Source organism: Miscanthus floridulus, chromosome 6, assembly GCF_019320115.1.
Source record: "Miscanthus floridulus cultivar M001 chromosome 6, ASM1932011v1, whole genome shotgun sequence".
Classification (NCBI taxonomy): domain Eukaryota; kingdom Viridiplantae; phylum Streptophyta; class Magnoliopsida; order Poales; family Poaceae; genus Miscanthus; species Miscanthus floridulus.
This window is the reverse complement of record NC_089585.1, coordinates 23962384-24034472: the sequence shown is the minus strand read 5'-3', so window position 1 is coordinate 24034472 and position 72089 is coordinate 23962384. Positions and strand designations below refer to the sequence as shown.

General features: G+C 43.0%; 3 protein-coding genes and 1 long non-coding RNA gene across 9 annotated transcripts in view; 2 read left to right on the top strand and 2 right to left on the bottom strand.

Moving 5' to 3' along the window:
- The first annotated feature begins 1299 nt into the window (after nt 1–1299).
- LOC136457872 (uncharacterized) lies at nt 1300–2770 on the top strand. The gene is made up of 2 exons (XR_010759833.1): nt 1300–2460; nt 2561–2770. It is a non-coding gene; the product is annotated as an uncharacterized lncRNA (long non-coding RNA).
- Nucleotides 2771–35132: 32362 nt separating this feature from the next.
- On the top strand, nt 35133–47466 carry LOC136461869 (protein SEMI-ROLLED LEAF 2-like). 5 transcript variants are annotated; one of them, XM_066461217.1, is made up of 22 exons: nt 35133–35546; nt 36187–36263; nt 36903–36982; nt 37408–37601; nt 37927–38001; nt 38132–38247; nt 38535–38649; nt 38749–38877; nt 39322–39369; nt 39775–39974; nt 40070–40266; nt 40401–40693; nt 40800–40949; nt 41027–41461; nt 41562–41711; nt 42179–42251; nt 44323–44450; nt 45490–45690; nt 45788–45922; nt 46019–46144; nt 46324–46470; nt 46842–47466. In XM_066461217.1, exons 4-22 carry the CDS (start codon nt 37461–37463, stop codon nt 46989–46991), a joined length of 3009 nt encoding a protein of 1002 aa, XP_066317314.1. In that variant the 5' UTR covers nt 35133–35546; nt 36187–36263; nt 36903–36982; nt 37408–37460; the 3' UTR covers nt 46992–47466. The 5 variants fall into 5 exon arrangements, with proteins under 5 accessions (XP_066317314.1, XP_066317316.1, XP_066317312.1 ...); XM_066461219.1 differs by having other exon boundaries at nt 37392–37601; nt 41171–41461; XM_066461215.1 differs by having other exon boundaries at nt 37392–37601.
- Nucleotides 47467–64178: 16712 nt separating this feature from the next.
- LOC136457871 (uncharacterized) lies at nt 64179–65268 on the bottom strand. The gene has a single exon (XM_066457886.1). The coding sequence runs from the start codon at nt 65049–65051 to the stop codon at nt 64545–64547; it is 507 nt and encodes a 168-aa protein (XP_066313983.1). The 5' UTR covers nt 65052–65268; the 3' UTR covers nt 64179–64544.
- Nucleotides 65269–69473: 4205 nt separating this feature from the next.
- The window catches only part of LOC136461868 (ABC transporter G family member 7-like), a 20231-nt gene continuing 17615 nt past the window's right edge, over nt 69474–72089 (bottom strand). Inside the window, exons 12-14 of one of the 2 annotated variants that reach the window (XR_010760474.1) lie at nt 70327–70452; nt 70142–70245; nt 69474–69866 (exon numbers count right to left, since the gene is read on the bottom strand). The gene's annotated coding sequence lies outside the window, so the exon portion shown is untranslated. The remainder of the gene's footprint in view (nt 69867–70141; nt 70246–70326; nt 70453–72089) is intronic. The other variant, XR_010760475.1, reaches the window with a different exon arrangement.

The window sequence follows — 72089 nt, the reverse complement described above, 5'->3', positions numbered from 1 at the left end:
TTTTTTCTTAAGTTTTTAACTTTTTTTGTGATTTACCGCTATAGGCACAAGACTATTACCGATAACATGCCTTTTCCCTCTAACAGACCCGCCCACAGTGTTGCGTCACACAAAAAAAAAAAAACCAGTACCTAGCTGACATGGAAAGGAAGAAAGAATGATGTTTATTAATGTAACTAGAGCTTGTTTTTAGGCTTTATCGTACTATTTTAGAAAACGTACTAAGAACCAAACCCATAAACAACGACTGTAGTTGTTTTTTCTTAAGTTTTAACTTTTTTTTTTTGCCATTTACCGCTATAGGCCGAAAACTATTACCTTTTCCCTCTAACAGCCCGGCCCACAATGTTGCGTCATGCAAAAAAAAATATCCAGTGCCTAGCTCACACGGAGAGAAGGGAGAGTAATGTTTATTAATATAATTAGAGCTTGTTTTAAGGCTTTATCACACTATTTTAGGAAACGCATTAAGAACCAAACCTGTAAACACGGAAACCGTAGTTGTTTCGCTTAAGTTTCTAACATTTTTTACGACTTACCGTTATAGGCTGAAAATATTACCGATAACATGCCTTCTTCACTTAACAGTCCTCACGGTGTTGCATCATGAAAAAAAAAGACCAGTGGCTAGCTCACAGGCAAAGGAAGAAGAGGCACCCGTGACCACGCGATAATGATCCGATGGATCACCACGCCGCTTGGTACGCTCGAGCGTGGCACCTCTTCTCTTCCTAATATTTTCATTTCGTCTCGTGCAATCGAAGTACATATAGGGATGAAAGTGAATTGCCTCGCAAGCTCATGTATAAACCTGTTCGTTTGGCTGTGACTTATTGTAAATGATCATAAATTTTCAGTTGGAATATTATTTTTTTCTCACACAAATCAGTCAACAATATTTTTTCACGAACCAGCAACGATACGAACCTAGCCAACCGAACATGTTGCTAATTCTTTTAGTGACATAGACAACCTGTAAAATTAAATATATACACAGATTCACAAACCAGTCAAAATCACATATAGTGTACGTGTTGAGAATACGATACATGCGACCTTTTTTTCTCAACTGGAAAAAATACTCCTGCACGCCACGCATTGGAAGAGAAATTGGTGGTGTGGGCCAGTGGACGACGTGGGTGGACAGGCAGGAAATCGTCGATCGACGTCGCTTGCGGCAGACGATAATCCACGACCTACACATATGCTCCTGCCTAATTAAAAGCTCCCCCTGTCCCCTTTCAATCCACGAAACGCACATATAGTAAAATATAATAGTAAAAAATAATTATAAAGTGCTCCTAAATAAAAGCACAGTAAAAAGGAAAGCAAGCGGTGAAAATAATAAAGTAGGAGTAGAAATGGAATTGGAAACGGAAGGCAATGAACACCTTCCAAACAGGCAGCGGCCCTCTCCCTCCACTCTCCTCCGTCCGGCTTCTATAAAAGCAGCCCTTCGTCTCCGGCCCTTCAACCCATGAACAGCAAAGGGCGAATAGTCTAGTCCAGTTCCCTCCCCAGATTCCCCTTTTCATAGCTCTCCTTCTCGTCGTCTTTCTATTCCAGTTCTGCTTTTTTTATTTATTTCTATTCTATGTTTATGCTATTGTTATTTTCTTCTCTATTTTCTATCCATTAGTTTATGGTGTTCTGCAGATAGATCTCATGGTTGGTTTTGCTTCTTTCTTGCGTTTCTTGGGCCATATTTGCCTCTGCTGCTTGGATTTGAAGCGGAGCTCCTATCATTCCAATGAAGGGCCGTTCTGAAGGGTGGTTCCGCTGCTCGTTCATGGTTCCCACTATCCTATCTCATCATGTGTGTATGTGTGTTCGAGAGGGAGGAGAGGAGCTAGACTCTCATGGTCGTTGTCTTTGAGATAGGCTTGTGGTTTGCATGACCGAGGAGCTGCACCGTCCTCTTGCTGGCCGCTCTTTGGATTGAAGGGAGCTCTGCATCCTGATCCATCCATCCCCCATGCTTGCTTACTTGCTTGCTTGCATCCTTCCTGGGACCTGAGATCTGAGCCTCATGGTGGCTCATGTATTGCCACAGATTTTTTTTTTCTTGTTCCCTACTGTTTTTTTTCCAAGATTCAGCTGGCCGGCCGTGCTTATCCGTGCTGGAGGTTGATGAAGCAGGTTGCTGCTGCCCTCATGTCCTGCCTGGTGGTGTGGTATCGGTACCCCGGACTTGCGTCGCTTTATTCCTATCTTTGCTGGTGAGGTGTTATGTCAGTACAGTAGTTTATGTCACCCTCTTTTAATTTCTTGTTCTATATTCTTCGCTTTCCTATTCGTACCGGCGGCGTGTGCATTCGCGGTGGCGCTCCTGGATCTTGCTCTGGACGCAGCTGCACGGCCACTTCGTCAACGCCCCAGCCCCTGGCAGATTCGCCTGTCGCTGGCTCAGCGCTCATCCGCGCTCCGGCCGGTGCGCTCGCTCGGCGGCGGCGTCGCCTGGTCCGGTTTCATCGCATGTCGCGGCCGCTGCTTCCGTGGTGTCTTGCGGTTCATTTATCTTCTGACCGACATGGATGTTTATTTGCATGCGTTGGTGCAGTGCAGTGCAAGGCGTGCTGCTGCTGCTGCAAGGTTTGGGATGCAAGGACGTGGTCGTTCTAGTTCAGCCGTGGATGCGCCAAGCTTGTTCTTGTTTGAAATTTGGATCTGCGGTGTTAAGCGAGAGGATTTCGGTAAGCAATGCGCTGTAATGAAAACTGAGATTCTCTGTATGAAATGAAATGCGAGAGCCTGATGCTGATGTACCACTTGGGATACTGTATGTCTGTATCGTGAGTTGGATGAGCATATTGTTTCCTCCCCTTTTTTTGTTGTGAAAAATGGGCGTTTTTGTATAATCTTTCAGTATAATTTTGTAATTAGTCTATATTTAATACTATACCTTTAAATATCCGATGGGGACACCTTGGTAGGCGACGCAGTAATGTTACCTTTTGTAAAAGAAATTACTTTCAAGTCTCGTAGTTTTAGATAAAAATATCAAACTTTTTTTTCTACATACATTATTTTCACTAAGGCATAGTGGATATAATCATAAATAGCGAAAGCTATATATATTTAGGAATTTTGGATACAAAATTAAACAGTTATGGCTTACTGATAGCTGAACCTATGGCCCTGTTTGCTTCGTTGGAAAAAAAAAAAGCTAAAACACCGACTGATTTGCGAGAAAAAAATACTGTTTTGATTGAAAAAATATGTTGAAAAAGATGAATTATATGGGCTGTGTAACTAAATCTTGAAATGTGTTGGCGCGCAGAGGTAGTTGAATGTACTCTTTCCGGCGCATAACAAATATCGTTTTAAGTTTAGTATATGGGGATGAAACTAGTCTCATAAATATCCTTTTTAAGCTAGCTTTTAGTACGGGGGTAAGGAAAAATAAGAAAATTTATGAATTATTAGCATTATATAAACTACCAACTGAAGAGAAATGATTTTCATAAGCGTAAAAGAAGTTTGATAGAGATGAAACTAGTCCATACTATTTGGAACATATATAGAAGCCGAATAAACAAGGATATCCTCCTATCTCTCCACCAAACCATTATATTTATACCTCAGTTTGAAACAGGGAGAAACAAAGTCCCATTGGAAACTTTTCTATTCCCTTTGGAACAAAGGATTGAACACTACAAAAAATCTTCTAGAATACAATGAGATACATGAAACCATACAAATTTTGGGGGAAACTAGCATGATGTTGGATCTCATGAAAACTCCTGTGTTTTCTTTTGTTGCATCCAAAGGCCACGATAAAAGCTTTCCTACATTTTAAATTTATATAGGATTGTAAGTTTGAGCATCCTATACCTTCCAAAAAGGATCAAAATACTTAGTTCCAATGTCTACAATGCCAATGTTGAGGCCCAGTTCTTTGTGTGCCGTTTGGCTGCTTGTAATGTGGGTCGGCCTCTTACTAGTCGCCTCTTACTGGACAAAACATGGTATTTTAGGTGGATCATTGACAAGCCTATTATCACATGATGAACTAATTTTAGTCCGGTTCTCTAAATGTATCTTTATTTCGTAACTGCAGAAAGGTATAAGTTCTCCCTCAACAACAAAAAACGACCAACCCCTTATGTCAAGTAAAAAAAAATCATATTTACCCCCCTTTAAATCGGATTTTCCTTATCTAATCGCAAACCAGGTATAAGTCCTCCCTCGACAACGAAAACAAGTTAAAAACTTTCTTTAAGCGAAGTCATGGAAGTGTTCTATTCAGACCCCTTAAATTTGTTTTTTTTTTTCATTCTTTAACTGCAAAATCGAGTTATAACGGTATAAGTCACCCCTCGGGCCTCGGCAAAAAGAAGCTAAAATACCTCCTTTAAGCGGAGTCACTCAAAAGTCCTATTCACGCCCCCCTAAATCTGGCTTTTCATTCTTCAACTGCAAAGTCCAGTTGTAACTGTATAAGGTTATCCCTCGGCAAAATAAGCTAAAAGCCCCTTGAAGAGGTGTCACCAAAAAGTCATTCAAATACCTAAATATGGCCTTTCGTTCTTTAACTGCAAATAGTATATAAAGTCCCATTTAGCACGGCTCATCCAAAACGGTTTCACTGGTGAAGCTAAAACCGGTGAAGCCAGAAAAACTGGCTTTTCCCGGCTTACAAAACGGCTTCACGCTACAGTACCTCGATTTGCGCAAAATAGATGAAGCCGAAGCTAGGATAAGCCGTGCCAAAAAGGCCCTAAGTCTCCCCCTTATGTCAAGTTGTAAAAGATGATCCTATTTAACTTCGTCCCCTTTAAATATGCTTTTCCTTATCTAAGCGCAAAATCAGGTATAAGTCATCCATCGGCAACGTAAATAAGCTAAAAAGTCGCTTTAAGCGAAGTCACGGAAAAAGTCCTATTTAGACATCTTAAATAGGGCTTTCATTCGACTGCAAAATCCAGTATAACTATGTAAGTCACCCCTCGATAAAAAAAAGCTAAAAGATCCTTTTAAGCGCAGTCACTGTAAAGTCCTATCTAGACCCATTAAATATGGCTTTTCATCCGTTAACTGCAAAATCAGGTATAAGTCTTCCCTCGACAATGAAAACCGGCCAAAAATCTCACACTTCGCACATGAGGTAATTCGTGAAAAATTCCTATTGCCTCTCTTCAAATATAGGGAGACGAGTCTACCATGTTTTCACACTATAAATGGTGCTTGCGTGGAACAGTTTGACTACATAGTTCAAGCACGTAATTGCCCTACATGTAGCTCCCATTATCTTTGTTCTATTGTCAAGAGTAGTTTTGTTTTAGCTCTTGCCGTTCATTTGTCATGGCTAAGCTTGTTGTTTACATCAAATTTGGGAAGAAGAACGCGGAAACTCGATTTTTTTGAGATTATGTCATCAAGGAATCGATTGTATAAGGATCGATATCAGCTGATTCAGATGCGGTACTAGGATCGGCTCTCTTCGAATGACATCAAAAGATAACGTCAATGAGCTACGGTTGGCGTCAGAAAAAATATGTCGGACTCTACAAAAAAAAAGAAAAGATTATGGTCCAAGTTATCTTAAGTTGGGAATATTTTCTTTTATTCCAAAGATTGTAATGAGTCGTATTTAGTAGGATTCATACGTAGGTTCCGGGTATAAATATTGGACCCCAGCTATTTTAAAAACATCCAATCAATCAATACCAATTATTTTTTTCGGTTCCACGCCAACCCTTAGGAGTAGGAGTACTTTAGATCTCAACGAGTTCTTCAACAAGCAGGGCTTTATCGATCCGGTCGACCTCTGACTTGTCTGTAAGTACCGTTATGACTTATACTTTTTTTTGTAAGGCTACATCAGTCCGGCCGATCTTTTACGAGCCCTAGTATAAGTTAGTTATCGATCCTTATCTAGTTCAAGTACGGCTGTATCGGTTAAGTTCGACCTCCACTGCTCAAATTAGATTAAAGTTAAGTTATCGGCTCTACCTAAGGGTAGCATCCTTCGGGTAGATTCATTAAGTTATCGATGTTGCTGATGTTCTTGTTGTCATTACTTTCAGCAATATCAACATGCCCGATCGAGATCGATCTAGATCGGTTAAACATCCTTTTAGTCCATCGTTTATTTTGTCATATTGCGATGGTTCTTACTTTAAACGACGGATTATGTTTTATCGGTCGTTCTACTTCAATCTTGATCATGCATAGTACGTGGCTAAGGCATGTCTGATCTTGAGAAGGTTTACTAGCTAGTTAAATCTGATCTATAGCTTGCTATTATGGCTGTAACGATCTGGTCGATCCCCACCATTAGCACTTTAAATCGGAGTATGCTAGTTGGTAGATTTGCTTTCAACTAGGCGTGACCTTGGCTGTTTGTTATACCTGCATCGGATAAATAGCCGATTGCTAGTATTTTAACGCTTATAGTGTGTCTTTATGATTCTGTTAAATGTGAATATATATGTTTATTTTAAAGGTCTGATCTGTTATCTTTATCATAGCTGCCATTGATCAGGTTGAACCCCACTATTAAGGATAACATGTTAGATTTGATGAGTTTATAGATCTGTCAATGTTAAACAGTCGATTGTTCACATGCTGCAATCACTTTTCTACCTGAATCGGCTATTTTAGCCGATTCGTCTGTGCTATCACAGATATGGCACGCTTTCATGAACCTATTGAAGTACGGTCGGTTCTATGGATTTTCTAGTTCTAGACTATCATCATCATCATAGCTGTATCGATCTGGTCGAACCTCACTATTGACGGTAATAGATTAGATCTAGACAGTTCGTAGATCTGTCTATATCAAATAGTCGATTATCTGCGTGGCATATCCCTTTTCACCGGATTCATTGGCTCTACACCACGTATTGATCAAATTTAATTTAGCCAGTGATGTATCTTTAACGCATACATGTTAATAGCTTAAGGGAAAGGATCATTAAAACTAGGTGCATCGTATTCGTTACTATAAAATCAATCATGACCCGCGAGCATTACAGTACTTAACAGTTGATTTCTTCTCGTATCATTTATTTAGTCGATTTTTCCTTCTGGCTATTTCCGAAGCGGCACACTTGGAATTATCTAGGCAAAACCAGCATGTTCCACCCTAAATTACCGATAAACTTTCTCTCCTTATGAATTGTAGGTCAAATTGACTGGCACGTCGTTGGGAATTCACAGGATCGACTGGTCCTGTGTTGAAGCGAGACAGATCTCCATATCGTTCTGGCTTGCTACGTGTCCACTCGGCGTGGCTACCACGTTTTCGCATCAACACGCGTTCTGGCACACCCGGTGGGACCCCACAATCATCATGGCAACTCACAACAACAGGGACATTCTTTTGGTACCTTATGAAGACCTACCTGATGAGGATAAAGATGTCATCAGTAAAGCTATAAAAGAATTTTAGAACAAGTGTTTATTGTCCTACACCAAGACACATGACAATAAAGTTATTCAAAAATATCCACTACCAAGAGTTTTGATGCATGGGCAGTCAGATATAGATGAAGCTGATGATAGACGTTTCTTCATTGATGCTATAAATAAATCTGTTCATGATGCCATGTTGAACCATAATATATCTTTTTGAACATATTCCACAATACCATGAAAGAGGTGTTTTATGGATATCCAATTGATCAGGTTGGACCGGCTTATTACAACATTCCACATCCATTGACTCAGGGGACTAATCAAGCCGGTACTAGCCATCAAGAAGCCACACTAACTGGTAATGATGATGTCCAAGTAGTTCAGAGCTTATCTGAGCAAGTTCAAGGTACCACTACTAATCAAATACAAAATAATCCTGGATCATCAGTGCAATATGTGCAATAGCCGACGAGGCAAGTTCAGAATCAAATGGTTAATTTTCACACATCAAGCCAAATACCATCGTCGGCTCAAAAAATAGCGCCATCAGTTCAAATGATTCATAGAGATACAATCATAACATTTACAACCAGAGACTTCAAGCAGCAAATCATGAAAGGACCTAACGGATAGAGATTTCACAAACATATCATTATGGAACAGATTACAATATCCTTCATATGATTCCAAATCTGGGGTATCAAGGTACCTGAAATTTTAATCCGCAGATGGGCCAGCAGTTACAGAGAAATCCAGATTCAAATGCTGATGAGTTGTTGCTCAGAGTAACCGAAATGATGAAGAATCAATTTAGTTTAAAACCAAAAGGGCAGACATTTTCGTACAAATGTCAGTATCTAGAGTGGTATGATTTGGTTGCTCTTCCTATAAATTACAGGCTCCTAGAATTTGCTAAGTTCATCGGTCAAGATAGCATGAGCATAATAGAATATGTTAGATGGTATCTTACACAGTTGGGTGAAGCATCCATTGAAGAAGCTCATCGAGTTCGTTTCTTCTCCCTGTCCCTGTCAGGACCAGCTTTTACCTGGTTTTTATCGTTTCCAATTAATTACATTGCCAGTTGTACTGATCGAGAGAAGAAGTTTTGTACATATTTCTATACTGGGACAGAAGAAAAGAAAATTACAAATTTAACGACCATTAGGCAAAGAACTAATGAATCAGGTGTCGAGTTTCTTCAGAGGTTCCGAGAAACCAGGAATTTGTGCTTTTCATTAATCTGACTGATGATTAGCTAGCTGGTTTGGCCGTTCAAGGAATGTTGCCAATGTGGAGAGAGAAGCTGCTTGGGTAAGAGTTTGACAATTTAGGTCAGTTGGCTCAACGGATGGCAGCACTCAATAGCCAATTCCAGAATATGCACAGAGATGACCGATTCTAGAAGAACGCCGCAATTGCTGAAACTTATAATCCATATTCAGTTAATGATGACGATGAGGACAATGAAGAAAAAGAGATTGTTGTGGCTGAATGGAATTGAGGTAAGAAGACAGTGATGGTGTCAAATCCTTGGGGAAAATGGGTTGAAGAGAGCTATGATTTTGACATCACAAAATCGGATAAGCTCTTCAATTTCTTGCTTGAGAGAGGACAGATCAAGTTGCCTGCCAATCATGTTATGTTACCTCCTGATCAGTTAAAGAATAAGAAGTTCTACAAATTTCATAACGCTACTTCTCATTCTACTAATGAGTGTAGAAATTCTCGGCAACATATACAAAGGGTTATTCAGCAAGGAAAGCTTAAATTTAATCCACCTCGGAAGATGAAAGCTGATGATAATCCTTTCCCATAAGATCAGAACATGGTTGATGCTAAGTTGCTCAAAGGGAAGACTAAGGTCCTAACATCAACTAGGGCCAAAGAAACTAGAACAATCGATCCAGAGATGCAAATATCGGCTGATCAATATAGAGAAATTAAGAGGCGTCGTGATCGACAGAAGAGCCGATATGAGCAGGGAGAGACATTAAGGAACAGGGCGATAACGCCGCATGTTACATCTCGAATTTTATTGAATAAGTGATAGTGGCAAAAGGAAAAGGATTATCAGCGTCGGTTAGAAGAGAAAGAATACAAGTATCAATGGGATGAAGAGAGGTATGAAAGAAAGCAAGCTAAATCACATTAGAATTATCCTTTCTTCAAACATTGTTGGAATGAAGGTTTGAAATTGCCTACTAAAAATAATTACCTAGAATGTAGTGAGCAATATTGGGAGTTTAGGCAATCTCAAGCCAACCGCCGGTCTATCCATGCTTGAGATGAGTATCATCATAATAATATGGATCAGTGCTTAAAAAATTGAAGTGTTCATGATTGGCTTGGGAAGCGAGTTGTTGATCAAAACTGGGCTCATTATGAAGAAGAAGGTAATGAGAAAGAGTATATTTGGTAGGAAGGGTAATGGTGTCCAAGAGGTTTGACAAGAAGCCAGAAAAGAAGGGTACAATGGCCAAGGAATAGAGAGCTATAATAGGTTCAGGCATCTGGTAGACCTCAAATGTGGCGTGCTAAACAAACAGCCGATACGGGTCAACCATCGGCTAATATTCAAATGACTTTTCTATTATCGTCAGAATTTAGAGCTCTAGCAGACCAAGAAGTCTATTCAGATTTTGATGAATTAGAGTATAAGGAGATAGTTGCCAAGTTGACAGTTATATAACAAGCTATATTCGATAAGCCAGTCAAGCATCGGCACTTAAAAGCTTTATATGTAAAAGGTTTTGTTGATAGAAAGCCGATGAGCAAAATGTTGGTGGATGGAGGTGCTTTCTGTTAATATTATGCCTTATACTAGTTTTTGCAAGCTTGGCAAGGGACCAAGAGATTTGATTGAGACCGACATGAAGCTTAAGGATTTTAGAGGTAATGCATCCAAGACCAGGGGGACAATAAACATCAAATTGATAATCGGAAGTAAGACTTTGCTCACCATATTCTTCATCATTGATGGAAAAGGTTTATATAGTTTACTCCTTGGTTATGATTGGATTCATACAAATTATTGTGTACCATCAACTATGCATCAATATTTGATTCAGTGGCATGGAGATGATGTTGAGCTGGTTCATGCTGATGATTCTATGAGTATAGCAATAGCTGATCTAATATATTGGGAAATGAAAGATTTTGAATGTTTTTCTGGCAAGTTATAGGAAGGAGGCTTGATTAAAATCAATGATGAAAGCCAACAGTCAATCCAAGCAGTCGGCTCTAAGAGTTTGTTTTAATTGATAATCCAATAGATGGTAAACTAGGACATGACTTTACGTCGGCCAATGAATTAGAGGAGATAGATATTGGTCCTGGAGATAGGCCTAGGCCGACGTATGTAAGTGCTAAGTTGGATCCTAGGTATAAGCAAGAGTTGATAGATTTATTAAAGGAATTTAAAGATTGTTTTACTTGAGAATATTATGAGATGTCTGGTCTAGATCGATCAATTGTTGAACATCGGTTGCCAATCAAACCTAGATATTGGCCGTTTAAACAAGCTCTGAGGAGATTTAATCCAAACATTCTTGATGATATCAAAAAGGAGACTGAAAGATTACTAGAAGTGAAATTTATCCGACCATACCGATATGCAGAGTGGATATCGAGTATTGTTCCTATGTATAAGAAAAATGAAAAGTTAAGAGTTTGCATCGATTTCAGAGATCTGAACAAGGCTACACCCATGGATGGTTATCTGATGCTGATAGCCGACATGTTGGTAGATGCAGCAGCCGGGCAAAAGGTTATTAATTTTATGGACGGCAATGCAGGATATAATCAAAATTTTATGGTTGAGGAAGACATAACAAAAATAGCTTTTAGGTGTCCTAGCGCAATCGGTTTATTTGAATGGGTTGTAATGATCTTTGGTCTAAAGAGTTCTAGTGCAACCTATCAAGAAAGGATCAATAACAAATGTCTGAAGGAATATTATCTTAGTGTTTGGATTAATACTTGATAGCCGATTTGTTCAGTCATCGGCTCTAATAGCCAGTACTAGAAGGGTATCGCATTTAGCTCAAAAATTACCCCAAAAGGGGGAAAAGCCGATACGATATGTATCGCCCATAGAGCAAAAAACCAACACAGAAACTATTATGGTATACATAAGACATTGTAGAAAGTACACTGAGACATGATCATAGAAAAATAGAGGTTTTTACTCATTGATTAGTTTGACCTAAATACAAACTAGTCAAAAACATTGTTTATCACATCCTGAGCGGATGTAATATCTACGATGGCCCCCGCTACATCAATGAACTCCTCGATCAACTCCTTGGGATCATCGCCCATCAGGAAACCGGTCTCCATGGTATGGAGCTCGTACCCAATCTAAACCTACGCCGCAGCAAGTGCCACTGATGCGCCACGACGGACTCCATGGAGGACAATCTCCTAGACACAGGCCGGGACATCATGGAGGTAGGCATTGATAAAGGGGCCCCGAGCATTGACGGCCGCCATAGCCACGTTCGTCGCTAGCTAGAGGTTCTCCAACTGCACCGTCAGGGCTAGCGATCATAGAAACAAAGAAGATATCAAGGCAAAGACTGTGGAAATTAGAAGAAGTGTTTTCTTGGAGTTCATCTTACCCACAACCATGGCATTCGACTTGGCTAGCCATGCCCGAGCAGTGCTAGCCTCTTCCTCAGCAGCTGAAAGGTCCTTGTTTGGTTTTGGTAATTGAGTGGCAACTTAGGTGGACTAATTGTGTTTATATGAGATACACAGGTGATTAGTCCACAGGTACATGTGTGTGAGCAACATATGCCATGAAGGTGAAAATGGCTTGGAGATGTTGCAAAGCTCACACATGTGATGATGAAGGAGCTTAAATGCACATGAGACATGACATTGAGTCATGTGATCAAGGTGGAGAAGATCAAGACAAGACTTGGCTTGATGGACCGGTTGCAAGCGTGAAGGGCAAGTCGAAGGCTTTGGAGTGATGGACCGCGTGGCGGTGAAGCTTGAGCAAGACTTGGCGCCGATGGACGATGGCAACGGTGAAGAGCAAGTAGAGTCAAGATCGATGAACCAATATGATCATGTGATGATATGAAGTGGATCATATCATTGTTGATCGTGTTGGTGCATGTGTTGCATCAACATTGGAGGAGATGGAATGGAATGCGCAAGGCAAAGGTATAACCTAGGGCATTTCATTTCACCGGTCATAGGTGTGTAGAGAAGTTTATGACCGGGTTTAGAATAGATGGTCGTACTATCAAGAGGGGCAAACTTGTTTGCATATCGGTCATCTAGTGCCACTCGAGTGATCTAACTTTGCATTGTCGCTAGGATCGAGTGGCGTGGCAAGTTGAGTGGCTAACATCCTTTGGGAAATGATTGTGAAAATGCTAACACACATACACATGGTGGTGTACACTTGGTGGTGTTGGCATATTTACAAAAGAGGTGGTGTTTGCAGGGGTGAGATGGGTTTTGGGTCCCTCTCTCCCTCCCACCGAGCTTGCGAGGCGAGATTCGGCGCTTTCGGGAAAATGGAATGCCTATTTTCTATTGCGCCGGATGCAAATTCTTGTGGTTAGCACACTTGAGCAAGGGTGAAGAGAATGGAGAAGATGCTGGCGTCGGTCAACTGACCGGACGCTGGATCTGAATGCACCGGACGCTGGCAGGCTGCGTCCGGTCGCACTGACGTGGAGTGTAGCAGTAGCTGGAGAGTGACCGGACGCTGGCTGCGTCCGATCGCGTTCGACCGGACGCGTCCGGTCATGCTCGGGAGCTTACTGGAAATGACCGGACGCTGAGGGTCCAGCGTCCGGTCAGTTGAAGCTAGAGCGTCTGGTCAGGTCAAGTGACCATTGGAACCGGGACACGTGGTCGTCTGTGGGCGACCGGACGCTGAGGTCCAGCATCCGGTCAACACGACCGGAGCGTCCGGTCGGCCCGACCGTTGCCCAGTGAAGGGGTAACGGCTAGTTTAGCCCTTGGGGCTATAAATAGAAGTGGCCCTCGGCCATGGCTGGTGTGGAGCACCTCAAGGGACTTAGTGTCCATGCTTGTGAGTGCTTAGGAGCCCTCCATCACACATATACTTGATAGTGATCATTCGATTGTGTGAGTGAGTGATTCTAGTGCGATTGCATTGTGAGGTTGCATCGAGTGGCACTAGGTGATCGAGTTGCAAGCCGGTGGTGCTTGTTACTCTTGGAGGTTGCCACCTCCTAGACGGCTTGGTGGTGATCTCCGTTGAAGCGCGCAAGAAGCTTGTGCGGCGCTCCGGAGAAGTGCTTGTGAGGGGCATTGTGCTCGCCCCGTAGGAGTCACGAAGAGCAACTTTAGTAAAGCGTGTCATTGAGCTACCCTCACTCAAGGGGTAGGTTCTTGCGGTGCCCGACGTGTGGGCTTAGCGGGTGATGCTAATTAGCCGCCGAACCACCAAGTGAGCGGTCGACACAACGGGGATTAGTGTGTTGGCAAACACGTGAACCTCGGGAGAAAAATCATCGTGTCAACCTTATTCTTCCCGTTGGTTTGCATCCCCATTACACAAGCTTGCAATTACTTCTATACATATTAAGCTTGTGTAGTTGCTCTTGTAATTAGATAGCTTGTGTAGCTTACTAATTACCTTCTTGCTTGTGTAGCATAGAAGTAGCTCCCTTGCGTGGCTAATTTGGTTTTAGTAACCTTGTTAGTCACATTGCTTAGTTTGTGTAGCTAAGTATTTGTGCTCTCTAATTAGGCATTGGTTGCCTTGTTATTGAGCATTGCTAGTGAGCTTTGTTAGCTTTGTGCTTTTGCTTACTAGCATGTGTAGGAGCTCCCTTGTCACTTAAAGTACTAGTGGCATAGGTTTGTGTAACCTTGCTCCTAGAATTGTTTAGGAGAGCTCTAGCTAGCCCAGCACCTTTATTGCTTAATTGTTATCTTTGCAAGGTGCTAGTGAACATATATAGTGGGGTGTAGTTTTGGCTAGACCGTTAGTTTAAATTCCGCATTTGTATCGGTTAGCCGACGCGATGATGATCAATCCACTACAAGTTCACTTGACAAGGTTGATGATGATGCCACAAGTGTTGCAAGTGATGATGCTACCCCATGCACACTTGATGGTGATGATGGTTCATGCTCAAACCATGATGATGCTACTACAAGCCCATCCACTACACCACATTGCTTCATGTCACAAGGTGACACTAAGGTATCAAATGATAATGTGGTTGATCATGTTGATTCATATGATGAGCTTGTTAGTAGACTTGCTAGCATGACCATGTCTTTAGAAAATGAGAAAGCTAAAACATTGAAATTAGAAAATGAAAACTCATTTCTAAAGAACTCTTGTGAAGAACATAAGAAATTAAATAATGCTTATAAATCTTCACTTGATGAGCTTAAATTGAATCATGAGACACTACTTGCATCTCATGATGAATTATTAGAAAAACAAGCTTCTCTCATTAAAATATTTACAAAGAAACTTAAAAATAATGAGAGCTCATCACATGGGTCAATTGATCAATCACATACTATTGCTAACCCTTGTGATGTAGGCAAGAAGCATGTATCCACCTCTTGTGATGATTTATTAGATATGCCATGCTCTTCACATATAGATGCTTGTTCTACTTCTATGTCTTGTGAGACTAACATTTTGAAGGAGAACAATGAGCTCAAAAATGAAGTGAAGAAATTGAGCAACAAGTTAGAGAGGTGCTACAACTCAAAAGTCACCTTTGAGCATATGTTGAAAACTCAAAGAAACTATGGTGACAAGTGTGGCCTTGGCTTCGAAGAGAAGATGACAAAGGGCAAAATGAAGAGAGAAAGAAAGATGAAGAAGCTACAACAAAGAAAGCTCTCTCATACCATGTGCTTCCGGTGTCATGAAGTGGGACACTTTGCAAATAGTTGCCCTAACATCGAGAAGCTCAAGAAGCTAAAAGAAGAAGAGAGGCTAAAGCATGTCAAGTGCTTCAAGTGCGGCACTTGGGGTCATCTTACCTCGATGTGCCCAACTAAGGAATTGGTGAAGCAACAAGTGAAGCCTCAACCAAAGCCACAAGTTGAGCAAGAGAAGACACCCCAAGAGCAAATCAAGATCAACCAACATGATGGTGATGATTTGATGATCAAGAAGAAGAAAACAAGAAGGGGTGGAAAGGCAAGGCATCCAATGCAAACTCAAGATGCCAAGATGATGAGCAAGAATGAAGATGAGAGGAAGGATTTTGCTCACATCAAGTGCTTCAAGTGTGGAAGTATGGGACACTTTGCCTCTAAGTGTCCTAACAAGCTTGAGAAGAAGGCTCAAGCAATCCATGAGAGGCAAGGTAATGAGAAGCACAACATGAGCAAGGAAGAAAAGGCTCAATCAAAGAGGAAGTGCTACTCATGCCGGGAAAGGGGACACATGGCACATTCATGTCCCCTAGGTAAAATTTATAAGCCTATTTCAATTGATGATCATGATATGCTTAGAAAGGATGGCAATGGTACCTCATTGGTTGCAATTGCAAAACATCCCGCTACTCATACTAAGGCGTTGCCTAAGTATGTTGCTCCTAACTTGAGAGGACCCAAACTTATTTGGGTACCATCAAAAAGTGGATGAATGTGTGTAGGTACCATTGGCATTGGAGGCTTGATTCAATTGTCTTCATAGTGATCATCATATGTTGAATCAAGATATGAAGTTTAGTGCACATCCAATCCCAATGCCATGACAAATTAAGTGAAGTCCAAATGTGCTACAACATACAAGTGTCAATTTCAAGTTGTTGGTAATTCATTGGATATATTTGATGACTTGCAAATAATTGAAGTCAAAGCTTGCTAGTTGGATGATCATGAGCTAACCAAGGTATATCTCTTGTTGATCATTTCATTTGGGTGCATATGAGTTGATTGAATTGGATAAATATGCAATGTTGCTTGCTATGAGATGTTTGAATGGATAATTGCTTAGTAATCAAGTTTGGATTGATTTGTGTTGGATAAATTCATGAGATGACATTTAGTAAGTGATTTGAATGGATATATGTCTTATGGAAGTATTCAAACAAGTTAGTATCAAGTTTGATTCATATTTGATGAAGTATAGCTCAATTGCTCGAAATCTGTCCTATATTCAAAATCTGAGCTAGCTGTGATCATAGCCATGTTTGAGTAATCAAATCTTATCGGATTGGCATGAAAATTTGTGTACATGCTCTAGACTTATGGTATGAGATGCTGTAGAAATTTCATGGAAATTGGATAAGAAATGCTTCGGTTTTGGAGTGGTTCTTGTCAGCTATAGTGCAGCAGTTTTCAGCATGTACCAGTGGTGGAAGAATTAAAATTTAGCAGTTCATATGAGATCAAGTGAAGCTAAAATTTCTATGGCTGCTATATAACTTAGTGAAGCTCATCTCCACCAAATTTTGTGGTATTTGGATTTATACTTTGAGAGATATGCTTACTTCTTTGGAGAGTACAGAATCTGTCAGAAAAGTGACAAATGTTGGATTGATCTAGAGTCACTTTGATTGAAAGGTCCTCAAGTTGGAAACATGTTTATAAGTGATTGAGGTACCTAAGTTTGGTTTTGAGATGATCTAGAAACATGTTAAACAAAGAGTACAAGGCCATTTGATTGAGGAGTGTACTTTGCACACTTTTGGTACTCAAATTAGAAGATCAAGATCAAACTCAAGATGAAGATGAAGTTTAAGTTCTAGTGACTATTGGAAATCTTTTGGTAGAAAGAAAAGAACTTAAACAAGAAGAAAGAAAAGGACTTAAAGAAGGAATCAAGGTTACTCATCAAGATTAAGTCTATCACTTGGATCAATCAATCAAATCATTTCAAGTGAGTATCAAGAATGGTTCTTGGAGAGAGGTCACTTCTCCCTAGTGTAGGGGCTTGCCGCCTATGTGTAGGTAAACCAAGTGTGGTACTTGGAAGGCTAACATGGAAGTGGTGATCCGAGGAACATTTGAGATGCTTAGTTGAAGCAAATCAAAAGGGTTGATCAAGAAAAGCAAGCAACACCCAAAAGAGAGCTAGTCATGATATTTCAAGTGGTATTCTCAAATTGATGCTCTTATGCAAGCAAAGATCAAAAGATAAAGCAAGTCAACCACAACAAGAAAGTGCACTTGATCATAAGTAGTATTCATTTCATATGGGTGAAGAATGGAATTCAAAACGGTATCTATTGGTCTTCACCAAGCTTTTAATTGGACTTCACATTGCTATTGGAGTAATGAATTGGAATCTATGTGACTATCCTCTACTCCAACATAGCAAAGGTATCATTGTAATGTGCATGATCATTTCATCCCTTACTAGTATGTGGTTAGTGCATATAGTATATGCTTCATAGGATCATGCATTACAAATGAAATGTTTGAAATTCATATCCTACCACTATTGCTTGAATGATTACTTGATCTAGTGGTTAGTACATAAATTTGTTCATGAGCTAGTGAACCCAAGTACTTGACTTAATTTGGATTGTCAATAAGTGACAAGTACAACATTGGCAAGATAACCCTTGCAAGAGGTGTGAAGAAGCTTGTCATTGGTTCAAACCGGACTTGAAAGCTTAGGCAAAACAATTTAGTTCAAGTCAATCATAGAAGCTCATGATAGTGATAAGAGTACAAGCACAAGACAACAATGCAAATGGATATCTAGTTAGTATGTTTCAACACACAAGTGATATCCTATAAGTGGTACTCATGAAAATAGCAAATGTTCAAGAAATGGTCTTTATTGATAAATCAAACAAGTGGTTCCATACTAGAAGATTCTTTCAAATGATATTCACTTCCTACAAGTGGTATCTATACATAGTAGATAATGGTTCCACAAGTGATCCTCAACTTTAAGTGATCATCAAATGAAGAATGCATCCCTCACCTACAAGAGCTTAAGTGAAATAAAATGGATGACCCATACATAGAATGATAAGATACAAGTAGTACAAGTTGCTAATTCTAAATGGTATCTACTTGTGGTGTCATTCCAATATTCAAGTAATGTCCATCAAAAATGCAAGTCTCAACCATCTACCCCAAAGAGCATACCTTTGCATCAATAAGAAACACACCTTTTATGGAAATTGATGACAAAGGGGGAGAGATTGTACAAAGATATGAAGCTTGATTGAATGGGAGTGAGGTTAGACATGGCATGGACAAAGAGGGAGCAACATTGGAGAAAAGAGAAGGATCAAAATTCTTGGACAAGAGAAGCACACAAGTAGGGGGAGCAAGCTCATGAACTTTGATTGATTGCATTTGATATGTGCATAATCATGTGCTTGCTTGCATTGCATAAGTTTTTAAATTCAATATGCATGCTTGTGTGGTGTATGCTAGTTGTAAAACTTAAATGATGATTTGATAACTAGCATGCATAGGATGATAGCTAGACACTTGGTATGCTTTTTAAGTAATGCTAGTCCCTTGCTTTTAATGTTGATCTCACAAGGTATCTAGTGTTTTATTATCAAGTGATATCTAGCTAACCATGGTGCTAAGGATGAACTTAAAGGTGCAACCCCGATTGGTACACGCTTCAAAGGTTTATTCTATACACCTTAGCATCATTTTGTAGTATTTACTCTCCCACAATTTCAATCCATGCATATGTGCAAACTTAAAGTCAAACACTCTAGCACATATGTAGGGGGAGCTAATACTACCATTTTGGGTTTATGGTACTTGTCCAAAATCATTTTGACATGGTAAAATTGCTTGGGCAAGCAACATGAATCCAAAAGAGCTTAATTTCTATATCTTTGTAGAGTTGTCATCAATTACCAAAAAGGGGGAGATTGAAAGGTCCTTGTTTGGTTTTGGTAATTGAGTGGCAACTTAGGTGGACTAATTGTGTTTATATGAGATACACAGGTGATTAGTCCACAGGTACATGTGTGTGAGCAACATATGCCATGAAGGTGAAAATGGCTTGGAGATGTTGCAAAGCTCACACATGTGATGATGAAGGAGCTTAAATGCACATGAGACATGACATTGAGTCATGTGATCAAGGTGGAGAAGATCAAGACAAGACTTGGCTTGATGGACCGGTTGCAAGCGTGAAGGGCAAGTCGAAGGCTTTGGAGTGATGGACCACGTGGCGGTGAAGCTTGAGCAAGACTTGGCACCGATGGACGATGGCAACGGTGAAGAGCAAGTAGAGTCAAGATCGATGAACCAATATGATCATGTGATGATATGAAGTGGATCATATCATTGTTGATCGTGTTGGTGCATGTGTTGCATCAACATTGGAGGAGATGGAATGGAATGCGCAAGGCAAAGGTATAACCTAGGGCATTTCATTTCACCGGTCATAGGTGTGTAGAGAAGTTTATGACCGGGTTTAGAATAGATGGTCGTACTATCAAGAGGGGCAAACTTGTTTGCATATCGGTCATCTAGTGCCACTCGAGTGATCTAACTTTGCATTGTCGCTAGGATCGAGTGGCGTGGCAAGTTGAGTGGCTAACATCCTTTGGGAAATGATTGTGAAAATGCTAACACACATACACATGGTGGTGTACACTTGGTGGTGTTGGCACATTTACAAAGGAGGTGGTGTTTGCAGGGGTGAGATGGGTTTTGGGTCCCTCTCTCCCTCCCGCCGAGCTTGCGAGGCGAGATTCGGCGCTTTCGGGAAAATGGAATGCCTATTTTCTATTGCGCCGGATGCAAATTCTTGTGGTTAGTACACTTGAGCAAGGGTGAAGAGAATGGAGAAGATGCTGGCGTCGGTCAACTGACCGGACGCTGGATCTGAATGCACTGGATGCTGGCAGGCTACGTCCGGTCGCACTGACGTGGAGTGTAGCAGTAGCTGGAGAGTGACCGGACGCTGGCTGCGTCCGATCGCGTTCGACCGGATGCGTCCGGTCATGCTCGGGAGCTTACTGGAAATGACCGGACGCTGAGGGTCCAGCGTCCGGTCAGTTGAAGCTAGAGCGTCCGGTCAGGTCAAGTGACCGTTGGAACCGGGACACGTGGTCGTCTGTGGGCGACTGGACGCTGAGGTCCAGCGTCCGGTCAACACGACCGGAGCGTCCGGTCGGCCCGACCGTTGCCCAGTGAAGGGGTAACGGCTAGTTTAGCCCTTGGGGCTATAAATAGAAGTGGCCCTCGGCCATGGCTGGTGTGGAGCACCTCAAGGGACTTAGTGTCCATGCTTGTGAGTGCTTAGGAGCCCTCCATCACACATATACTTGATAGTGATCATTCGATTGTGTGAGTGAGTGATTCTAGTGCGATTGCATTGTGAGGTTGCATCGAGTGGCACTAGGTGATCGAGTTGCAAGCCGGTGGTGCTTGTTACTCTTGGAGGTTGCCACCTCCTAGACGGCTTGGTGGTGGTCTCCGTTGAAGCGCGCAAGAAGCTTGTGCGGCGCTCCGGAGAAGTGCTTGTGAGGGGCATTGTGCTCGCCCCGCGGGAGTCGCGAAGAGCAACTTTAGTAAAGCGTGTCATTGAGCTACCCTCACTCAAGGGGTAGGTTCTTGCGGTGCCCGACGTGCGGGCTTAGCGGGTGATGCTAATTAGCCGCCGAACCACCAAGTGAGCGGTCGACACAACGGGGATTAGCGTGTTGGCAAACACGTGAACCTCGGGAGAAAAATCATCGTGTCAACCTTATTCTTCCCGTTGGTTTGCATCCCCATTACACAAGCTTGCAATTACTTCTATACATATTAAGCTTGTGTAGTTGCTCTTGTAATTAGATAGCTTGTGTAGCTTACTAATTACCTTCTTGCTTGTGTAACATAGAAGTAGCTCCCTTGCGTGGCTAATTTGGTTTTAGTAACCTTGTTAGTCACATTGCTTAGTTTGTGTAGCTAAGTATTTGCGCTCTCTAATTAGGCATTGGTTGCCTTGTTATTGAGCATTGCTAGTGAGCTTTGTTAGCTTTGTGCTTTTACTTACTAGCATGTGTAGGAGCTCCCTTGTCACTTAAAGTACTAGTGGCATAGGTTTGTGTAACCTTGCTCCTAGAATTGTTTAGGAGAGCTCTAGCTAGCCCGACACCTTTATTGCTTAATTGTTATCTTTGCAAGGTGCTAGTGAACATATATAGTGGTGTGTAGTTTTGGCTAGACCGTTAGTTTAAATTCCGCATTTGTATCGGTTAGCCGACGCGATTAAGTTTTAGAAAAGACTATTCACCCCTCCTCTAGTCGCCATCTCGACCCTTCAGCAGCGAGGAGGACAACTTGAGAAGCCCCAAGGCAGATCTCAAGCCAAACATTCTCCTGAGTTGCCTCAGAATAATGGTCCTTGGCCGCCCTCCACTCCTAGAGGAAACGCTGGGTGTCGTCGCCATTGTAAGAATCAGAAGAGTCCAACGACGAGTCCGACATAGAGGCAGCATCAAATGCAACATTGGAGGGCTCACTGGCCCTAGGAGGAAGTGGACAAAGGCTGTCATTTAGGACAAACCTATAAACAAGTTAGAGAGATCCATTGCCACGAGTAGAGGATGTCGATATCACGTCATACGACGGAGATGCTGGCTCACTGGTAGGTTCTCCTCTGGGACCTCTTTCACCGCATGCTTGCCCCGATTGTCCTCGCCAGCCATGGGGTTTGGTTAGATCTATTGAGAGTAGGAAGAAAACCTCTACAGGGTTTGTGAAGGTGGAGAAGCGCAAAGAACAGAGGCAATTGCAAGTATAGATGTGTTTGAGGCCGGAGCCCTCGGCTGGTATTTATAGCTATGGAGATGGGATGGTAGATATCTCGAGACGTGCGAAGAGTAACTGCAATTAATAGAAGGCAAAGATTCACCTCACTAATGTCGAAGAGAATGCAGCGTTGATAACTGAGGATAGAAGATTAAGGAGTTTTCTTAATGAAGGTCGTGTTTTCAGACTTAATTGGATTAAGGTCAGAGGTCTGGAATCGGCTATTTTCAAATCAGCTCTTTAGCCGAGACAAGAATTATAATAGATCAACAAGAAATATGGTTCTCATTAGTTTCACACGAGATATATGTATTACAAATAGTGACATCACAAATTCAAAGCATTCCACATTGCCTTCAAGGCTTTCAGCCAAATAGCATCAACCTCTACAATCTGTTGCTTGTCTCTTTCGGCTGAACTAGGAATGTTCTCAAGGCTGCTATGGATGGCTTTGCCTTCTTTAACCTTGGTCAGCATCTCTTGTTTCTTCTGTTTGATGGCGTTGGGGATCTGAACCAAGTTGGACTCATGGCAATTGATGGCAGCCTTCACACTTTCTAGTTCTCTCTCAAGTTCCGCACATCGAGCTCTCAACTGATTCAACTCTGGTTTGATTCTAGCAGAGGAATTCTTTAGATTATCAATCAGTTGCGCTAGATCCTTGGCTTCTTGCTTATTGGAATACTTCTTGACCATTAAAGCTTTACAATCAGACAGATTCCTCTGAGCTTTTCTCACCTGTAGGGCGTGATCTTCTATGATGGATAAAGGATTCAGAGCTTTGATGAGGTCTGGGGACAAATTATCCCTGATAGCTAAGAAGATTCTTCGCATTGAATCTGCATCTTGGACCAAATCAGCTATATCTTTCTCAAGCATTGGCAATATGTCTCTTAGCCGATTTCTAGTCGCTTCTGATAAAGTCTCTTAGAGAGAGGTGACTGATGAACTAATATTGCCTTCATCTATGTACTATTCAAAATTGAAGGAGTAGCTAAGAGCTTGAGAACTAAGTGCCTACATATGAGTAAAGGAAATCTTGTTCAAAGGATCAGATCAGTTGATGATGAGATAAATAGTGAAGTAAATACGGTACCTTTTCTAGGATAGCTTCTATCTGAGAAGATGGAATGACTGATGATGCATCAATGAAATCTGGTTGAATCGGCTCTGAACTTTCAACATTGGTATCTACAAATATAAAGGAAGATTTTTTAATTCATATTTGTTGCGGAAGGGTAAAATAGATATACGATCTTCTTACCATCAATTGTTTGCTGGACTGGAGATTCAACAGTCTGGATGACAATGCCAATAGGATCATTTTCAATGGGTAGACTGTCAGACTCCTACTCTTGCGTGAGTATTTCCTCAGGGAGTATCTGGCGTAATAAATAGTCAGAGAAGGGTGAAAATTGAATAAAAATTAAGAGTTTGGAAGAGATACCTTGGCAACATCAGGAAGTGAAGTGGGAGGATTCTCATCTTCTGCTGTCCTAGAAGCATTGGTTGTTTCAATTGAAATCGGCCCCTTTTGAGGATTGGCCGATAAAGACTTGGTTGGTGCTGATCTAAACACCTAGGACAACAGTTTAGCACCCAGAGCAGATTGAGATGCAATAGTTGATAACTGTGGGGAGAGAATCAGAATTAGAAATTGAATATCATTTTGAGAAGAGGATGAATTGTTTTACCTAAGCAGTTGATGGTCTCATTCTGTGAAGCCTTTTTCTAGTAATGGTTTTCTGGGTTGTCCCCTCGTCTGCCTTGCGTTTTGAAGATTGGTATGTTACAATTGTAGAAGCAGTCTGAGTTTTTATTATCTTCTTCAGTGAAGGTGCGGTTGATCCCAATCTCAAGATTAGACGTGGCGGATAATACTCTATGGCATGCCCTTTTCTGTCCATAATTGGGGGATTGAATTCAGCATCCTGCAAGAGAATTCTGTTAGATAAGTTGACAGAGGGATTTTAGTAGATGATCTTTATGAAAGAAAAGGAGTTAGCTAGTTATCTCACTGTCAGAAGCAAAATCTTCATCCAGAGCTATGCAGCTAGGATGAATTGGCCTATAGAAGAGGTGGGAGTGTCATTCTTACCACCAGAGATCATATAAATGGAAAGTGAAAGAGGCTCTAGTCCATTTATGCAGATAGAGGGAAGGAAGATATGATCCAAACTAAAAAACTCTAGAAGCTTCCATTGCCTCACTGATGCCTTCTCTCGGTTTTAGTATATCTTTGAAAAATAGCCCAGGAGGCAGTTGACCAAGACCAAACTGACAAGCTACGAAAGAAGGGTTGTAAAACTCATAAGTTGGAAGGTTGCCTAGAAGGAAGAAACCTATAGATATTTTGCCATGGCCATGATGAAATTTGGCTAGAAGAACATAAGGTTTGATGAAGGAATTGAAGATTACAGCTGTCGTTTCGTCTGAGCAGCCTGATTCAAATCAAAATTTTAATGGGAAGACCAGCTCATTGTTCTTATCCTCATTATAGGATAGCCAAGTCATAATATCTGCTTCAAACCCTCTATAAAACTTGATGAGATGGCCAACATCGACAACAACTGTTATGGCCGATGTAGCTTCACCATAGTTCATTGCACTGATGGGTTCTTCCTTCTTTGCCTCTGTATTCCTTATCAAACTTGGAGGAGGGAAAGCTCAAATTCTAGAGATTTGGCTTTATAATCTTATGCATATACGAATTTAACCACATTTGTATTAACCACCAAGGGCCGCTGATGTTGTGCATTGCTTTATTCTTCAGCAGCTGAGTGGCCACCTGATGCATCAAATGGTAAGTGGATCCTAACAGATACTTTCTAAGAGGAATCTCAATGCCTACTGCTAGATGTTCTACTGTGAGTTTATGATTATTAGTCGGACCACAAGATGACCCACAGAAGATGAATCTTTCTAACCACTTGTTTAGAAAAGCCACATGTTCTCTTTCGCTAGCAGTCGATTCATTCCCAATGTGGTTCTAGATGTAGCCTGCCCATCCTATGTAGTCTGATATTTTGGCCAGTTTCCTTGACCCAGCACCTAAGAGTTTATATGGCTACATTGGTCCTATTATTATAAGGCCAGTCAACATATAAATATCAGCCAAGGTAATAGTCATTGGGCCGTGACCAAAGACGAAAGCATTCAAGGTGTTGGACCAGAAGTAAGAAGCGGTAATTAGGAGTGAATCATTTCTCTCTATTCTAGATAGTAAAAGGGTCAGGCATTGGGTTAAATCGTAAACTTCCCAGTCTTCACCCTTTTTGTCTGACACTCTACGGAACCAGTCTCTCCATCCCTTAGTCATTTTGGGCCAATTCCTAATGGAATTTTTGGTGTTCCAAGAAGATAGATCTACCAAGGACTGCCTAAAAAGAATTTGATTGGTTTCTTGGTTGATAAAATCCAAAGGATTAGCATCTCCCATGGGTCTAAGGTAATAAGCATTTGGAACAACAGATGAAGGGATTAGAATTTCATTTTCCATCCCCTGGAAAGCCAGATGAGATAAACTTAAGGAAGAGAAAAATACAGAGCAACGACTGATAGTTGAAGGGCGAAAATTTGGAGACGTACCTTAGGGATGTAATCACTGGTCGCCATTTTAGTTGGAATAGATCTGAATCCAAAAAAAGGTTGTAGAGGAATGACTTAACGAACAGCTCGAACAGAGAGAAAACTGCTAGGGTTGGAGCTCTAATGGTGGCAGCTTTGGTTGTTGAGGCTCGCTCAAGGAAGAAGGGGAAAGCGAATGGGCCGAGTGAATCAGAAATGATACTGTTGGGGTATTATATAAAATTCGGACCGAGAATATCAGAAGTCACACGTATATTTCGGAATAAACAGTTATGACATGATGAACAGGTAAATAGAAATTTAAAAAAAAATCATTTTTATCCCAAAATTGGTGGGCATGTGTTTAAACCAAAATTTAGGAAGAAGAACATGGGAACTCAAAGCTTCCAAAATTGTGTCATCAAGGAATTGATTGTATAAGGATCGATATTAGCTGATTCAGATGTGGTACTGAGATTGGCTCTCTTTGGATGACATTAGCAGATAACGTCAATGAGCTACGATTGGCGTCGGGGAAAATATGTCAAACTCTACAAAAAAGAAAAGATTAGGGTCCAAGTTATCTTAAGTTAGGAATATTTTCTTTTATTCCAAAGATTATAATGAGTCATATTTGAGTAGGATTCATGCTTAGGTTCCGGGTATAAATATTGCACCCCGGTTATTGTAAAAACATTCATTCAATCAATACCAATTACTTTTTTGGCTTCACGCCAACCCTTAGGAGTAGGAGTACTGTAGATTTTGGCGAGTTCTTCAACAAGCAGGGCTGCATCGATCCGATCGACCTCTGGTTTATCTGTAAGTACCGTCATGACTTATACTTTTGTTTGTAAGGCTACATCGGTCCGGCCAAACTCTTATGAGCCCTAGTATAAGTTAGTTATCGATCCTTATCTAGTTTAAGTACGACTGCATCGGTTAAGTTCGACCTTCACTGCTCGAATTAGATTAAGGTCAAGTTATCGACTCTACCTAAGGGTGACATCCTTCGGGTATATTCATTAAGTTACCGATCTTGCTGATATTCTTGTTGTCATTAGTTTTAGTAATATCAACTTGCCCGATCGAGATCGATCTAGATCGGCCTCACATCCTTTTAGTCCATCGTTTATTTTGTCACATTACGATGGTTCTTACTTTAAACGACGGAATATATTTTATCGGCCGTTCTACTTCGATCTTGATCGTGCATAGTACGCGGCTAAGACATGTCTGGTCTTGAGAAGGTTTACTAGCTAGTTCAATCTGGTCTATAGCTCGCTATTATGGTTGTAATGATCCGATTGATCCCCACTGTTAGCACTTTAAATTGGAGTATGCTAGTTGGAAGATTTGCTTTCGACCAGGCGTAACCTTGGTTGTTTCCTATGCCTACATTGGCTAAATAGCCGATTGCCAGTACTTTAACGCGTATAGTGTGTCTTTATGATTCTGTTAAATATGAATAGATCTATTTATTTTAAAGGTTTGATCTGTTATCTTTATCATGGCTGCCATCGATCCGGTCGAACCCCACTGTTAAGGATAACATGTTAGATTTGATGAGTTTATAAATCATCCATGTTAAACAGTTGATTGTTCACATGTTGTAATCCCTTTTCTACCTAAATCGGCTATTTTAGCCGATTCGCCTGTGCTATCACAGATATGGCACGTTTTTATGAACTTGTTGAAGTACGGTCGGTTCTATAGATTTTCTGGTTCTAGACTATTATCATCATTATAGCTGCATCGATCCAATGGAACCTCCCTGTTGACGGTAATAGATTAGGTCTAGACGGTTCGTAGATCTATCTATATCAAATAGTCGATTGTTTGTGTGGTATATCCCTTTTCACCGGATTCATTGGCTCTACACCATATATTGATCAAATCTAATTTAGCCAGTGATATATCTTTGACGCATACATGTTAATAGCTTAAGGGAAAGGATTATTAAAACTAGGTGCATTGTATTTGTTACTATAAAATCAATCATGACCCACGAGCGTTACCGTCCTTAGCAGTCGATTTCTTCTCGTATCATCTATTTAGTCGATTTTCCCGTCTGGCTGCTCCCAAAGCGGCACACTTGGAACTGTCTGCCAGCATGTTTCACCCTAAATTACTGATAAACTTTCTTTCTTTATCAATTGCAGGTCAAATTGACTGACATACCCTTGGGAATTCGCAGGATCGACTGGTCCTATGTTGAAGCCAGATAGATCTCCAGATCGTTCTGGCTTGCTGCGTGTCCACCCGATGCGGCTACCACGTTTTCGCGCCGACACTCGTGGGCCTCGAAATAGTGACATAGCGCGAGCCAGGAGGTAAGGTGAACTAGGAAATCACCATGCTACAAGAAACTCATTACTCATTGGTGGTGAGGTCAGGATGCAGGAGAGGTCAGATGACAAGTGTACCCGCAGTTCATGACCTCAATAGTATTCACGAGGATGTCACATGCTACGGATGGGATGGAGGTGAAAGCCCGAAAAGAGTTGCGAGATGTAGACAATAGATGGGTCTATGTGCAAGTATGGATACTTATGCCAGTATGATGGGATATTATGTCTAAACGGCTCTCCAAGCCTTGATAGTTCCATTTAAACATTATTTGATAAGAAAAACGATGTCAGGTTTATCATTTAGGGGGGGTTAGGGGGTTTGGTTCTTTAGTCGCTCCTAAAATTCATGTCACATCGAATGTTTAGATACTAATAAAGAGCATTAAATATAGATTAATTACAAAACCAATTATATAGATGGAGGCTAATTTTCGAGACGAATTTTTTAAGTTTAATTAATCTACCATTAGCATATGTTTACTGCAGCACCACGTTATCAAATCATGAACTGATTAGGCTTAAAAGATTCGTCTCGCAAATTAGTCACAAGTTATGCAATTAGTTTCGTAATTAGTCTATATTTAATACTCCATGCATATGTCTAAATATTCGAAATGACGGAAATTTTAGGAGTTCCTGCAGGAATTAAACATCCCCTTATGTAGTCAACTCTTCATGGTTGAAGGGGTATATATATTGTTTGATGACTCACCGCCATATTTGCACCCACGCAATATGTCACGTCCGCGGAAACACTTTTAAAATTGCCTCCAGAGGTTATTTAGATGGTTTTCAATCAATTATTTAAGATATTTAATACTTACTTCCTCCGTCTCAATATAGAAGTCGTTATGTAATGCGTGCAGGTTAAACTTTCTCAACTTTAACTAAATTTGTAGAAAATACGTGCAACGTTTATATCTTCAAATAAGTTTATTATTAAAGTATATTTAACGATCTACGTAATGATACTAATTATGTATTATAAATATTAATAATTTATATATATATTTGGTAAAGTTAAAATTGTTTAACTTCTCAGAAAACGAGAATAACATCTACTTTGGGATGGAGGGAGTAGTTTATATGGGAGAGGTGAAGTAGACTCTTTTGTGTACTTATATATTATGGCTGCTAGTATACTGCTATGGAAATGCAGTGTTTAAATATATGGCACTTTATTGTCTCCTCTATGTCTTTCCTGCCAAGATTTGGAAATAGATGCCGAGCATTCAAGCGAGAGACGAGTAATAATCTATCTATGGCATAAAAAGGAAACAGATCTGCCGTATAGAATGAAAAAGGGGTAAAATGGAAACGGGTGCAGGTAGGAGGAGTAACGTTTGAGGAAGGCATGAATTGCGCAAATGGCAGGCAATGAACACCTTCCCCAATAAGCTTCCCTTGGCCCCTGTATAAAACCACCCCCTCCATCCCCCATCCATCTTCGCCCATCAACATCAATCAACAGCAAGAAATGAATCCTTCCCTTCCTCCAGCTGCTTCATCCCCCGTGGGGCCATGGCGCTTCTCCGTCGCCCATGCCCACATGCATCGTCTTGAGATGCCACATCATGCTATCTCGTGGTCTGTTGCTGCGATGATGAGTTGAGTAGCTAAGCTATATCTCGCTACCCTTTGGTCTTTGGAGATCTTTTATTAGCGCTATGACAGTGTTTGTGCTGCAGGTGTTGGTGTTCTAGGCCGCAGTTGGATTCGCTAGATGATCTGGATTTAAGGCAGAGCTCCTTTCAAACCAATCGAGGGTCGATTTGAAGGGTGGTACAGCTGCTCGTTCATGGTTCCCACTATCCTATCTCATCAGCGACACTGACACAGATTGCGAAGGAGCGAGAGAGATGCTTGAGATGGGCTTGTGGTTTGCATGACCGAGGAGCTGCATCGTCCCCTTTGTCGACCGCTCATTGGATTGAAGGGAGCTCTGCGTCTTGCTCCCAAGACATTCTTCCCAGATTTGTTGTTAATTTTTGTACCTTGTTATATTATATACCTTGATGTTCTGTATAATTTCTCAATATCTTAATCAGCCTGTATTTCCTGCAAATATAGCAGATCGTATATGCTAGCAAACAGCAGTGTTTGTTCATTGTTTCATTGTAAGGGCCTCATCGGGGGTTCCCAATTTCTGTTTGCAAATGCTAAAACTGTTTTCTGATCAATTTGCCTTGTTCTTGGTGCTGCTGCTCTGAACAGATGTACTATACTGAAGTCTACCAGGAGGTGAAAGTTTGCTGCTGTGGGGACGCTTGCAAAGTTCCGGCGCCGGAGTAGATCCCAATGTATTTGTAGGATGTTTTTTTGTGTGTACGCGGATCGATCGCGCTATTCTGCTGTCTCCAGTGGGCGTGTTTAGTTTCCATTTTTCATTTTTTTAAGCCTCCTACAGGAAAAGAGTATGTTTGGACACATGGAGTACTAAAGGTAGACGAAAAAAAACTAATTGCACAGCTCTCGACAAAATCGCAAGACGAATGTTTTAAGCCTAATTAGTCTATGGAAAGCCTTAAGTGCTACAGTAACCTCGTGTACTAATGACCGATTAATTAGTATCATTAGATTCGTCTCGTAGTTTTCTGATGGATTCTGTAATTTATTTTTTTATTAGTATCCAAAAACTCCTCCTGATATTCTTCTAACATATCCGAAGTGACACTTAAAAATTTTCACCTTTCCAACTAAACATACCCTAATATCCAGTCTGCAGTGCGGGCCTTCCACGTCGTGATTTGGACCAACTGAGCAGTCTGTATTTTATTTGTAGTACAGTCGTTCATATCAGTTCCCGGTGCATACTCCCTCCGTCCCGGTTTATTTGCACATCTGGAGTTCAAAACTTTTCTCAAATTAATCGATCACTTTTCTCAAATTAATCGATCACGTTTGGAGTAATAGAGCGTAGCAGTGGCATGAACCATGGTAGCAGTGCAGCACTAACAGTCATCGGTACATGACAGCCACATAGCGCCGACCAAAAACATCAATAAAAAATACTCTGGAGCCTTCTCAACCACTCATTCCATCATCAACTGTATTTAAAAAAGTAGACGATGATTCCCGTCGATTCGGAGAATAACTTCTGTCTTCGCACAGTCACTTTCGTACAGGGGCAAAAGCGTCATTTTAGCAGCTGTCTTGGTTTTCACGTTCAACTCTAGATGTGCAAATAATACGGGACGGAGGGAGTAGATTTTTAGACATTGTGGCGACTGGACGTCCGATGTAATAGGATCTATCGAACAATAATAAAATTTGGGCGTACTTCCACCGAACAGCCTAGCAGAATGGTCTATCAGGCACGACCCTGGCTTTGGTCGCTAGCCTGCACATGCCTGTCGTTGCGCCGTATCGCTGCACGTCCGCATCTGCCGTCATCCACCTCTATAGCTGTGTCGTATGGCTGTTGCATGCGTGCGTCCGTCGTCGGCCACCTCCCCCACCCTGCACGCGTACCCCGCTCCGTTCGCCTCGCCTCGCCCTACGCATGCCGCTCCTTCCTCTGCCCCCTCCTCTCCGCGTAGCCGAGATCAGGAGCCGGATGAGGACGAGCACACTCCGTCCGCAGGACCCCAGGCGCGCCGCACACCCCATCTGCCGACCCTCGGCTTGCCGCGCACCTTTCCTGGTGCCCAGGCCGTGGCCCCATGACTCTCTGAACATTACTCTGAAACACAAAACACTTGCAACATGAAACACTTGAATGCAACATACATCTGAAGCAGATGAAATATTTAGGACATACATTTGTAACATATGTGTGAAACATATGCAACATCCAGATCCATAAAACACTTGCAACATGTAAATGAAAACACTTACTACAACATAAAGAATGAAACATTTGAAACATACTCTTGCAACATATGTGTGAACCATATACAACATCGAGATCAAAACGCTTGCAACATACGTCTGAAATAGATGAAACACTTTGAACAAACGCTTGCAACATGCCTTTGAAACACTTACAACATATGAAACATTTGCAACATTCCTCTGAAACACTGAAACATACGTTTGCAACATGCGTTTTCAGCGCAACATCTCCTTGCCGCATGGGAATGGAGGTTCGTTGGCGTGTGGAGTTCACCGGTGTAGAGCTCGCTGATCCGTTGGAGAAAGCTATGGTGGGTCTGGAGCAAGCTGAGCCGGCTCCAATGGACAAGGCAACCAACACACTGGAGAAGGCTGTGCGCGGGGCGGAGGCACGGTGGAGAGCGACGAAGGCAGGCGGCCGCACTCGACGTGGTGGAGAGGAAGGATGGCGGCCGGTCGGGCCCGGTGGAGCACGCCGCGGCGGCGCAATCACGATACAGCACGCCGCGTTGGCACGGTCGTAGTGCGAGGGGCGTGGCGTAATGGGTGCGGGGCTGCGAGGAATCCAGATGAAAGGGAAAAGAGCGGAGTATTATTTTTTCTAGCAATATGGTGCTGAGTCTGTTGGGCCGTTCGGCCGACGTCGTGGCCCACCAACTGCAGCGTCCCACAGGATTCCTATTTGATCAGACGTCCTAACCCCAGCATTTTGTCTTTTCGATTTTATTTGCTATCAAAGTTCCTACTCCAAAGCTTGCGTAGTAGAAGAAAAGTCTGGCACTATATTACTATACTATCACAGTTTTTTTTTAGAAACTACTATTACAGCTTATCGGTCATAATAGTACTATCGTAGATGGACGCGTGACTCATTTACGGACGAAAGAATTCGGAGTGGCAAGCTGGGCAGAAAATCGTCAGGACGTCGGGTCGCCCGAGCCACTATCATGGTGCCGCTCTCTGTTAGCCTGTTATAGGGGCGACTAGGCCAGTGGCCAGCGGGTTCCTTTTTTTTTGACGGATGTATTATTTGTCTCTGTGCAAATCATAAACCGGCACGCAATAATTTCTTTCGTGAGGATCTCCTCGCCTGTACGCTTATTAAGACAGGGAACGTGCTTACATTTCCATCCGTAGCTTGTTACGCTAGCAGCAACCTCAGTCCTGCATGGTATGGCCAGGCGTAGGCAATCATGCAGTAACGGGCCTTCATGTACGACCAGTTTGATGATTGTAGGCCCAGATCTTGAGAGCCGAACGGCCTTTGAATTTATGAGGCTGAGATCCGGCCTGTGGCTCCGCCTGTCGTTTCGTCGGCCCACGGCCCACGTATTACTGGAGGTGGTGGACGCGGTTTTGGGCCCTCTACAAATCTTTTTGCATTTTAGCGAGCACACGAAGGGGTATGGTTAACGCTTCAGATTTCTTTTTGAAACGTTGCTGTAGAAAAACTGGAGCTTTTCTTTCGCTGCCTGTCCACTGTCATGACACAGGAAAGTTTTGGTCCAATCATGTCTGTCCTGCAGTAGTGCAATTACATGCTATGAGGAGTTTTAGGATTTGTTTCAGATAGCTGAAGAAGTGCCGCCTGAATCTGAACAAGTCTCTGAATCTGCGGACCAACCGCTCATGGCTATTTGTGTGGCTACCGTCGTTGGGAAGCATGCTCCAAAACATTGCAGCTCCAAGGTACCATTCAAGGCAAACTCTATGCTGATTTTGGTGGATTTTATTAGTTCTCACACCTTTCTCAGTGCTACATTGGCACAAACGTGTACTGGGAATTCACCTTTGCCTTTTCCGGTGTCTGTTCAAGTGGGCTGATGGTGCTCGTTTATCATGTACTTCTTAGTTTGTCTAGGCTGTGGCAAGTGCAGGGCTATTCCTTCTGTTCTAATATGAGAATTCTTCCTCTAAATAGCTATGACTTAATTTTGGGAATGGACTGGCTGAAGTCCTATAGTCCAATGCAGGTTCATTGGACTGAAAGATGGATGTTGCTGCCTTATCAAGGAACTCAGATATTGTTGCAGGACTTCTCTTCCTTGCTTCCAAATGACTCAGTGGTGTCTGTATGTGCTGTTATGGGTTTTGACCAACCTGCTACTCTATTGAACCTTCCACCAGCCTTCCAACAGTTATTGGACGAGTTCTCCACTGTGTTTGAGAAGCCGGATAAGCTTCCGCCTTCTCATGATTGTGATCACGTGATTCCTTTGGTTCCTGGTGTGATTCCTGTCAGTGTGCACCCCTATTGCTATCCTCCAGTGATCAAGGACCAAATTGGATGCCAGATTCATGAGAGTCTAGAATTATTCAGTCGAGTTCTTACCCCTTCTCTGTATTTGTTCTGCTGCTGAAGAGAAAGGACTCTACCTGACACTTTTGTGTTGATTTTCGACACTTCAAAGCTATTACAGTCAAGATCAGATACCTGGTGCCCATTATTGAGGATTTTTTTGGATGAGTTTAGCCCACGCTCAATGGTTCTCTAGTTTGGATCTTACGGCGGGCTACCATCAAATTTTATTATAGCCAAGGGATGAATTTAAGACAGTGTTCAAAACGGTCATTATGAATCAAGATCAGATGGTTGGTTTAACTGGGGCGCTAACCACCTTTAAAAAGGCAATGAATACAACTCTAGCACTGTTATTGGGGAAATGTGCACGGGCGTTTTTAATGACACTTTTATATACATCATGATATTTGAGAAGCATTGTATTCCAAATTAGGTCCCGTTTGGGTAGAGCTTTTCTCCGGCTCTTATAGAGGGGCTTTATCAAACAGCTTACTAGGATGAGCCATTCAAAACTATTTTTTCAGTGAAGAATGAGGAGTTTTTGGAAGAATCCCTACCGAATAGGACCTTAATTTGTGGTTGAATACCATATTTGTCTTACAAAAAACCATGTGGTCCACCCGAATTCGGTTGACTCTAGGGATTCACACCCAATCAAACATGTTCGCTTGTTGTTTTAGCTAGAGCTTATGAGCCATAATACAGTGTTTTTCTCTCACAATAAACCAGCACCAGCCAGACTTATCAGTCTAGAAACCAACCAGCGAAGAGGCTGAAAAAATTTAAATTGCAGTACTAGCGAAGAGCCGAATAAAACACTAGAAATCTACCACTCAAGGTTACGAAGAGATGAAATGGACAATTTACCGAGGACCGACCAAATTGGATACCAAATATGACTGGGAATTGGATGGAATTTGGAGGAATGAATGAAGGAAGAACACATAGGAAGGAAACACAGAGGAACGTGGATTAGATTTAGAATTAAGACGGTGTTCAAAATTAGCGAAGACGCAACGCGAGCGCCAAAATTAGCAAAGTCCCGGCGCCGCCCCGTAACGGAACCCGCGCGGCCGGCCCAGCAGCTCCGCCTCCTCCGCTCGTCCGCTCATCCGCCGTCTTCCGCTCCTCCACTGCATGGCCCGTCCACCCTCCGCCCCAGCACCTCGGCTCCTCCACCCTCCGCCCCCACGCCTCGGCTGCTCCGCTCGTCCAGCCTTCGGCCCCACGCGCACCACGGCCGCGCCGTATCTCCCGTCATCTGGCCATCCACAACGGTGATGTGGAGCACGTGGTGCGTCGTGAAGGCAGTTCCATCTCTGGCGTCACGACGGTGAGGGAATACCACAACGTGGTGGACGCCACCGCCGTGGTGCTCCCGTTGCGGCCCCGGGGTCTGGACGCCTAAGCTTCTTCTTTTGCTGGTACGGACGACCTAGCTTCAATCTGTTGATTGGTTTATATGTTTTGCCCGCAAGATGTAATACAATACTCAACTCAACACATTCTGGATGTTTGGTTGCTTTGTATGAATAGCAGCTGACTTCTTTTTCAAAATTTAGGATCTGAATGTCGGATAGTATAGCACTACAGCAGCAAATGGAGAAACCTTGTGGAATGATATTAGGATTTGATTAACAGTTGTGAAAGGATCTAGGAAATAATTACTTTGAAAATTCAAGACGATGCATACCTGGGCACTGTCATTGCAAGCAAGAATTGTGTAGTGTTGCTGCCAATCTCACCATTCGTTAAAAAAAACTGTGTACCTTTTTCATTAATAATATAAGTGATCCCTTAATTCAAAGTGTTTCTCCTAGGAATTGTCAATGCAAAATGAGTTCAAGGGTCAATATCACCTGTAGTCCCAATTCTGAAGTCCAGGGCAATATTTGTTCAATTAGGAAAAAAGAGATGACTTATGACTTATAATACCATTTGCTCATTACACATTCCCAATTCTGAAGCCCAGGGCCTGTTTGGAATGCGGGATTTTTTTCCCTATTCCTGCGTTTTTCCTGTGAAATTGAACTGATTCCTGTGAAATTCCTGCGTTCCAAACAGGCCCAGCTTTCTCGTGCTTTATAGAGCTGCCTCCAAGGCCACTTCTAGAATTGGGCAAGGTGCTTCGTGACTGGCTGGTATGGTGCAATTATTTGTTCTGAACTGCGCGTATCTGCTTCATGTTAGTCTTAATATTCTGGCTTCTGAAAAACTGCATGTGAATATAATGTTTGTGGTTTTGTTTCCGAAGGGAGCTCTATAGCAGTGGACTTGTAGCAAAATTTTGAAGTTAATCCATATCCTTGTAATCTGGTAGAAGTGATTAGTCAGAGTAGTGTTTTGTCAATCTATTTGAACCCAAAACTGAATATTAAGGCATGTAGCTGATAGGTTATGAACAAAAGAGAATTACTGATAAAATTTTCTGTACAACTTGTGGTCATTTGTTAGTGGTGCTGACTTGAGAACTATTACAAGTATTTGTTCCTTCTCATCTGTTATCTCTTGTTGGAAACAAATAATATCACACACTGCTGTCTCGCAAGCACACACTCTTCTGACCGATTAGGGTTCTGCTGTATCACTGAAACAGCGAGTAGAAGTAGATAGGCCACAGGCGCAAGAGATGGTTGGCTGGTTTAGCATTATTTGGTACCAGTGAAGCTGATGCATCTTAATTGATTCTGACCACATGTTTAGTAGCAGCAGCACTATCAAATGCTTCTTGCCATTCATAGTATGTAAGATTATGATTTTGTCTTGCATATTTTTTTCAGGGGACTACGGAGGATCTGAGACGTGCAGAAGCACCAACATTGATTGGATTTGAGGAACAGGATACTGTCAAACAGTAGAAGTAAGCAAGTAGCCCTGATAGAGGAACTTTTTAGCCAAATTATTTAGAATGGATCAATCGCAATTTGCAAATATGCACCAGTGATCAAATGGACCAAGCCACTTTGCAGTGAGCATTAGATGGGTCCGTGTGGCTGGTCAGGGGTGGATGCTTGTTTCATTCGCGCGCAATCCGTCACGTTCTCGAATGTTTGATTGGTAATGTTGCTTTGGCCGCATTGTCGTGTTGGTCAAGTGGCTCGTGGAATTTGCACTTGGTGGTGAGTGGTAGTGATTGATTTGAGGAGCGTTTGACATGTTGCTAATGCAGTAGATGGCATCGATTTGGTTCGTGTGCTCGTTGGGGCATGCTTGAAAATTGTGATTGATCCATGGGCTGTGATTTGACTAAAAACTTTCCTCTTTATAAGGGTTTGGTGCGAGCAGTGGAGTGGCCCATATGTTGTGCGGAGGAGCACTGGTGAAGTCTAAGAACCCTTATGTCGATGGGCGTGGTCTCGAGGGAGCTGTTGCCAGCATGCGAGAAGCTCTGCTTCATTTGCCCATCCCTGCGGACGAGGTCCCGCCACCCGGTCAAGCGCTACAAGAAGTTGCTTGCAGAAATCTTCCCTCGGACACAGGTCACATCTTTTACAAATTCTCAAAAGTTCTGGTCATATATAGTTATATACTATTTCTATAGCCTACCAATCATTACTATGTATCAGGGACAATATAATGTTGCATTGTTTGAGATTCTCCATTACAGTTATTGTTTCTATTTAGCTCATTCTGTAACACATTCCACCTCCACAAAAGTATTTGTTGTAGACATGGAGGCGATTATTGTAAACTTTCTGTTGTCATTATATTTTCAAGAATGGACACATAACTATAAGAACCTTTGTTTTGTCAAGTCTCTACAATGTGAGTGCTAGCTGCAAAAGTCCTTGTTCTTCTTTTCAGGATGAAGGACCAAATGATCGCAAGATAGGGAAACTGTGCGAATATATTTCAAGGAATCCTATGCGTGTTCCAAAGGTTTATTTCTTTTTATGCCTTGCCTGTATAGTTTTAAGTGTAACATGAGTTCAATTACGAAAACTGTCGTGAAAATTATGTATGTTCCTTTACAGATTACAGTTTACTTAGAGTGTATGTTCCTTTACAGATTACAGTTTACTTAGAGCAAAAATGCTACAAGGAACTTAGGGCTGAGCGCTATGGTTCAGTGAAAGTTGTTATGGCAATCTATCGAAAGGTGATATGTTCTTGTCAGGAGCAATTGTAAGTTTTTTCTACTTATAAACATAGCTGCATTTTCTCCTTTGCATATGCCATGCATTTCTAGTTTCAAAGCATTGTAATTTGCTATCTCCAACAACAATTTCTTCAATGATCATTTTTTTTTGTCAATTTTAGATGGACCTTGCTCTCTGACAACATTTGAATTTGTACTTGGAGCAAAAATTTTAGTTCTTTTTCTTATAGGAAACATGCTCTTACTCATTTTGCATTGGAACTTTAATAAGAAAGTGTTGCATCGATAAATGGGTGAAGCCATTGCTTTGCAGGCCACTTTTTGCCAACAGCTTGCTAACAATTGTAGAGACATTATTGGAGCAAAATAGACAGGATGACTTGCGGAAATTAGCATGTCAAACACTTTTTGACTTTATAAATAATCAGGTATTTAAACATTCTTGTAGCATCAAAATGGATGCATCATGTATTATTAGTCTCTTTTTAGACTGTTTTGACTTGTGGATTATTAACTTCTCATTGTAGGTTGACAGTACTTACATGTTCAATTTAGAAAACCAGATTCCTAAACTATGTCATCTGGCCCAAGAGATGGGTGAAAAGGAGAAGATATGCATTCTTCATGCAGCTGGGCTACAAGCTCTTTCATCTATGGTATTTGTTTCTCTTGCTATGCCATGTGGCCTTCTTGGTGTGCAGCTGTTTGGTTCAAGATTAGCTTGTCCTGCATTGTGTATTCATTGATGGGAATAATTCATAGTATGATGTGATATTTTTAAAATGTTCTTTCTTTCTCATGCACCATACTATTCAAGATAATCAATCCCTTCTATCAAACAATGATCGTGGACCGTCCCATCCGGGAAAGAGAATGTAGGCTCTATGTTCCCTCTTAGGACCTGTTTGAAAGATGAGGATTCTTTTTATCAAACTTGAACTAAATCCTTTGGATCTCATTCCCCCTTCCTCTTATAAAAAGGTCATTAATGTCCCAACAAAATTAAACAAAAATATCATTTCATTTTCCACTCTGCTACATTTGCATTTCTTTCGTTTCCCCAGAATTTTAATGCCTAATGTTGATTTGTGTGCTTGCAGATTTGGTTTATGGGTGAGCACTCCCATATGTCCGCAGAGCTTGATAATGTAAGTGTGTTATTTTGCCTTCCCCCTTAAGCTGCTTAGTTGATTTTGGTAAGAAGTAAAGTAAACAGTTGTTAGCCCAACCAAAGCCTTTATGTTTGGTGATTCTGAATAATTCAGTAACCCATAGTACTTTCCAATATTTCATGTTGTAATAGATCTAGAGTTCTAGATAGGATACCTTAGGGGGTGGCCTAGCTTGGACATGTCCTGGGTGGTTCATAGCCCTGTAAATTTTGTCCAAATCACGCAAGATAAAGCTTTTGGTCATTCCCTTTAGCTATTAACTTGTAATATACAATTCCTTCCAGCATCATATAGCAGGAAGCCTGGAAGTGTAGAATGACGTGTCATTATAATTTCCACCGCTCCTCTATTCTCAGCTACTACTGTTCAATGATTTCACAGGTTGTTTCTGCAGTTCTGGAAAATTTTGAGAGCCCATATGCAAATGCTGATAATGATGCCGCTGTTGAGGATAGACGAATTCAGTGGGTGGATGAAGTGCTCAAAGCTGAAGGTCATGAACCTCCTGCTGTTACCATTTTGACAAGGGTTCCTTCATGGAAAGTTATTAGAGCTGTTCACGGTGAATTAAGTTTGACAATGTAAATAAAGTTCAGGCATGTGGAATACTTGAAAGTTTTATACTGTATGAAATTTATCTAATATATTATCTCTTTTATAAATCATTTTCCCACAGAGAAGAATCAACAAGTCCAAATTTTTGGTCAGGGATTTGTCTACATAACCTTGCTAGAATATCCAGGGGAGGAACAACAGTGCGACGAGTTCTGGAAGCTATATTTCGTTATTTTGATAATAACAATCTATGGTCACCTTCTAAAGGATTTGCGCTGTGTGTCCTGCTGGATATGCAGATTGTGATGGAGAAATCTGGTATTCATTGTTTCCTCAATCTATTTGATTAGTATACATTTTGCACTTATCTGTGATATTTTTATAATCTATATGGGCATTCTTGTCTTCAACCATTGCTGATTCTGACAGATATTTATATCATTGTATGCCAGGACAGAATGCTCATATATTGTTGTCTATGTTAGTCAAGCATCTTGAACACAAGAATGTATTGAAACAACCAGATATGAATCTAGATATCATCGAAGTTACTTCACGCCTTGCTGAACACTCCAAAGCTCAGTCTTCTACAGCACTGATGGCTTCAATAAGTGATATGGTCAGGCATATGGCTAAAAGCATGCAATCCTTGGCCAGTGATGCAGATCCTGGAGACAGCCTGGTCAAATGGAATAGCAGATATGGGAAAGCTGTAGATGAATGTCTTGTTCAGTTGTCTAGAAAGGTCAATTTTTCTAAATATATTTTAGAGGTGTATAGCTTTATTTTTTCCATTTATAGCTCTACAGCTGCAGTCTATGGATAATTTGTTTTTTTTTTGTCCTCTTCAGGTCGGTGATGCTGGACCTATCCTTGATACATTAGCTGTAGTACTGGAAAATATTTCAAGTTCTATGATTGTTGCACGGTCTACTATCTCTGCAGCATATCGCACTGCTCAAATAGTTGCATCATTGCCAAACTTGTCACATCAGAGCAAAGTAAGTTGATTAACAATATTTTTCTGCATCCTCTACTAACTATACCAGCTCTTTACGTGATATACTACACACTGTAGGCATTTCCTGAAGCGTTGTTTCATCAACTGCTTTTAGCAATGGTCTATCCAGATTGTGAGACACATTTAGGAGCACATCGGATTTTCTCTGTTGTTCTTGTTCCCTCTTCTGTCGCTCCATGCTCATTTGCAGACACATCACAGACAAGGAAGATTGATCTCCGAAGGACATTATCTAGAACAACATCGGTGTTTTCATCTTCTGCTGCTTTGTTTGGGAAACTTAAAAGAGACATGCTTTCATTTCGTGAAAGTCCGCTCCAGGATAACACAAAGCTACTGCCCATCAGTGAGAATGCAGATGAGATCAGTGCAAATGATGTAACACTATTCAAGTCACAGACTATTCAAAGGATGGCTGGTACAAAAGATATTTCTCTTCCCTCTTCCACAGATACAAGTACTTCGAGTGAACCAACTCCAAATCAGGAAAAGGTCCGTGTTAGATTTTCCTTTTTGTGGCTAATAGGATCCTCTAGTAACTGTTCTGTTTCCTTTCTCACTAGAATAAAAGGTATCATTTATTTACACGCAGGATGCTGTCACCCTCATGCTCAGTGTTCGTCAGGCAAATCTTCTTCTTTCGTCCTTATGGACTCAGGCACTGTCACCTGAAAATGTTCCGCGGAATTATGAAGCAATTTCTCATACTTACAGCTTGATGCTATTGTTTTCTAGAGCCAAGGTGAGAGGACACATTACTCTGCTTTATATCTGAAACATGGCATGTATTTGGCTTTACTCTTTGTCGGTATGAGACAAGGTCATAATGCTGTCAATATTATAGCGTAGTGTATTACTCGGTATTGGGAATCCATTTTACTTTTCACATTTTCAGCATCATTTACAAAGATCCACAACCAAACACAGGAATCTGTCAGCTCAAAGGCAAAGCAAACTAAAACTATTATAGCGCTCTCCATAAGATGTTGGATTTATTGCACTGCCAATTACATCTAAATTCTCTTTCATGGATCAAAGTCAGCAATTTTTATCCCATTTGTATGATTTGCTAGATTGTTGATCGAGGCCTCGAGGGTGAACGCATACAACTGCACTCTTAACCCTTGCATAGTTTCTCCTCTCCCTCCCTTGCCACTTCCCCCTCTGATTTGATTTGTTTAGTTCGTACCTAACCTATTCTTACCGCAGGGCTCAGGTGCCGAAGTTTTGGTTGGTAGCTTTCAGCTTGCTTTTTCATTAAGAAGTGTTTCGTTACAAGCAGGTACATTTCCCTCTTATACAGTGTTCATTATCTATTGAGTCAGAATAACTCTTTTAGCATCTTTATCTACATGGTTGTTTGGTTGCCTTCCGTCATGGAGGACATTCCATTCGGTATAAATAATTGAAAATATTTTTTGTACTCATTAGAGGCACATATTACTTTATGTGTAGCCTATAAGTTCATGAAATCCACCAGAGCACTGCAATTTGAATAATGATCAAAGTTGTAGGACCTAGGGGTTTCATGAATCATGTATAGTAGTAACTAACTTCTTTTCCCATGCTGTATATATTGAGATATTAGTGACTTGATTCACCGATCATGTCGGTGTAGAGAACATATCTATTGGCAACAGAGAATGATCCGAGCCTCTGAAATAAAAGTTGTGTCTATTGTGGAAAGCAAACATAAATGAAGAACAGTGAGGTATTTAAAAGGGACATAGCTTGCCTTGACGGGGACAACTTCAGTACTGGATTGGGTAACCTACCTTGATAAAGACTTTAAACATCTGGGCTCGATGGCTATCGGACAGATTTAGTTCATTCGCCTAAACAGTTCTGATTTTCCTTTCTCATAAAAGACAATGCAGATCAAGACACAATATAGGGATGAGTCATTAAGGTTCATGTACTGCTTAATAAAAAAACAATTGCATTGAAAAGATTGAGTCTTTAACTTGATTTCCTGATATAAATAGAGTTGTGAGGGCTGTCGTACAGGAAGGTGTTTGTGGTGTTCTGTTGGTGCAAAGCATCTGTCATCTGTTGGTGACTTCGTTTTCGCCTGGCAATTTTGGTTTGGGCTGCTGCAAAAAAATTCGGGCTTCAGAGCCTCTGTCCCCAGCCAGGAGAGTCCTCTTTTGATGGCTGGTGTTCTAAAGCCAGTGATGCTGTGGCCTGAATTATATAAAGGGGAAACATTGGCCTGAATTATATAATCATCTTGGGAGCCTGGTTGCTATGGAACCATTGCAATTGATGCATCTTTTGATGGATAGTCGCCCAATCTTATGAGCTCCTGCCATTTCTTTCAAAACCAGAATCTTTATCTGCATCCTTAGAAAAAGAATGAAAATATATAAGAACAGCTAGATATAAGATCTTTATAAAGCGGAAAAGAACTTGAGCCCATGACTGCACAACCAGAAAAACCTTTTGCTCTACCACTTGACCAATTCCTATTTCTATTAATTATACTTAGATGTAGCAATATTTAGGCTTTTTTATGGTACCGACGTACTGTAGCTGAAAATTCACAGTTTCAGATATTTTATCGAAGAACCTTTTGTCGCAAAAAAAAGATATTTTTTTCGAAGAACCTTCGAAAAGGGCAGGGAGCTCCTGCAGTTCACTTATGGCTCGTTCGTTTAGCACAATTCCTGGCAGGAATCAATCCTGGTGAGAGATAGCTATATAGATTACTGAAGCATTCCTGGCAGGATTGGTTCCAGGGGATGATTCCCTGGGAACCGAACGTGACCTTAAGAAGAAAGAATTGACCCGGTTTATAAGGTGAACTGGGCCCAAAAACCATACAACTGCATGGTTAATTAAGGAAAACCATCAAAAAAACACAAACACAATTGCCCAGGTGACTCACCCAAAACAACACGACGGAGTACAGCAATTCACAGTGTTAGATAGCTTGCTGTAACTACGACATAGTTTAATTTAGCAGTTGAAACAAATATTCCTTCATGTAAGATTGTGCCTAAATTATCACGTGGCGGCGGTGACAGTTGTACAAATGGGATTCTGCTAGCATGTTAACTTGAGCTTCAATGGCAACTCAGAATCAAAGTACTTAGTATGTAGCAATTGCCTTTTAATTTTCATAGTTTTCCTCACAATCCTTGGGAACTAAGGAACTCAGAACCAAAGGCTTGCTAATTTGAACTTCACATATATAACAATATACCTGGGGAACTATGCTGTACAATACACATTGAAAAACTTGTGCTTCTGCCAAATCTTTTCCACATGGATATTTTTTTTCACTTCAACATTTGTGTGTGTGTGTGTGTGTGTGTGTGTTGATAATGTAATCATATGGACATGCTCTGCAGGTTTTCTTCCACCTTCACGCAGGCGTTCTCTTTTTACTTTGGCAACTTCAATGCTTGTGTTTTTCTCTAAAGCTTTTAACATTCCGGCGCTCATTCCAGTTGTGAAGCATGTGTTGACAGAAAGTACAGTAAGTGAAACACAGTTCCTTGCTTCATTTGTATTTGCGGTGAAGTCATGTATGTGAACTATCAGGCAACTAAAAAGTCCACAGTGAATTTTGGTACTGTATTAGCCAACTAAAGACATGTATGAGGCATTCCCAAAAAAGAGAGTACATGAAACACTCAAATCCCAATCCAATCTGAGCAGATCCCAGGCCCAGGACGGGCACCTTTGGGCTTGGAAAATCTGCCCATGCCTGGGCCAGCTAAGCTCTCCTTTTGCTATCAGGCCTGAGATTTCATGTTCAGGGTCTCAGAAAGTACTACCAAGGCCTATATTGAAGTTCTTAACTTCTTATTGGATCTGCCAGGGCATGCCTAATTGGGCCAGACTGGCCTGTTTTTGCTTAGCTCTGAGTTTAGAAGTTATTGAGTCAATTGTTGCCTTTCTTTTGTTGAAAGCCAGTACAGAACTATTTAATCTACTGCTTTACAGACCTGTCTGTTATGAATTGGTCTCGAGTGAGCTGTTCAGCATGTTGGTCCCTCACTGCTGTGCACAGGTAAGCAGTAAGTTTACCAGCACACACACTCACTCACTATGGCTAGAGGTAGAAGAAGGGGTGAGCACAGACACACACACAGCACAAGCACCAGTGTTGGCCAGAGCTCTGCTCTTTTGATTTGTGGCAAATGAACTGCCTGTTTTCATTGCATAGAGGTAGAGTATATACAACTCATGTACCAACTATAAGGTACACATAAGCATGGCTGAGCACAGCCCCAAACTACTCCTAGTACTAGCGGTGCAATTCCTACCTCAGCCCACTACCAAGACATGGCTGATGTATTAGCTACCAACTAATGTACCAGTGGTGGCCTATTGCCCGACTGCTATAGCAACTAGGACAGCAGAGAATGACCTATTGCCAAATCTGCTGTGCAGCAAACAAAGAGTGAGAGGTCAGCAGCAGATTATGTCACACAGCAGCGTTGGATCATTGGCCCAAGAAATGTGAATATATTATATATTTCACCTGTTATTTTCTATGTGCCTTGTTGCAGGTTGATCCATTTCTTTGTTTAATAGAAGACTGTAGATTGCAGGCTCTTGATAGTGCTGCTGAGCCTTGCACGAAACTCTATGGTTCAAAACAAGATGACGATCTAGCTCTGAAATCACTCTCCAACATTGACATGAATGAAGATCAGTCAAAAGAAACATCAGTGTCCCTTATACTTGACAGCTTGGAAGATCTGTCAGAGGTACCTGCACAAAAGATTATGATATATATGCTATTCCTCATGCTGTGAACCTTTTACTTGCTTATTTGGCAATGCTCTGATGTTATTCTCTCTGCAGTCAGAATTGTCTACTATTAGAAAACAGCTGCTTGAGGAATTTTCAGCAGATGACATCTGTCTGGGATCTCATTTTACTGAAACACCTTCGAAGTCTTCAGCACAAAATGGAAAACTGCACCAAAAGTCTATGGAGGTGACCAGTCTTGTCCGTGATAGATAAGGAACAACTAAACACCTGCGAAGTTTTATCAGTTTGTTCTTATATATTACTATGATGGTACTTCTGCAGGTTATTCCATTGGGATTTGTTTTTGAAGATGATACTCTTGTTGAAGCATCTGACAGCTTAGTAGAACCTCACTTGCGACATCCGCCATGTAACAGCGTTCTTGATGTCAATCGGCTTCTTGAGTCAGTATGTACTTGTCTCCTGGTTCTTCTGCATCGTTCAAAATCCGCTGGAAAAGAAAAGGATATCTTCGTGCATTTCATTCAATATTGTTTGACACTTGTTAGAGCATAGTTTCATACTCTTACACGATGGTAACACTAAGAACCTTTTAAATCCTGAGAAGCGTTATAATTTATGTATAGGTTTTGGAAACATCTCAGCATGTTGGAAGGTTGTCAGTGTCAACAAACCAGGATCTGCCTTTTGAGGAGGTAGCCAACCAATGCGAAGCACTTCTGATTGGGAAGCAGCAAAAGCTATCTGTCTGCATGAGTGTCCGTGAAAAAGAGGTTAGAGATCCTGAGCAGCTTGAGCTGTCCACAATTAAACAGCTGCCAGTAGTTTATACAAAACAGTATTAATTGACAGTTGGACGTTATGTCAACTAAGTACATTTTGCAGTGTCTCCAGGTGAAGGAAGCGGCTTTACGTTAGATATAGCTAGCACTTTTTTTTATTTTGCATTTCCTTTCTTAAAGTTGCAGTTTCAATGTTTTATCTGATAGGATAATTTAAAATGAGATATTGAGATTCAACACAGGAGGAACTAAATGTTTCTTTATCTCTTTATTTAGGCATAATAAAAGTTAGTGACACCATGCAGTTCTTTCTCTATCCACACCCTTATTGTGCATGAGCTCACAAGGTTCTTAACTTTCAGGATGGCGAATCATCCATTGAGCAGTCATCTCCGCAGGATCCTCAAGCAGATACGTTTCTCTGCACAGCTGATGAACAATGGCACCCCAATTCCTGTAAGCTGCCAGTGCTGAGTCCCTATGACCGGTTCCTTGCAACGTCTGGGTGCTAAGATGATCTCTTCTGGGATGTCGACCTCTATAACTAAGAATGTGTTCAGTGGACAACTAAAAATTGGTGGTTCCAGCTCATGCATGCTAAAATAGGTGCCCTTAACAGATGTCCATCGGGCCAAGGTTCCTTGGAGACTCAGATGAGTCATGTGTGCATGCCAGATGACACATGATTTCCCTCATTTGTAAATGGTTCTCGTCTACCATGGGAAATATAGGGGGTGCATCATTGAGTTTATTTCATTGTTTTTGATAGAACCACCCTATTTCTCATGCTTTGTACTAATTATTAGCTTGTGATGGATGATGCGGTAGAGAATTAACCCATTTTATTTTATTTTATTTTGCAATCTAAACAAGAAAGTAGAGAGAGATGATGAACTGCTTTAGGGCCTGTTCAGAAGGTGCGTTCTCAATCCAAAACCGGTGTAAAATACAGGCCCATGAATTTTTGTGGGCCGATCTGAAAAATAGTGTTTGGAAGCCTGTTGACTCCAATAAAATCAATGAGTTGAGTTTTGAAGCTGGATCTACCTGCCTAGATGGGTCTTTCCCAAGCCAGGTGCCAAGAAAAAATTCCATGCATCCTGTATGCACCGTGTAGGCATGCATACATCAGCCTGTTCGGTTGGTGCGTATACGATCGTAGATTATTACTGCTGGTTGGTTTGGTGTGAGAGAAGAATACTATTCTGACTTGAAAATTTATGATCCTTTACGACCAAGCGAACATGCTCTGATGGCTGCCGCGTGTACAGGTGAGCAGCTTGGGAGCCAAGCCGAGTATGCATGCTGGAGCCGAGTGGGAGCCCAGGGTGGGCAGCGGATGAGGACAGACGTCGATTCCCTTGGGTGGACACGTGGCAGTCGATGGGAGCATGTATGCATGGAAGCTGAGTGCATACCGTACGCATGGAATTTTTTCGTATGCCAAACAAAATAGGCCCTATAGTTGTCTGGTGTGCTATGACAACTCTGCCTTTTTCACCACGTCGCCGGCGTGCCGCTTCGATGTGCCCAACACCAAGGCCCTAACAACTTCTCCAACTAGATAGCCGAGGCTGATAGTCGAATGCTAGCCGTGGCAGCAAGTCAGCGCTCTCGTTCACGTTCCACGACGAGCAACTGTCTGCACGGGCTGGCTCAGGTACGTAGCCCTTGCCAGTATTGCCTGTATCTGGCATCGCCTTCCAGTAGCAGATCTCTTGTTTTGCTTGCACTGCCAGCTGCAAAAATCCCCGGCCATGATTCCAGGCATCAAATTCTGCTGCTGCATGGGCAGCATGGCAGGGCTTCTTTTGAATGGGGGTTACATTCGTGTAGTCCATTTACGCACCGCAAGCCGTGTTTGTTTAATCAACTGTTTATCACGTTTAATTGACCGTATAGCTTGAATAAACACTAAATGGATGGGTGGCCGAATAAATACTTTTAAGCATATATGAATACCTAAAAGTATTCATAAAAATAAAAAATTGCATCCAAGCATATTTTGAATGTTATGCTTTGAAAGAGAATATAATTGGTGGAGATTATGTTATATTACATTGGGCCTCATGGGCTGATTATATAGAGTACATAGGACTAACTACTCACGTGGTTAGACAATGTGGTAATATTCCTAGTTACTCTAACATCTCCCCACAGTCACAGCGGGAGCGCTGCAGACGATGAGACTGGAGAAGAAGCTTAAGCTGAAGCTAACATCCCCTGCAGTCATAACAGTCGATGCGGCGCATATGATGTGGCTGGAGAAGAAGCCGATGAGTCCTCATGCAAGGCAGTAGCCCTTTGTGCCGATGTCGAGGTAGCCGAGCGTGAGGGCGCAATAGCCGTGCTGAAGATGGCCGAGGTCGACGTAGTTGTGGTCGGATTGCCATGTCGATGGAGCTGTAGGCGCGCGAGGGGCAGCCATGATGATGACGGAGACGTGTCGAGGCAGTCGTCGTGGAAGGGGGGATGCCGAAGTCAACGCAGTCAAGGTCGTCGTAGACGTAGAAGAAAGGCGACGACGTAGTCGAGGCAGATGGGGTAGGAACGGGAGGGTCGATGCCGAAGTCGATGCAGTCAAGCCACCTGTGCGCCGAGGCGTGGGCTGGGTTTGCCAGTCCCAGCAACGCATCGGGGACGAAAGCACGCGTCGGTGTTGCCAATACCGGGCGTACAAGGTAGAGGGCCCCAACCACGGTGATGCTGTCGACGTGGTTGTGCTGGACGAAGAAGAAGCAGTGCGAGAGTGAGAGACGCATCGGCGAGCAGGGCTCAGCGACGATGCGAGGGGTGCGACCGGCGAGCATGGCTCAGCGACGGCGCATGTAGCGGCAGCTCGATGACGAAGACCCAATCAGCAGGACGAAGACCTTGTGCAGACGGATGGCGCAGCAAAGAGTGCGCAGTATAGTCGTCGATGCACAGGGGACGGTGATGTAGATGCAACGGCGAAGCGGACACACGGGCGGCGGTGCTGCAGCCCGACGAGGCGACACGGTAGCAAGCCAGTAGCCATGTTGCTCGGAGAAGATGCGCATAGTACTCGGCGATGGACGTCACGGGAGCCAGGTGGATCGCGCATAATCGGTTGTACGGACCGAGTACGCGCGAGGTGGAGCGACGATGGAAGAAGCCGGCTGGAGGCGTCCCGATCTATGGTGGTGATGACTGAACCGACGATGTAGACATGCGGACTGAATGACCGAGAAGCGACGCGGGAAGGCATCCCCTCGGCATCGCCTGCCCCGGCCTGGCCGCACAGTCGAAGATGTAGATGTCATTGTAGTCGATGCCGATGCCGGAGTAGGTATGCGCGAGGTCGACTGGCGATGGGCGACTCAATCCCGATTAGTGATCGGGCAAACCAAAAAGATACAGCAGCAACGGATCAGGTGTACTCCGGCAACAGTGCACCTCAGCGCGGCTCGTCCCGGCTCGTGGCACGAGCTGCCGGAGTCGGACGGGGCGGGGCGCACGACTGGGTCGTGGTCACGCGAGGTCGCACGAGGATGACAGTAGATTGGCCAGCCACCACCATGGCGGTGCGGTGTTGGGGTCGATCTGCCCGGGCCACCACCACGGCGGCGCGGGATGGGGCGACGCCCAACATCCTCACGACGAGCGCGGAGAGGGCGGCGCGCGCCGTGAGAAGACCCGATCTGCCGCTTGACGACGACGAAGAGGGCAGCTGGATCAATAGGATTCGGCACCTAAAGAGGTGGCGCTTGAAAGGATCAAGATGCCCAAGAGGGGGGGTGAATTGGGCTAATTCTAAATTTTCTTGCAATAATCAAATCCTATGGATAGCCCAATTAACCCCTTGTGCCTAGAAAAGTGTTTATATCAAACTAATGCACTAACAACCTCGCAACCTATGTTTCAAACTTACTCTAGCAAGCAATTCTATGGATGTAAAACAAGTATTGAATTGCTCAAAGTAAATACTCAAAGTAAGTGCTCAAAGTAAATAGAGAGAGAAAGGAACACGGCGATGTTTTGCCGAGGTATCGGAGAGTCGCCACTCCCCACTAGTCCTCGTTGGAGCACCCGCGCAAGGGTGTAGCTCCCCCTTGATCCGCGCAAGGATCAAGTGCTCTCTACGGGTTGATTCTTCGACACTCCTTCATGGCGAATCACCTAAAGCCGCTCACAACTTGAGTTGGGTCACCCACAAGCTCCGCCGGGTGAACACCAAACTCCCAATCACCACCAAGCCGTCTAGGTGATGGCGATCACCAAGAGTAACAAGCACGAACTCTCACTTGACCACGTGAAGCCTAATGAGAAGATGGATGCACACTTTGCTACTCTTGATTTGCTAGCGAGGCTACTCTCTTGGATTCTCAAATCACAAACACCTCACTAGGACCTTGCTCTTCTTGGCACTCACAAACGTGTTTCTCAGCTGTTGGAATGAGCAAAAGTGACTCCACTCACGAGTGGAGCTTCTATTTATAAGGCAGCCTGAAAAACGAACCGTTATGAGCTTCTGCGGGATGACCGGACGCTCCGATCGTTTTGACCGGATGCTTCCGGTCAGTTCAACCCTGCGAACAGTTTTCAAGTGATGACCGGACGCTGTTAGGGTCCGGTCAGTACTGACCGGACGCGTCCGGTCGCTCTTGGATGCTTACTGTAAACAATCAGACGCTGGATACTCAGGGTCCGGTCACCACTGACCGGACGCGTCCGGTCGCACTTTCTCAAGTCTGGACCCTTACTGGAGTCGACCGGACGCTGGCCCTCAGCGTCCGGTCACACGACCTTCCAGCGTCCGGTCACCCCAGACTTGATCACCTCATGTCAAATGAACTGACCGGACCCTGTGGCCAGCGTCCGGTCGCACCGGAGCCAGTGTCCGGTCAGTATTTGACCCTCCATTCACTTCCAACGCTCGATCATATGTGAATGAAGTTTGCTCCAAAGGATCTTAGGCATTCATAGGAGCTACCTAGAGCTAGTTTTAACAAGTGTGCACCACACCTAACTCACTAGACTCAACTAGGTCAAGCTACCCATTCATACCCCCCTTAATATTACGACCAAAGGAAAAACAAAGTCCTAAACTACTTTAAGTGTCTCTCCAACTTCAATTGACACTTAGAACTAGTTATCCTTAACCTTGTCATCCATCCTTTGAAAACCGAAATAATTTCCATCGTAGGGGCATGACAACCTCGATTGCCCAATCGATCTCCATTACCATGACCTAACTTAATTGCCTCTGCAAAACACACGTTAGTCATAGTAATCTTGTATTGACATTAATCACCAAAATCCACTTAGGGGCCTAGATGCTTTCAATCTCCCTCTTTTTGGTGATTGATGACAATACCACCTCGAGTATGTTATGGAGTGAGAATTTTGACGGGCTTGGTTCATATAAGCTTTTGTCGTTAAGAACAAAAGAGTTAGTCAAGCTTATATGACCCAAGCCAACACAATGTACTCAAGGGATATGAAATAAGCATGAGTACAAGTAACAAAGCTCATTTGCTTCGAAGGATAAACGCGGAAGCAAAATCAAATGAGCATCACAAGTGATATGACATATAGATAATGCAAAGTAGAAATCACACATGTCAAATATCACAATCACGTAGATAGCACTATCACATATATATAATAGTATGCATGAAAGTAAACACACGAATGCACAAAAGTAATAGTGTATCACACAAATAAAACTCCAAATGTATATAATAAGCTAAAACTAGATAACTAGCTCCCCCTAAAACTCGCTCTCCCTGAGACTACATACTCAAACCCTTCTCCCCTTTGGCGTTAAACACCAAAACCTAAGGGTCGGTCGGCGGGGCTACAACAGACGAGTCGGGCGCTGAAGTACGTGGAGCAAGCTAGAACTGGGCACCATCATCATCTGACCCTAAGCTCTGAACTGACTGACCCTCTATGGCAGGAAGTGTCACTGAAGCGGTCTGGGTCTGAGCCGGGGCTGGTGCTGCCTGTGAAGCTGCTAGTATATCTATCGTAGGATCTAATGAGGCTATAGACGAGGGGAGCCTCTGAGTAGTCACTGTGACTGGAGCTGCTGTAGACGGACCGGCGGTATGCATATGAGGCAGAGTAGGCATGCCGGTCAACTCGCTGAAGGATGCTCCAAGACTCCTGGAGACTGATGTCTCAGGCATGAATAGCAAGGAAGATTGCTCTGGTGTGAAGCCCGTCTGAAATGGAGTGAACTGTAGGGCTACCATGGGTGAGGCTAACCACTAGGACATCTATACAAGAGGTGAAGCAAACTGAGCTAGAGGCTGTCCCTGACTCTAGAGCCCATTGGGATGTACTGTTGGAGTCAGTCGAAGTGGTAGGAGGCTGTGTAAGCTGGGGCAAAGGCTGTGGCAGTGGGACCCCAATGGCTATCACTACATGCTGCATGAATCCCATGAGCTGCTGCTGCATAAGTAACTACTAGTGCTGAAGGAGCTGCTGCTGCCGCTGAAAACTCATCCTGACGAGCCTGAAACTGTGTGAAGTTGGCAGCTGTCTCCTTGTGCCTGTCGTGTCTGATCCTATTGCATCCGCTCAAGAATAGCAATGAGAGCGGGGTCTGTCTGCAGGAGCAGGTGGAGCAGAACTAGGAGCTACCGGCCTCTGCATCAGTGTCTGCAGTGGAGGCATCTGAGGTATAGGCTGGATAGTCGTCGTCAGAGCTAGTCACTTGTACTCGCTCACCTCCTGCTGTGCCTCTAGCTCCTCCTCCTCAGTGGCTGCAATCCCTCTGATGATCTCATCCTGCTGAGCTGCAGGACTCTAGCACAGTCAGGACGATGGCTAGGCTGTCTAGGGTGCCTGAGGAGTGGCTATGTCTGATCCTCTATGATAGGTTGTAAGCTGGGAACTCTGTGGTGGCACCTGTATACTCATCCATCATACCAGGGGGACTTATCAAGCACAACTCTGTGGATGAGGAACGTGATCCAGTGAGCATAGGGAAGCTGCCTGCAACCCTTGAATCCCTTCAGCTATTGTGTCCTCCATCTCTGAAAGCAGGAGATCCCAGATATCAAATACTGTCTGCTACATGATGGCATTGAGAAGCCAGAGCTATAAGCGAGTCAGGCCCTCCCTGTATCCCAACCTAGGAAGCAGTGTCCTCCTGATGATGGCCTCTAGTACCCTCGCTGTAGGAGTCAAGTCACTGAGGTTCCTGCTCGACCCCTCTCCAAACGGCTCCTTAAAGCAATGTCGCACTAAATCTGTAGGAGGCACCAACCCTCCATGAGGACGCCTGGGAGGCTCCTGCTGTCCATAACAGACCTCATGCATCTTGACAGGCTGCTCCTGTAGCCTCAGTATCTCTCTGGCTCTGCCACTCAGTCACTCTGTAGTCTTTGCCTTTGAAAGCAAAGTGAATGAATCTGTGATGTGGATCGATGTAGAGTGAAGCATAAAACTGACGGACCCTAAGATGGTACATATATGCCTGTCCGTCCAATCAAATCTGTCAGTCCTAGCAAATATGATAAGTATGGCCAAATGCTCTCTCCGGCTACTAGCCACAATAGACTCTATCTGACAGACTCTCTGAGATCTGAACACTGCCCCACTGTTGAGATAAGCATTGTAGAAATCCTCCTGTAGTGGCGTGTAGAACCCCTCAGCTGCTCTCTCATCCCTCCTCGGAGGAAACCAAACCTCAAACTCAACAAAATGCAACTGCTGAACCTGCCTGGCGGTAGCGGCCCTCAAGTCGAGGTGTACCACTGGAGGTGGACCCTAGTGGTCTAGGTGGAGGACAGTGATCCCCTCCAGCGGTGTCAGGCGGCCTCAGGTGAGACTGGTACATGGGTCCGTCTAGAGCAGGTGAAGCTAGGGGTGCCAGCTCTGTCTCCTCGGCCTCCTGGGTCTGCTAAGCCTGCTCACTCTCCTGAGTCTGCTAAACTGGCTCCTGCGCTGCTGACGGACCCTCCTCAATGGCAACCCGTCGTCCTACAACATGGCAGTCCTAGCTAGACTATCGTGACGACGCTCAACCTCCTCAATCGTAGCTCTGACTGCTAGTGAAACTGGTTGATCTACAATGACAACTTCGCTGTGGGCACCACCTCTCTCGGCACGCTCTACGGCCTCTGCAATAGCTGCTGCTCTCGCTGTCTCTGCATCAGGGGTACTTCCGCTTCTTGGATGTCACCTGCTTGGTTGACTTGCCCTTAGATCTGGCTGGCTGGCGAGGCGGGGGCCTTCGATCATCATCACCTGGGCCACCACCAACGTTCTTAGGTGCGAGCCATCTGAACTGACAAGATGGTGAACTACCGCTGATGAAGATCAACTATCAAACTGCTGCTTTCGAGGCTTGGCCTCGATCCTTACTCGTGAGCTTGGCTCCGAGTTGACTGCCAACTACCACAAGAACCACAGCGGAACCGACTCACTGCACGATAGAATAGATGGATATACAAATAAATACCATATTGCTAATAGATGCGAAACCCTAACAGAGAAAACAATGTAGATGCGAAATTGAATCGAATGGCTTTCTACCTGACGATCAGCGATCCGAGAAAAGATGAGATGTCACGCGGGGGAACCTCGAAATCGGCTAGGGTTACACGGAGCAATGATGAACTGGTGACCCTAGTATTTGTGAAATCAGTGCATTGTATTGCAAATTGATCTACGCAATTTGAAATTGAAACAAGGGGCTAGCCTTACCGAGAGGAGATGAGGCTAGGGCACACGGCAAGAGGCAGAGCAAAGGCATGGACAGGGTGACTCCGGTGAGCTACGGCGGCGTTGGCATGGTGGCGCGCGAGTTGGAGCACGGCGGCGTGGGCGCGAGGTGGTCGACGCAGGGTCGTGGTGGCACGACGAGGCAAGGGCACCGCGGCGCGTGGCTGGCGAGCTGAGGAGGCGCAAGAGGCGGCGACGCTGGCTAGGGCAAAGTCGGCGCGACTTGGCGGTGGCTCGGCGAGGCTATGGCGGCGTGACTTGGCGGCTGCTCAGGCTAGGGCACGGCGGGATGAGGGCGAACAAAGGTACGACTTGCGGTTAAATAGTTCCCCACACGCGACAGAAAAGGAATCGTAGAAAGGAGTCCTAAAGCCGCGCGAGATCCATTGACCGGACGCTCCGGTGGTAGCGACCAGTCGATTCCAGAGAGGTCCAAATCCTCTGGAATCGGGACCGAACGTGTCTGGTGGTCCATGACCGGACACAGGCAGGGTCTGGTCAATACAACTTGGTCTTCCTTCAATTGACCGGACGCTGAAACCTTCCTGACCGAACGCACAGACGCAGCGTCCAATCACTCCTTTACCAGCAGTTTACCTCCTGTGAACTGACCGGACGCTAGACAGCAGCGTCTAGTGCAGCGTCCGGTGCACTTTTTCCAGCAAACCTTCAAAATTCCTTCGCACTGCCTATTCCCAATCAAGTCCCAACATGAATAAGATCCAAATAAACACCAATTGGGACTGATGTGAGTGACCTCTCTCAAACCCTCATTTTTTTCAAAATATTTTGCCTTAGGCTATAATTCTTTTTAAGAAAATAGGCAACAAGAGGGCAAATGGAACAAAACGACAAAACAACATTCATGCATATGCAATACTTGTAAGTAAATCTAGTTGCTTGTCAAGTTTGATTCAAGGTTAAGCTTCTTCACACTGCTTTTGGGCGGTTATCTTAACCATGTTAGACAAGCCCTATATGCATTGCCACAAATTAAACATGTTGTATATTACAATGAATGCAAGGGACAACACAAGCTCAATTTTTAGTGAAGTTACTAAAATCAAGTACATTGAGCTCATTCCGCAATCTACAAAATATAGCCTCATCTAGCGGTTTAGTGAAGATATCCGCTAATTGATCTTCGGATCTTACACCTTCTAGTGATATATCATTTTTAGCCACATGATCTCTTAGAAAGTGATGGCGGATATCTATATGCTTGGTGCGAGAGTGTTGAATCAGATTATTTACAAGTTTTACCGCACTTTCATTGTCGCACAAAAGAGGTACTTTCTCTAGAACTACTCCATAGTCTAGCAAAGTTTGTTTCATGTATAATATTTGTGCACAACAAGCACCCGCGGCAATGTATTCCGTTTTGGTGGTGGACAAAGCCACACTATTTTGTTTCTTGGAGGACCAAGACACAAGTGATCTTCCAAGCAAATGGCACCCTCCGGATGTGCTCTTTCTATCAACTTTGCATCCGACGTAATCCGAATCAGAATAGCCAATTAATTCAAATAAAGCTCCTTTGGGATACCAAAGACCAATGCTTGGTGTGTGCTTAAGGTACCTAAGGATTCTTTTTACGGCAATTAAATGTGTTTCCTTAGGACTAGCTTGAAATCTAGCACACATACACACACTAAATATGATATCGGGCCTAGATGCGGTTAAATATAACAAGGTACCAATCATAGAACGGTAGAGAGTTTAATCAACCGGGTTACCTCCCTCATCTAGATCGAGATGTCCATTTGTAGGCATTGGTGTCTTGATTGGCTTATATTCATCCATCTTGAATCTCTTGAGAAGATCTTTTGTGTATTTCTCTTGAGAGATGAAGATGCCTTCTTTCATTTGCTTGACTTGAAAACCAAGAAAGAATGTAAGCTCACCAATCATTGACATCTCGAACTCCTTCGACATCAATTCACTAAATTCTTTGCATGAGTCTTCATTTGATGATCCAAAGATGATATCATCAACATATACTTGACAAATGAAGATATGCCCATCAAGCTTCTTAGTGAATAGTATGGTGTCGACCTTCCCAATGGTGAAGCCCTTCTCAATGAGGAAGTCCCGAAGGCGCTCATACCAAGCTCTTAGGGCTTGCTTAAGCCCATATAGTGCATTGGACAACCTATAAACATGATTAGGATATCTAGGGTCTTCAAACCCAGGGAGGTTGATCAACATAGACTAGTTCATTTATAAAGCCATTTAAAAAAGCACTTTTCACATCCATTTGATATAGTTTCATTTCATGATGTGATGCATATGCAAGAAGGATACGGATGGCTTCTAATCTTGCAACCGGTGCAAAGGTCTCTCCAAATCCAAACCTTCAACTTGAGAGAACCCCTTTGCAACTAGTCTTGCCTTGTTCCTCACAACAACACCTTGATCATCTTGCTTGTTGCGGAACACCCACTTCATTCCAATGACTCTTGCACCTTTTGGTCGCTCTTAAGAGTCCTAAACTTCATTGTGAGTGAAGTTGTTCAACTCTTCATGCATGGCATTGATCCAATCCGGATCTTTAAGAGCATTCTTCTACCTTGGTAGGCTCATAGCAAGAGACAAAAGAGTGGTGAGCAATAAATGAAGTAAGTTTTTGAGATCGAGTCATCACACCCTTTGATGGACTCCCTATGATGAGATCTTGTGGATGATCTTATAGGAGAGGTGTGTTTCTTCTATTGACCACTTGAGGAGGAGGTTTTGGAGCATCAACATCTTGTGCTTGTACCACCATTTGCTCATGGGAGATATGAGTATCTTCATTTTCTACTCTCCCATCTTTTTCACCATCTTGTGGTACATTTGATGAAGAAGGTTGGTCAATGACTTGTACATTATCTTCATCATCTTTTGGCTTGATGTCTCCCACCAGGATATTCTTCATAGCCTCCCTCAATGGTTCATCACCTACATCATCAAGATTCTCATGTGCTCTTTGGGATCCATTAGATTCATCAAATTCCACATCATATGTTTCTTCAACCAAGCCAGTGGCATGATTAAATACTCTATATGCTTTAGACTTTAATGAGTAACCAATAAGAAAACCTATATCACAACGTCTTTGAAACTTCCCTAGGTGTTGCCGCTTCTTGTAGATGTAGCACTTGCAACCAAACACCCTAAAGAAGGAGATGTTCGGCTTCTTCCCATTGAGCAACTCATACGGTGTCTTGATAAGGAACTTTTGAAGAAATATGTGGTTGGATGCATAACATGAGGTGTTGATTGCTTCCACCCATAAAGCTTCGGGGGTGTTGTACTCATCTAGCATTGTCCTTGCAAGAGTGATCAAAGTCCGGTTCTTCCTCTCAACTATACCATTTTGTTGAGGAGTATAGGTTGCGGAGACCTCATGTTTGATTCCAACTTCATCACAATAAGCTTCTATGTTTGTGTTGTCAAACTCTTTGCCATTGTCACTTCTTATCTTCTTGAGCTTCACTTCAAATTCATTTTGAGCTCTCTTAGCAAACTTCTTGAAACAAGATGCAACTTCGGATTTGTCATAAGGAAGAACACCCATGTATACCTTGAATAGTCATCCACAATCACAAGACAATAGAGATTTCCTCCCAAACTCTTATATGTTGTTGGTCCAAATAAATCCATGTGTAGGAGTTCTAGCACTCTTGTGGTTGACATGAAAGCTTTGGTTGGATGAGTGTTTGCAACTTGCTTGCTGGCTTGACATGCACTACAAAGCTTGTCCTTCTCAAACTTCACATCCTTCAACCCTCTCACCAAATCATTCTTCATAAGCTTCTTGAGTGAGCTCATCCCAACATGAGCAAGTCTTCTATGCCATAGCCACCCAAGTGTTGTTTTGATAAATAGGTAAGTCTTCAAGTTTGCATCTTCGGAGGTGAAGTCAACTAAATATAAGTTGTTGTATCTAAATCCATTGAATATCACTTGATTGTCATCTACCTTGGATACAACAACCTCCTTCTCGGTGAATAAGCATTGGAAGCCAAGATCACACAATTGCCCAACGGATAGCAAGTTGAAACTCAATGAGGCAACATAGAGCACATTGGAGATGGAATGATCATTTGATATTGCCACTTTGCCCAATCCTTTAACCTTGCCTTTTGAATTATCTCCAAATGTTATTTTCTCTTGTCCGTCTACCTCTTCATCTAGTGAGGTGAACATACGAGGATCACCGGTCATATGTTGAGTGCAACCACTATCAATGACCCAATAACTTCCACCGGTCTTGTAGTTCACCTACACACAAGAGATTCAAGCTTTAGGGATCCAAACTTGTTGAGGGCCCTTCACCTTCTCAACAAGTGACTTAGCCACCCAAATCTTCTTAGGCCTACTCTTGTTAGAGGGTCCTAAGAACATGACTTTCATCTTTCCACTAGAATCTTTTCTAAGCATGTAGTAAACATTGAAAGCAAAGGGTCTAGCATGCTTAGGCAAGGGTTGTGGTGGTGGAGTTTGACACTCATGAGCAAAGTGGCCTTCTTGTCCACACTCAAAACATCTCTTTGGCTTTAGCTTTGGCTTTGATTGTTGGTGTTGAGCTTGAGCCTTCTTCTTTTCTACACTTGCCATATATCCAATGCCACTTCTATCCATCTTTATGATGGTATTCATGAGTAGCTCACTTTGGAGATGCTTGCCTCTAGCAAACTTGCTCAATCCCACCTTGAGATGCTCTTTCTCCATCTTGAGCTTCTTGTTCTCTTCCTTGAGAATATCATTGTTCTTCTCTTCCTTGAGTTTCTTGTTTTCTTCTTTGAGCTTCTCATTCTCAAGGATCAACTCTTTGTCATGATCAAGAGTTTCTAGCACAATGGTGTTGTGACTTTTCATCTCTTCAAGATCTTTCATGAGCTTCTCATGGTCACTCTTGAGCTTGACATACTCATCATAGTTATTGCACTCAACCACTTGCTTGCCTTTGCTACTAGATCCATGCTCAATGCTCTCATCAATTAAATCATCACATGAGGTAGCTATATCAATCTTAACAACATGGTTAGTAGCAACATGTGGCTCATTTGGTAAGAATTCTTATGCAATAACAAGGGTATCATAATTGATCTTTAGAGTTGTATATTCATCTTTTAGCTTGTTGTGACTAATGATAAGCTCATTGTGCACCCACTCAAGTTTATCATGTTTATCTTTAAGCTCTTTCTTGGAAGATTTGAGCTCCTTGAGTTTGGATGATATAGAGTCATTTGTTTCTTTGAGCTCATCATTAGCCTTTTCCAATGTATCACACTTAGCTAAGATTGAATCATTTTTAGCATCAAGTTTTTCATTTGTAGCTCTACTCTTTCTAATGATCTTAGTGTATTTTCTTAATATTTTGACAAGATCATCATATGTGGGTGAATCATCATCGCTATCACTATCATCATCACTAGCTTGCTCATCATCACTACTATCATCACTCTTAGTTACCTTGCGTTCACCTTTGGCCATAAGGCATAGGTGTATAGAGGATGATGGCAATGGTGGTGGTGAGGATGCAAGATCAATAGCAATGGCGGCCACCTTCTCATTGTCACTCTCATCATCGGATGATCCACTTGATGAATCAATATCCGTGAGCCAATCACCGACAATATAGGCCTTGCCACTCTTCTTCTTCTTATAGAAGTCTCTCTTTTTGCCATCTCTCTTCTTGTATGGCTTGTTCTTTTTCTTTTCATCTTCATCACTTGAATCATCTTTCTTGCCCTTGTTCTTGAACTTGTCTTTCTTGGGCTTTGTGCATTGATGAGCTAGGTGGCCAAGTTCGCCATAATTGTAGCAATCCATCTCAGAGATTGGCTTTCTTCTTGAGCTAGTGAAGAACTTTTTCTTCTTGCCGTCAAACTTGATGCCACTCTTGTTTAGCTTCTTTAGCATCTTGGTGGTCTTCTTCACCATGAGAGCAAGACTTTCTTCATCATCTTCATCACTTGAGCTCTCATACTCAAGTCTTGCCTTGCCCTTATCATTGGCTAGCTTTGAATGCTAAGTCCTTCTCTTTCTTCTTTGTAGAGGATGAGCCATCTTGTGGCGTGATGTGCATGTACATCTCATGAACATTGATCTTTCCAAAGATTTGTGTCGGTGTAGCGGCGGAAAGATCACCTTGATGTAGCACGGTCACAATGTGCCCATATTTGTCAATGGGGAGAACACTCAAGATCTTTCTCACAATGTCGGATGGTGACATTTGGGTAAGTTCAAGCCCATTGACTTCCTCTACAAGAACATTTAAACGAGAATACATTTCATTAGTACTTTCTTTGGGAAGCATCTCAAAAGAATTTAGGTTTTTAATCACAAGATGATAGCGTTCCTCACGCTCACTCTTGGTTCCCTCATGAAGCACACAAACGTCCGACCATAGTGCATGGGCGTCTTTGTGGTTCCTTACACGATTGAACACATCTTTGCAAAGGCCTCTAAAGATGGTGTTGCGAGCCTTTGCATTCCATTTTTCATAGTTTACTTCATCGCCTTGAAGTTGTGCGGCATTCTTAGGTGTTGGGAACCCTTGAGAAGCGGCTCTAAGAATTCCAACATCTAGAGCTTCTAGGTAAGCCTCCATGCGAATTTTCTAATATGGAAAATCATCCCCCTCGAAGATAGGAGGAGGTCCATCCCCGTGAGACATCTTGCTCTAAGCGGTTAGGCTTAAAAACGTGAGCACGAGGCTCTGATACCAATTGAAAGGATCAAGATGCCCAAGAGGGGGGTGAATTGGGCTAATTCTAAATTTTCTTGCAATAATCAAATCCTACGAATAGCCCAATTAACCCCTTGTGCCTAGAAAAGTCTTTATATCAAACTAATGCACAACAACCTCGCAACCTATGTTTCAAACTTACTCTAGCAAGCAATTCTATGGATGTAAAACAAGTATTGAATTGCTCAAAGTAAATACTCAAAGTAAGTGCTCAAAGTAAATAGAGAGAGAAAGGAACGTGGCGATGTTTTGCTGAGGTATCGGAGAGTCGCCACTCCCCACTAGTCCTCGTTGGAGCACCCGCGCAAGGGTGTAGCTCCCCCTTGATCCGTGCAAGGATCAAGTGCTCACTACGGGTTGATTCTTCGACACTCCGTCACGGCGAATCACCCAAAGCCGCTCACAACTTGAGTTGGGTCACCCACAAGCTCCGCCGGGTGAACACCAAACTCCCAATCACCACCAAGCCATCTAGGTGATGGCGATCACCAAGAGTAACAAGCACGAACTCTCACTTGACCACGCGAAGCCTAATGAGAAGATGGATGCACACTTTGCTACTCTTGATTTGCTAGCGAGGCTACTCTCTTGAATTCTCAAATCACAAACATCTCACTAGGACCTTGCTCTTCTTGGCACTCACAAACGTGTTTCTCAGCTGTTGGAATGAGCAAAAGTGACTCCACTCATGAGTGGTGCTTCTATTTATAAGGCAGTCTAAAAAACGAACCGTTATGAGCTTCTGCGGGATGACCGAACGCTCCGATCGTTTTGACCAGACGCTCCTGTCAGTTCAACCCGCGAACAGTTTTCAAGTGATGACCGGACGCTGTCAGGGTCCGGTCAGTACTGACCGGACGCGTCCGGTCGCTCTTGGATGCTTACTGTAAACGACCGGACGCTGGATACTCAGGGTCCGGTCACCACTGACCGGACGCGTCCGGTCGCACTTTCTCAAGTCTGGACCCTTACTGGAGTCGACCGGACGCTGGCCCTCAGCGTCCGGTCACATGACCTTCCAGCGTCCGGTCACACCAGACTTGTTCTTCACGGTCAAATGAACTGACCGGACCCTGCGGCCAGCGTTCGGTCGCACCGAAGCCAGCGTCCAGTCAGTATTTGACCCTCCATTCACTTCCAACTCTCGATCATATGTGAATAAAGTTTGCTCCAAAGGATCTTAGGCATTCATAGGAGCTACCTAGAGCTAGTTTTAACAAGTGTGCACCACACCTAACTCACTAGACTCAACTAGGTCAAGCTACCCGTTCATACCCCCCTTAATAGTACGGCCAAAGAAAAAACAAAGTCCTAAAAAGCTACCCGTTCATACCCCCCTTAATAGTACGGCCAAAGGAAAAACAAAGTCCTAAACTACTCTAAGTGTCTCTCCAACTTCAATTGACGCTTAGAACTAGTTATCCTTAACCTTGTCGTCCATCCTTTAAAAACCGAAACGATTTCCATCGTAGGGGCATGACAACCTCGATTGCCCAATCGATCTCCATTACCATGACCTAACTTAATTGCCTCTGCAAAACACACGTTAGTCATAGTAATCTTGTATTGACATTAATCACCGAAATCCACTTAGGGGCCTAGATGCTTTCAGCGTTGCCCCCGGCGGAGATCGATTTCTCCCTAGGGGCGCGCGGTGCGGAAGCGGCGGCGGCTAGGATTAGGATCTAAACCTAAGCGAATGATACCATGAAAGAGAATATAATTGGTGGAGATTATGTTATATTGCATTGGGCCTCATGGGCTGATTATATAGAGTACATAGGACTAACACCTCACGTGGTTAGACAACGTGGTACTATTCCTAGTTACTCTAACATGCTTGCCATAAGAAATTCAAATAAATTTAATAAATGAGGTATATAAATCGTTACGAAAATTGATACACCTCATGTAACTCAAGTTAAACTCTAAAGTTTACACAACTCGAATGAATTATTTGAACTCGCTTTTGTTCCATCTTTGGTAGACCATGTGCTCGGACTTGTGAAGCAAAAGAGAGTGCACATGCGTTGTTGTACTTAAATGATGTGCTCAGTTACACAATCGGAGATGTTCACGTAATAATCAGTAGCAGTGGGTGCGCTCCACTTGTTTTGTAGCAATGAGGCCATCATCTGTGATTCTGTTTGTATGGACTTTGGTTTGTAATGACTCCATATCTACCTATCATGTATGTATCTTTTCTAATTATGATGTATTCATTATCCACTTGTTTGGTATAATTGTTAAGTTTGTGCATTACTAATATCAAATGTAAAATATTAGGTAGTAACATATATGTAAATGTAATAACAAAGTATATAAAAATGCAAAAGTGAAGTCACTACTGGTTGAATCCACGGACTCTACAGTGACCATTAGTGTAGTGGCAAGGAGGTGTTATTTATACAAAAAGATAGAATCATACAGACACTCATAAGCAGTCACAGTCACCTTTTGATATTCTTGTTTGTACCTAGCTAGCAATTGTCATGAATACAGAGTTATAGTGCGCACAGGATAGGATCATTACGTATATATGATGGCCGCGCGTGTGATGATAGAATAATTAAGGAATGAACGAAAGAATGTATAGCATCATGCGTGCGTGTTGTCAGTTTGATCATCAGTGATGCAGACTGGAGACGATCGCGCGTGAAGCATCGAGGAGGAGGGAAACGAGGACGAAGGCGGAGGCCGGCACCGCGAGCACGAGCACGGCGACGAGCCCCACACCGACGCCGGGCCGGGAGCTGGTGAGGAACGCCTGGAGGACGCCGAGGAGCTGGCAGACGTCGGCATCGTAGGTGGCGTACCACTCCTTCTCCCACGCCGCCCACTCCTGGGGGGGCTCCCAGCCGCGCTCCGCGGCCTCCATCTCGTGGATCCGTCGCCGCAGGACCACCATCCCCTCGTCCACCATCCGCCCGCCGCCGTTGTTGCAGCTGAACTCCGCGTCATCGCGGCGGGACGACGCGCAGCGCGCCGAGGTGGAGGCAGTGGGTTTCTTGTTGTTGGCTACGGCGGGCGGCGGCGGCGGCATCGGAGATGGTCGGCTGATGCGGCCCGACCGGAGCGGCAGGAGGCCTGGGAGGCGGACGGCGGCGAACTCGCAGCTCGTCATGGGGTGCATTCTGTCGTGTTCGTCGGCGGCGGCGGAGCAATTCAAGAAGCGAGCAGAGGGTATATGTATGATGTATCAGAGAACTCTCTGATTGATTGCGAGGGGGGCAAGCATGCAATGCGATGCGACTGGAAATTAGAGAGAGAAGTGGATCGATGCGCGCGCGCCGGCCTTTGATTTGAAGTGGAATGGAAGGAAAGAATGGAACCGATGGGTGGAGGACGACGCTGCAGCTGCACGCAACTTTGGGTGGGCCTGCTCTACGTTTATATAGGCGCTGGCGTCGTCGTTGGTTTGGGACCTGGGGTCGGGATCGATCAGGCGGTGAGAAGATGGCGCGCATGTTCTTCGGGGGCTCGTGCAGAGGCCCCTGGTCGCGCGGATTGCTGTTGGCACGCGAGGATACGGGCGGTCAAGTGATGGAATCCGATGGCCGTTACGGCAAGTGGTGACGTAGCTTACCTGGCAGCTCTGGTCGGCACGCAACGCATACGTGATAGGATAGACGATAGATGTTGACCCAATAAGCTACAGCCGCCGCCCCGGCAACGGTGCGCGCGGGAGTGTGCTGGGAATGAACAAAGCCTGGCGGCGGCGGCCGGCGTTTGCTACACGTCATGACTCACGATGAGTTCGCGCACGCAGGCATGCACGTCCACGTCCTAATGCGTTAAATAATGTTCCAAGTGATTTGTTATGAAAAAAAAATATTGTTATAACTAAAAAAAATAAGTTAAAAAGTATGAATTACGAGAAGCGAACGGAACCGGCGTTACCGGATGAGCATGCATGGATGCACGCTGTCAACAACGATCAACATTTTTTTAGATTATTAAGAACAACGATGGACTAGGAATTCCAACGCGGGATTCAGTAGCGTCGTGATTAACATTTACGTCACGCTGCTACGAGTAGTCCACCATGCTATATACAGCTATACTAGTACAGTACGTAGCTTATAGCTAGCCAGGCCCGTGATTCCGTGAGACGGCCGGCGCGCGTACCAGTTCTTTTGACGTTGTCGACGACGGGCCTCGCGCGACCGGTCGACGTCAATCGTCATATCAATCACTCTCACTCCTGTCTTGTCCTCTGTCCTGCCTGCGTGTATCACTGTCTCCGACCACAACACCTAAAATATAAGATATATTTAACCTTTAGGCAGCGCTATAGTCAAATGATTCAATACACATTCGACATCTTCTCTAATAACAAGATCAAAAAAAAAATCTTTTGTGCAAATAGATTTTAAGGGAGAAGATGCTTATATTTCGATTGTATCTATCACACAACTCAAAATAGATCTCCCGTATAAATAATTTATTGGAGACTAATTTTAGATCTCTGTTACTTATTTTGGGTTTGGAGACCGTCTAAGCCCGCGCACATGCACCCATCGGGCCCCGCCCGCGATGCGTAGGAATTGCACGCAAACGCGTCGTCTCACTGTAATGCGCACTCGCGCCGCGCCCGCAAGTGCATGCAATGGAGCCGAAGCCGCAGAGTGAACGGCCGGCCGGCGCGGCGGGCTCGATCGACCTGTCGCAGCCCAATGCTTGCTCCCTAAGCTACCAAGTCATTATGGTCGGTTCACTTCGATCGGTTCGTTTGTCTCTCTTTTTTTAGGAACACTGGCAGCAGGTGCTGGTGCTGGTGCTCTACTGCTCTGCCTTTTCATTAAAAGAAGAATTCTTTCTTTCCCCTCTTATTATTAGAAGAGTTTATCTCGGGTGCGTAAGTGACAACGACGGAGAAGAAATAATGTTATGCCTTGTCTCAATAAAACATATGTAAAGATTCAACTGTTTTAGTATGACCTTTCAACACATGAATTTTTGTCATATGCTTAATTAATCAGTACTACTCCATTAATTTAGAGCAACCACAATCTTATTCAAAAGCAGTCCATAGGGATTAAAATACCTTATCAGCTAGCTAGAACAATATGAGACTAGTCTATAATAAAAAGATACCCATAAACTTATGGACTATCCATATAGAGAATAAAAAATGTTACTTTTGTTACTTCTTCATCTCTGTCCATATTCTACCCATATGATCATAGAGATGGAGATTTTTTTTTGTATCAGGTGGGACTCACCTCATAGACTACTTCTTGTTGGTTGAACATTGTGAGAAAAATAATAGAAGCTTCGGAATGGTCATGTGTCTCCCATGCATATACATTGTGGCTAACCTTACATTGGAATACTGTTAAATTTTTAACATAATTAAGTAATAATGCCATTTCTTTTATAACTTTTGAGTAATATAATGATCATTTAATAAAAAATAGAAATCTCCAATAAGGGCAGTCTCAATGCTAGAAACCACATGTAGTTTCTATGTTTATTAATTTATGTAGACACTACATGTAGAAACTAGGGTCCCAATGGATAATTTCTATACAATATTTTTTTATCCAATCACATGTCTTCTCTCTTCATTACCCACCAATCACATCTCTTCATATTTTAGTTCTTGTATAAACATGCTCTCTTCTTTAATTACAGTGCCACGTCGTCTTTTTCTTAGTTGCCACCCATAGAAACCATCTAGTTTCTTGGTTGGGAGTGCCCTAAGAGCAAGTATAACAGCAGGCAATAAGCCGGCTGAATGTTGAGGTGGATGAGAGAAGAGAAACGGGCTATAAGCTTACAATCGGCTTAGACACAAGAATCGAGAAACTTTATGTGGGAGATAAGTGGGTCATGTATTAATAGTGAAGAGCTAACACTATATATATAGACAGGCTAACAAAATGTTGCAAAGATCCTTACAGCCGGCCTGCCATAGCCTTGCTCTAATAGATGCTACTCCTTTTACTCAAGATGTAATTCAAGCCAAGTATCTCAAGATTAGGACGCCATTAATTATTGGGAGCCCCTAAAACGCGTAGGTGATATACGACTGAGAATTGGCAGTTGGCAGGTTCAATGGCCGGAAAAGAGTGGGACGCCAATTACGCGAACAACGTTGCCTATATCCGCTCCATCAGGTGTCGTTTTCAGGCTTTTTGTCGACGCGGTTAGCTGATGGCTACGTAACCGAGTGCGTGTGGTACGTAGGTTTTCGCTGCAGTTTCGTCCGCATCGATCAGCCGATCAGGCACCGTTTTTCTGGTTCAGCTGGGAAATGTCTGGTCGTACGTGCAGCCGACTACTCTAATCCTGACGGCACCTTTATCAGTTTGATTGATCACAGAACAACAGCGGCTAAAATCGCCACATTCTGCTGACATAATGACATACTAGAAGCTAGTTAGATTTTTCTTTGAAAGTACACTGGTTTTTTATTCAACGCGATCTAACTTGGCCACATGGTTTCCCTCAGCATGATGTGGATGACAGGTGTGTTAGATTTTGGGCCTAGCCTAATTATTTATCTAATTTAATCGAATAATTCTAAGGCCAGTATATTAAATATTATGCGCAATATTTTTACTCCCATACAAGATATTGACTGGATGTTGACTCAACTTATATGTGCAGAGTGTGTCTGGCTACATTGAGAAAGTTGAGAAAAAGACGCAGCACGGCGTGGCTTGATCCAAGCCTAAGCCTGATATGGACGTGATGCGGTGCACGAATTGGTTTCTACCACTCAAATCAATTATGGGCCGGAGTTATTGGAGTTTTCGTCCCTAATATGACCGTGATGCGGTGCATGGATTGGTTTTTGCCATTCAAACCAATTATGGGCAGGAGAGGATCAGGAGTTTCTACCCCTAATAAGACATGATGCAGTGCATGAATTGGTTTTTGCCACTCAAACCAATTATGGGTAGGAGAGGATCGGAGAGTTACTTGAATTTTTGTTGGTTTTTGCTACTCAAACCAATTATGGATATGAGTTACAGGAGTTTCTGCCCCTAATAAGAAAAATAATGAGGAATGAGGAGAGTTAAGGAGTTTTCCGTAGCATGCGTCTCCTCCCCTCCCGTGGTGTCTCTTTCCCTTCTACGGCTGCGAGATAAAAGCAAGACTCGCTATAACAATCAAACCACTTACACTACTACAAAAATCTTAACCGTGGCGGGCATTTTGGCTTAACCGATGCAGGCAAGCCAACCACCTTGATGTAAAGGTCACAGTTAACCGAGGCTGTTGGCCAACCGCCTCGGTTAATAGATTAATCGAGGCGGGCATTATAAGCCTACATATTAACTGAGGCGGTTGCGCTATAGATCCCGCCTCGGTTAATGTTTTAACCGAGGTGGTTGCCTAAAGGCGCCCGTCTCCGTTAAACTTTTAACGGAGGCGACTGTTATTAATTGTCCGCCTTGGTTAATGTTTTTTTAGATTTAAAAAATGCTTTTTCAAATCTGAATTAGAATTAGAATTAGAATTTCGCTAATGAAAACAGAGATAAAGCATAAATAGATGACAAATATATACTACATCCATTCTCGTTGGATGAACCAACATTTAAGTTATTACATTAGAGATGTCTTCATCATTGTTTCACTTTCATACATGAGCAACTAAGGAAGTCACACATATCAACCTTTCTTGGAAAAGAGGTCCGGTAAAATGTAATCCGGGATTCGTAACTAGTTGCTCTAGCTCTGATCCTCTGGAACTTCGGATCCCGCACTAAGTCGCCTTCCTTGTTGAAGAACGTATTCCCTTTATGCACGCTCTCTGTGACAAACTTACATATGTCTGCTACTGTTTGTCTGAAGTTTTGGTCGACCTTCTCCCTTCGCCACCATCCTTGTGCTTTCTTGAGCTGTCGCCAGCTGCTGCTGAATCTGCTGCACGTCCTCAGGTACTCGCAAACATAGAATCCACATAATACTGAGCCATAAGATTGTTTGGCGCACTGCATGATATATAATACACAATCATTAGAGTATATATAAAGAGCAGTAGTAGTAGGACAATATAGTATAGGAGTAGTAGTAAGAGTAGTAGTAGTTACAGGAGTAGAGTAGAGTAGAGTAGTGTAGAGTAGTAGTAGTAGTTAGGATTAGTAGTAGTAGGTGGTGGTGGTGAGTCGGACTAGTAGTAGTAGGAGTAGTAGAGTAGTATATCAGCAGTAGTAGTAGTAGAGAGCATGCTCGATATAATAGCACAAATGACTTTTGATATACTTACCGGGAACTCGCGCCTGAGTTCTAGTTTCATGCCATTCTTGATTTTTTTTCTCCTCAGATCTTCAGTCATAGGATTTGGGATCTTGCACGTACTTCTTATAAGCGCTATACGAAAAAACAGTAGTGTCAACGACAATTTCAACACGTATGTTAACTGTAAATGAATAATTTTGATCTGTCACTTACTATCTCAAATAGCTTTCAAATTGCTTGTACCCTGCTTTGTTTGTATCCCGCAAAGAGTCAAATATACAGGCCCTTCCATCCTTAGGATAGATTATAAATGCAATCCAGTGGCCCATGATGCCCTGGCTACACCATTCACACAATGCATATTAGAAATGTTCAAATATGAGAAGTCATGATCCCTAGTACCTATATAATAAACATTAACCGAGGCGGTTGCGTTCCGCATTAACCGTGGTGATTTATTTAAAGCACCCACCTTAAGAATTAACTAAGGCGGATGCTGGCCTGGCTGCCCTGCCTTGAATAACCGAGGCGGACAACTGTAACACCTCTGGTGTTACGAGCTCGCTTAGCACCAAGGTTAAGGTCTAAGAGAAATCAGTCAACCAAATTTTTGGGTTTTGAAAACCTAATACGCACATGAAGTAATAAGTGAATCCTATGTGACTCACTTTTGTGGACTCAAATAAACATCTAAGGTAACTCACTCAGTGCGTGAAGTATTTAAAAAACGTCCGATAACGATTCTAGCAAATAAATAACGAATGACTTGTTCTATTCGATTAAGCATGAAAAATATTTTTTATAAATTTTTTTAAAGTATAACTCGTATTTATTACTTGAATAAAAATTGGAGTGCAAGTTTAGTAGAGGAAAATGCAACTTTTGTTTTGGTGAGTAGAAATTGTTCAATAGTATATTTGATAGCTCAAAAATTGAATCCGAAATTAAACTAGAACATTTCATGAATCCGCAGGAAGTTGAAATTATAGTTAGAATACTATTTTGACGAATTATATGGAGCAAAATAGTTAAAGTGTGCTTAAGTATTTCGCTCCTATGGGTTAATATGTGGTATGAGCTATGTCATGATATGCTTGTTAGTTGAAATCGACAAGGTTTAGACCTTTTAAAAATTAAGGCAAACGCGCTAGTGGATGTTAGTTCAAAACTAAAATATATGATTTTCTAAGTATGGAAAGGTGGTAGACAATGCAATCTTGACATTTGTTTTCTAACAGAAACGTTTAGACACTAGCCGCATGTTTTGGTATTGTTGATTGCATCTAAGTGAGGATTTGAGAATGGTATAGGTCATAGTGGTGTTGTGTGTTACATTGCTCTCTTTAAAATTGCTCGAACTTCGTAAGAACGCGCTGTGAACTATGTGGTTGGTGGTCTGTTCGCGAACCAACATTTCCGCGATGAACTGATCTTGGCACTCGTTGATCTTCCTCCTCAGCGGCTCGTTGATCATAACCATGGTTTCGCTAGGAACTGTGTAGTGTGAACTATGGATGGGGTGAGCGGTTGAGCCTTAGGTGGGGTAATTAATTGTTTCTGTGGAGCTTTAAAATTCGTGCGTGTTGCTGTTTCGGCCATTGGGCTTCCGTGGTCGCGGTCACCAGGCGAGCATGGCGCCGCGGCTGCCCATCCGCTCCTGGCCGTGGCCGCTGCTCCGCTAGCCAACTTCACTAGCAACTGGCCGCACATCGGGCCAGGGTGGGCCACGCTCGTCTCCGCGGGACTGGGCTGGGGTCACCGCCGGCGAGGCCGTGAGCGGGTCGAGCTGACGCCGTGGTAGCCGCCATCTAGTCGACGTGGCACTCGTTCCACCGCTCAAACCACCTACACACCAAGATGTTGCCTGCTTCCATAGTCACGTCGTGCTTACGAGCTAGTCGCGATGTCACTGTCCCCTCTCGCGTCGCGTTGTGCCTTGGCTCCGCGCGACAGCTTAGCGTGTGGCCTCTGTTTCG

What these genes read in the sequence shown, in the direction of transcription:
- LOC136461869 (XM_066461218.1), top strand. Translation starts at nt 37,461, where the DNA reads ATGTCGATGGGCGTGGTCTCGAGGGAGCTGTTGCCAGCATGCGAGAAG. An exon ending in GATTGTGATGGAGAAATCTG is followed by an intron (nt 40,267 to 40,400) that starts GTATTCATTGTT and finishes ATTGTATGCCAG; the next exon opens with GACAGAATGCTCATATATTG. An exon ending in TATTGTTTTCTAGAGCCAAG is followed by an intron (nt 41,712 to 42,178) that starts GTGAGAGGACAC and finishes TTCTTACCGCAG; the next exon opens with GGCTCAGGTGCCGAAGTTTT.
- LOC136457871 (XM_066457886.1), bottom strand. Translation starts at nt 65,051, where the DNA reads ATGCACCCCATGACGAGCTGCGAGTTCGCCGCCGTCCGCCTCCCAGGC.